Source organism: Macaca thibetana, chromosome 1 (genome assembly GCF_024542745.1).
Source record: "Macaca thibetana thibetana isolate TM-01 chromosome 1, ASM2454274v1, whole genome shotgun sequence".
Lineage (NCBI taxonomy): Eukaryota > Metazoa > Chordata > Mammalia > Primates > Cercopithecidae > Macaca > Macaca thibetana.
The window spans coordinates 182,032,124-182,104,212 of record NC_065578.1 but is presented as its reverse complement, the minus strand read 5'-3'; the positions used below and the strand labels follow the sequence as shown (position 1 = coordinate 182,104,212).

General features: G+C 44.2%; 1 long non-coding RNA gene across 2 annotated transcripts; it reads right to left on the bottom strand.

The window, feature by feature from the left end:
- Positions 1-43,259: 43,259 nt before the first annotated feature.
- On the bottom strand, positions 43,260-51,864 carry LOC126940672 (uncharacterized). Of its 2 annotated transcripts, none has more exons than XR_007720874.1 (3): positions 51,798-51,864; positions 46,732-46,808; positions 43,260-43,536 (listed from the first exon to the last, which is right to left on the bottom strand). It is a non-coding gene; the product is annotated as an uncharacterized LOC126940672 (long non-coding RNA). The 2 variants fall into 2 exon arrangements; XR_007720876.1 differs by lacking the exon at positions 43,260-43,536 and adding an exon at positions 45,870-45,993.
- Positions 51,865-72,089: the final 20,225 nt, after the last annotated feature.

The following is a 72,089-nucleotide window of genomic DNA, read 5'->3' as shown; positions in this document are numbered from 1 at the left end:
ATGATGTGTCCAAACAGCTAACGGGTGATTTGATGCATGACTTTGATTTGCAACCACTGTCCTCAAGCCTTTAGTGGATGGCTAGACACCAGGAGAAATATCTCCCCAAGCCAGTCCAAACACTTCCCTATTTTTAGCAAGATTTGCCCTTTGCAACCCTGGCCTACCATCATTCGTGCTTCAACAAATGTTTATTAATTCTCTTCTGTGTTTTCATAAGGGTCTATTCTTTCTCTTCTAGGTGGACAGACAGATGGCAGATGACAGTGTCTGCTTCTTGCCTCCAAGGCTGTAAAACGGAATCAGAGAAATCTCCAGTGGCTTAGGGTTCACTAGGTTGGCTTCCTTACATGGTTGCAGAACCACTAATGTGTTCTTAACGAACTGCCATTTACTTATGCAAATAGCAGGGCACAGATGCCAGGGGGATGAGGGCTTAGCAGAGAGGCATGCCTCTGCATATGGCTCATGTTTTAACACGGGAGCTGCTATCCTTGGAGCCTGCCCTGTTATTCATCTTTAACAGTCACTGTGTGGGCCGTGTGTCTGTGTGTGCATGTTTGAGGGTCTTGCCAAGCTATGCTGGCATGAAGCCATCTCCACCAGCCAGAGGTCCTGGTGGGAGTCATAGGCCAGCCCCTGCTCTGCTGGTTCTGCCCACCTCTGTCTTGTGTCTGGCCTCACTGAGCTTTGTGAGGACTGGTGAAGGTGGAATCAGGAGCTGTTGAACTGCACAGTGTGATGTGCTTGCTAGATCCAAACAGTGCTGTAAGTTTCATTTCTGGTCTCCATGAAAAACTTTTAGCAGAGGTTCTGTTGTATCTTGCCAAAATATTAAAACCACTGTCTTCACTTCTCTTCAGTTTTCTCAAGAAGCTTCCCCCATCACAACAAGAAACGTTGGTGCTCAGACTTTGATGGTATAAGGTCCCTGAGCGTGTGGTTCCAGCATTGGTGTCAGCATCTTCGTTATTGAAGGAGTATCTTGCAGGGCTGTTGGCCTTTGATACCACAATAGGCACTGTTGAGACAGAACTGAACAGGCCCCTCTCCTCATGTCCAGGAACTTTTAGAACCTGCACGGGAGGCCGGGCGCAGTGGGTCACGCCTGTAATCCCAGCACTTTGGGAGGCCAAGGCGGGTGGATCACGAGGTCAGGAGATTGAGATCATCCTGGCAAACATGGTGAAACCCCGTCTCTACTAAAAATACAAAAAAATTAGCCAGGCGTGGTGGTGGGTGCCTGTAGTGCCAGCAACTCAGGAGGCTGAGGTAGGAGAATGGCATGAACCCAGGGGGCGGAGCTTGCAGTGAGCAGAGATTGTGCCACTGCACTCCATCCTGGGCGACAGAGCAAGACTCCGTCTCAAAAACAGACAAACAAACAAACAAAAAACAAAAAAGAACCTGCACAGGAAAGCAAAAACCTATCTGAAAAGGTGTTCTGGGGAGAGCTAGCATCATGCTTCCAAAGGGCTTCTGGGTCTTCTTGTCCTGCCATCTCATTCATGCTGCTTTGCCTTCACTTCCTTTCTCCTGTAATAACCAGGGGAGCTGCTCAGGATGTCTCCATGGACACTGCTGAGAACAGGCTCTCCCCATCTGGCTAGGCTGCCCCGTAGCCTGCTGTGAAACACCTGCTGTGGAATCACAGATGCTGCCAGGTGAGGCCTTCTGCCACTTTCTGGAGATGCCAGACCTGTTAGTAACACGGCCTTCCCATCCTCATCCCCCATGCTTCTTTAAGTCTCAACCTATCCTTTTCTCTCTCTGTAGCCGAGGACTTCTCTGCTGTGAACCAGTGTAGGTTCTTCCTGGGAAACCAGCCTGGCAGGAAACACTGAATGGGCAGTGGATGGCAGGGGTGCAGCATGGTAGAAGGCAGTGGGGGTTTCCATCCTGGCTGTCACTTAAGAGTTGTGAGACATAAGTCACCTTGCCTCATGGGTCTCTGCTGCTTTTCCTTTCTTTTTGAGACAGGGTCTTGCTCTGTCACCTAGGCTGGAGTGCATTGGCACAACCAAGCCTTGACCTCCCAGTGTCAAGCGATCCTCCCACTTCAGCCACCTGAGTAGCTGGGACCATAGGCATGCTCCACCACACCCAGCTAATGTTTGAATGTTTTGTAGAGACAGAAGGATCTCACTGTGTTGTCCAGGCTGGTCTCCAACTCCTGGACTCAAGCAAACCTCCCACCTCAGGCTCCCAAAGTGCTGGGATTACAGGTGTGAGCCACTATGCCTGGCCTCAGTTTCTTCATCTGTAAATAAGAAGCTTGGTTTGGCTTTATCTGGCCCACACTGATTCTAAAAAACAATAAACAGCAACAAAACCAACAAAAAACCCCATTTGAACTAACATTGAAAAGTTTCATATAAAAGTATGAATTTTGACCAGGCTCATTCCTCTAATCTCATTACTTTAGGAGACTGAAGTGGAAGGATCATTTCAGGCCAGGAATTTATGATCAGCCTGGGCACCATAGCGAGGTATAGTCTCTACAAGAATAAGAATTAGAATAAGTATAGATTTCTTCCTTCTCTAGGAAGATTGGCATATCTGGCATCATCAGGGACTCTTGGAGGCCACTGGTTGGACCTGAGTAACTGCTGCCCCTGGGTGTGGGCTGTGCTCTCAGGCCCACTTCTATGACCATGCCAGGTCACTCAGTAGTTTTACCTATTTGGTTCTCTAGGCATGTATATTAGTTTCCCGGGGTTGCCATAACAAATTCCCACAAACTGAGTGGCTGAGAGCAACAGACGTTTATTCTCTCACAGTTCTGGAGGCCAGAAGTCTGAGATCAAGGTGTTAGCAGGGCCATACCTACTCCTGAGGGCTCAGGGGAAGACGAGCCCTTCCTTGCTTCTTTCTGGCTTTGTGTGGTCAGGGGTATCCTTGGTGCTCCTTGGCTTGTGGATACATCACTCCAACTTTACCTCCATCATCACAGGGCCGTGTTCTCCCTGGTTGCCCATGTCCCTTTATAAGGGTGCAAATCACTGGATTGGGGCCTACACCAATTTAGTATGACCTCCTCTTAACCTGATTACATCCGCAAAGACCCCATTTGCAAATAAGGTTATATTCTGAGGTTCCTGGTGGACACGTATTTTGGAGGATCATTAGTCAACCCAGTGTAGCATGTGGGCTAAAACCTCTGGACCAGCTGATTTCTTCCGTGTTTGGTTTTGTTTTGCTTTTAAAGACAAGTCTTGTTCTTGGGCTCAAGCAATCTTCCTGCCTCAGACTCCTGAGTAGCTGGGAATAGAGGCATGCACCACAGTGCCCAGCTCCGGCTGAGTTCTGATGTCCCTCTAACTCTTAAGTCCCCTGACTCGCTGTCCTGCTGACTTCTGCCTTTAGTTTTCTTTCTCTGAATGCCATTTTTACTTCTTCACCTCTCTGGATATGAAGAGAAGGCACTATGATCTTCTGGTTTTCTGGTCTTGGTTTGGCCACTTGAAGGGTGAAGGGCCACCTTGGTGACAGTCATTGCTCTTCTGGGTTTTTGTTTCCCTGTATCACTGCAGGACAGTGGAAGCTTTCCTAACCTTTGGTGGAAGCAAGCTGAGAACAGGACGTATTTTTTTTTTTGCCTGGTGAGATTCAGCCTTCAGTGGCACCGTCTGTGAGCAGCCCTTTCCCCGTCTCCTTCTGGAGGTCAGTTGTTTTTCCTGTGGACCCCCACAGCACCTTGGATGTACCTTTATTCTAGCACTTACCTGCTAGATGGCAATGATCTATTTACAGACCTGTTTCCTCTCTAGTCTTGAGCTTCATAAGGTCAAAGACTGTGTTTTTCTACCAGCCTTTCAGGTGGGAACATAGTAGGCTCTTAATAAATGTTTAATGAGTGGATGATGCTTCAGGGAGTCTACCAAATCTATAATCAGGGCGGCATTAATCCCCTACACCTCCACACCCCTTCATAACATCATAGGCTTGAAGTTATTCTTTGCTTTCTTGAATGCTCCAGCTTCCGACTCTTCCATGGGCTATCCAGCCTTAATTGGGTGGATAACGGGGAAGAGATGGAGAGCTGGAGCCTCCCCTGCCAACCCTTCTTACTGCTAGGTCTGATGTTTGTGTTTTGCAGTTTCTTTCTTCTAAATTTCAAACCTGCTGAAGAGCAGCATTTTCTAACTTAGGGAGGGCATATTCACCAGATCTCTGGATGTTGGATGATGTCCATGGTCTGCCTAATTCTGGCTGTACTTTACATGCTTCATCAAGGCTCTTCAGCCAAGTGATGACTCAGTTTCCCCATCTGGCTGTGTCCATGTTTTATTCATTCATTTTTTTCCCCAAGAAACATGTATTGAGCTCCGATCATGTGCCAGGTGATGTTTCTGTTCTAGAAAAAAAGTAGTCAACGAGGGAATGTGGGCCATTGTCATGAAGTATTTTTTGATGTAAATTGTAATACATGCTATAGAAGTTAAGCACACAGTGGTGAAAGAGTGTCTGTCAGAAGGATCTGACCCAGTTTGGAGGGTGATCTGGTTTGGCTCTGTGTTCCCACCCAAATCTCATCTTGTAGCTCCCATAATTCCTCCACATTGTGGGAGGGACCTGGTGGGAGACGACTGAATCATGGGGGTGGGTCTTTCCCGTGCTGTTTTTGTGACAGTGAATGGGTCTCACAAGACCTGATGATTTTAAAAATAGGAGTTTCTCTCACAACCTCTCTCTTTGCCTGCCACCCTCTGTGTAAGATGTGACTTGCTCCTCCTTGCCTTCCGCAATGATCGTGAGGCCTCCCCAACCACGTGGAACTATAAGTCCATTAAACCTCTTCTCCTTCCCAGTCTCGGGTATGTCTTTATCAGCAGCATGAAAACAGACTAATACAGAAGGCTAAGGAAGGCTGGCTTCTGTGGAACATGGTATTTGGGCCGCACTTTAAAGATAACTAAGAATCTTGTTGGTGAAGGTGGGTGGGGACAGAAAGTAGAGGGAAGAGGACACCTGGAGACCTTGAGGTGGGAGAGGGTATAGCATCAACGAGGAGCAGAGGGAAGGCCTGTGTGGCTGGAGCTTGGATATCAAAGGGGTGAGGGTAGCCCTGGAGAGTTTAGAAAGACATGCCAGGGCTAGACCATGCCCACCTCGTTGGTTGCATTAGAGATTTGGTGCAATGGGAGCCAGGGAAGCATTTTAAGCAGGGGTGTGACATGTCCAAATTTGGATTTTCAAGCGCTCACTCTGGCTGCTGTGTGGAGGATAGATTGGAAGGAGCAAGAGGGAAAATGAGGATACCAGTAGGAAGCTATTGGAATCACTCGGGCACAACTTGATGATCACTTGGATGGAGGTAGAGACAGTGAAATATGAATAGTACCTAGGAAGTAAGATGGACTTGGCAATGGATTATATTTGGGGGCTGAGAGAGAGGGAGGTGTCAAGGATGGCCCGAGGTTTCTGGTTTATGAAATTGGATGGGGCCATTCATCCTGGTGAAGAACAATGGATGGGAGGCAGGTTTTCAGGAGAGCATCGAGAGTGTAGTTTTGGCTATGACCACAGTGTTCCTGGGACTATAGAGAAGGCTGTCGTCCAGGAAAAAACCTAGGGCTGTTTAGAGAAGCATCTCTGGATTCAGAGATTAGATTCAGAGACAAGCCACTGGCAGAGATGCTTCTCTGTCTCTTTTCCCCTCACCGAGTGTGTCCATTGATACCTCCATGAGAAATGATCCCTTAAAAATACTTATTTGCGGGACTAATTTATCTATTAGTGTAATGGTACTTTGCAGTCATTAAAAAATATGATGCCCTTCTGTCCTGAAAGAGTTAAATGTCCTTCCCACAATGAGCCACTCGCTCAAGTGGGATAACTGATGTTTTCCCGAGTGGGTGGGAAACAGTGGACCTCAGAGCAGGTGCTTCAGTCACCCAGGTGCCCCAGGGACTCAGGGGATCACTTTTGCATCTCTCCTTTTGATGGCAAGGATTGGCTAAGACTGTGTGGCTGAAAAGGCTTTAGAAAGTTGACTGTGATGTAAAAATATAAGATGTTGATTGTTGTCACTGTGGCTGCAGGTTCCCCAAGGAGCTACCTGCTGCCCCTTTCAGATAAGGGACAACTACTGTCTCTCCAGTGCCCAGCACAGTGCCTGCTACATAGGAGGAACTCAACCACTGTTTCCTGAATGAATGAAAAATCCAACTGCAGAACTAGGGCTTACGTTTATTAAAGCCTGAAGCTTGTGTCTGATTTACTCATGGCTGTATCCCCAGCACCTAGAACAGATATTCGTTAAATGAATGTATGAACTTCTAAGCCAGAATGGGCAACTTTTTACAACTGAGAATGCCCTCTTTTTACAACTGAGGAAACTGAGGCTCATGCCAATGATCACATCACTTTGTGGATTTGGCTGTTGGCATTGTCCGCGTCTGTAGTCCTGTAGGCAGATTTTTATTACATGTGACTCTGTCCTTACACAAGAATTTTGCAGATTCAGTTCCTTGAGACATTGTGCCAAATCCTTCAGCAAAATTGAAATCTGCCACATCTGCTGTGTTCCTCTTAGTCACTAATTTTGGTAATTTGATTACAGAGAAAACCCTCTCTGTTGGAGATTTTCTGCTCTGACCAAGGAAGCTGACTCTGTTTGAGGTGCTATCAGCCCTCCTTCTGAACAGGTTTTTTTTTGTTTGTTTGTTTGTTTTTTTTAACTTTGTGTTTTGTTCTTGAGTTTGGAAAATACAGCATTGACATCAACTGCAATGGGCAAACTGCCTCCAGTTCTTTTTAGAGCGGGGCAGGGAATAAGCAAATAAATACCTTCACATATACACAAATACTTTAGGCAGATGCTTCCAGGAAGGATCAGTACCTGAGTGTGTTTTCCTCCAAATAAATCTGGTTGGTGAAGGTGGGTGGGGGCAGAGAATGGAGGGAGGAGGACAGGCGGTTACAAATGACTTCATTCATTGGCTCTGGGAGCCCAGTCCAGCTGTTTGAACTGTGAAAGCATGGGCAGGTCTTTGGTTTCTCTGGCCCTCAGTTTCCTCACATGGAAAAAGAGGGCATTAGACTAACCTCCGAGTTGCCCATCCTGGCTTAGAAGTTCATACATTCATATAACAAGTATCTGTTCTAGGGGCTAGGATTGTAGCCCTGAATAAATCAGACACTAACTCCAGGCTTTGAGAAACATAAGCCTTTGTTCTGCAGTTAGATTGTTCATTCATTCAGGAAACAGTGGTTGAGCCCCTCCTATGTGTCAGGCACGGTGCTGGGCACTGGAGAGACAGTGGTGGCCCATGTAGAAGTGGGCTCTGCTTCTAGGAAGCCTGTGGTCTGAGAGGGAAGAAGGACTAACAGTAAGGGATCCTTGTCCTAATGCAGTCGGAGAGGGTCAGGGAGCGTCTCTCTGCGAGGAGAAGGCTGAGCTGAGAGAAGGGTGAGGAAGAGCGGGAGGGAGCATGTTCCTAGCCAGAGAAGAGTCACAAGTTCAGAGCCTCCTTCAGCCAGTTCAGTTCCTCTCAGTTCTCACTCAGGCTCTCAGTGCCTTCTGGGCTGCTGGGATACCTTTTGCATTTGGCTTTCCATGCTAAACTCTTATCACTAATTTCTATTTTTTTTAAACAATTTTTTCTCATGTCAGTGGGGTTTGAGGCATCAAGGGTGTTTGACAGCATGGAGGCCTTTTGGAATTTTACAGTCTTCTTTTTCTAGTAAGCCTGTGTCTTTTTTTTTTTTTTCTGCATGTTTTCCTTGGAAGTGTGGTTGAGGGTTTGTCTGGAGCTCTGGAGCCCTTGCTTTGGTGGGGTAAGGGCACGTGGGAGCTGGGTCGGGGGCTGATCATGAACCGTTTCTTGCCAGCAGCAGGAAGGACCCACACACGTGCCTTACACTGACTAAAGAACCAGTGTCAAACTGTAACCAGTGTGCACCTCAGCAATCTTGAAAGGAGCCTCCTCTCATTTGAAAATAAAACACGGCCAGGCATGGCGGCTCATGCCTGTAATCCTAGCACTTTGGGAGGTCGAGGTGGGCAGATCACCTGAGGTCAGGAGTTTGAGACCAGCCTGACCAACATGGTGAAACCCTGTCTCTACTAAAAATACAAAAATTAGCCAGGCGTGGTGGTACACGCCTGTAATACCAGCTACCTGGGAGACTGAGGCAGGAGAATCGCTGGAACCCAGGAGGTAGAGGCTACAGTGAGCCAAGATTGTTCCACTGCACTCCAGTCTGGGTGACAGAGAGAGACTATCTCAAAAAATATATAAATAAATAAAACTAAAATACATGGTTTTCCATACGCATTGTATACCCTGAGACTGTGGCACCCAGGGGCACTCTCACCCTCTGAGCTTAGCCACATCGGCCACCTTGCAGCTCCTCAAACTCTCCACATGCTTCCCTCCTCAGGGCCTTGGCACCTGCTGGGGCTGCTCCTTGGAGCCCTCTTCCCTTCGCCTCATGCTCTGCCTGGTTTCCCCTCACTCACCCTTCCTACCAGGCTCCACCTCCCTTCTTCAGAGGAGTCTTCACTGACCCAGGCAAGGTTGGGTCCACTTTAGCATTCGGCCATCACTCCTTATAGCACTCACCTTTGCTAGTAGTTATATATTTGGGGGGTGATTTGATTAGTGGCTGCCCCCCTGACTAGACCGTAAGTCCCTTGAAAGCAGAACCATGTCTGAGTCCCTGTTGTTTCTTTTTATCTTTTTCTTTCTTTTCTTTTTTTTTTTTTGAGACAGAGTCTCACTCTGTGGCCCAGGCTGGAGTGCAGTGGCGCAATCTCGGCTCACTGCAACCTCTGCCTCCCAGGTTTAAGCAATTCTTGTGCCTCAGCCTCCCAAGGAGCTGGGATTACAGGCATGCACCACCATGCCCGGCTAATTTTTGTATTTTTCATAGAAATGGGGTTTCACGGTGTTGGCCAGACTGGTCTCGAACTCCTGACTTCAGGTTATCCACCTACCTTGGCCTCCCAAAGTGCTGGGATTACAGGCATGAGCAAACATGCCTGGCCCCTGTTATTTCTTGAGAGCACAGTGCCTGGCATGTAGTGAGGGCTCCACAAACATGTCGGATGAGAAGCTGTCACCCATCACCACTGCCTAGCCATTTGCCACTAGGGGCCTCAAATGAGGAAAAGTCATATTTTCTTTTGGTAGCTCTCTGGGCAGTGCTTTTGTGAGACCTGGACTGAGTCGAACCCATTGGGACAATATGCTTTAGTCATGGTGTTTGACAACAGCTCTGGACAAAAGGAAAATGAATGGACTCTTTGGAGGCCAGGAGCTCAGTGCCCCAGGAAAAAGATGAGATATTTTGGCAAACAGCTGGTTTATATCTAATGTGCCTGAGATGGTGCTCATCAAATATCCACATGCTCCTTGCATATGCTGGCTTCCCTGGGCATTACACTGGGGCCATGCCTGGCTCTCTCCAGTGGGCTGTGAACAGAAGTGATGGGGCCATTTCCATGCAGACACAGTTAAGATGGAGTATGCCTTTTTATTTTTATCTTTTGTTTTTCAGACTGAGTCTTGCTTTGTCACCCAGGCTGGAGTGTAGTACACGATCACCGGTCCCTGTAACCTCTGCCTCCTTGGCTCAAGCGATCCTCCCACCTCAGCCTCCTGAGTAGCTGGGACTACAGGTACATACCACCATGCCCGGCTAATTTTTTGTAGAGACAGGATTTTACCATGTTGTCCTTGCTGGTCTCAAACTCCTGGGCTCAAATGATTCTCATGCCTCTACCTTCCAGAGTACTGGGATTACAGACATGTGCCCTTGCGCCTGGCCTCAGTGTGCTTTTTAAATCTCTTTCCTTACCTTGATGGCCATGTTTTTCCATAGGGCATAGTTGCAAGATGGAGGAGGCTCTCCTGACATGTACCAGCCTCTTTGTGAATGAGAAATAAATCTTTGTTATATTAAGCCTTCAGATTTAAAATTAATATGATTAAGATTTCAAGATTTGTTACTGCAACATATCATAGATTGTGCTGACTAATACTCTTTCACCACATTAGACCTTCCTCACAATTCAGTTTTCTCCAAACCAAAATATTTACTTCCTTTAAATTCATACCTGCTAGCCAGATGGCTTCAGACATTCTGGGATTTGTATTAAGCATTCCAGGCATCCCACCAGTGATTTTCAGACACCACCTCTTCTGCCAACATTTGGTTGCACTGGTCTCTTGATACCGTTTCCTTCCCCTTCTCCAGGAACGATGTTTCATATTAAGTAAATGTCTTCCAGCCCCTGGTGACATTTCTGACAGCTTCTAGAAGAGGAGTTCTGCTTGGCAGGTTCCTGGAGTGTCTCACATACCCTTCTGACTTCTCCCAGGTGATCTCAGGGCAGAGAGCATGTCCCTCTCAGGCCCTGAGCTCTTCCAATTATTCAGCAGGCTCCGAATTGAGAGGGTCAGACCTAAAGCAGACAGCTCCCACCCACACAGACAAATAGTCACGTATAAGTAAAGGAGGCTCCTCTCTGCCCTACTGGTAGAGGAGGAAGTCCTGCCCTTTCTTTCTCTTTGTCCTTGGAGAGCTCCTGGGGAGGTGTCAGGGTGCCTGCCAAGGACTAAGGGGCTTCTGCTCAGGTACCAGAGCTGGTGTCAAATGTCGATTCTGTTAGAGCTGAAGGGGCCTCTGACTTGCCTCAGGGTCTGATTGACCTTGGGCCAGCCCCTGGAATTTCCTCACCTGTAAAACAAAGTGTGTGAGGCCGGGCACAGTGGCTCATTCCTGTAATCCCAGCATTTTGGGAGGCTGAGGTGGGCAGATCACCTGGGGTCAGGAGTTTGAGACCAGCCTGACCAACATGGAGAAACCCTGCCTCTACTAAAAATACAAAAATTAGCTGGGCGTGACGGCACATGCCTGTAATCCCAGCTACTCGGGAGGTTGAGGCAGCAGAATCACTTGAACCCAGGAGGTGGAGGTTGCGGTGAGCCAAGATCACGCCATTGCACTCCAGCCTGGGCAAGAAGAGCAAAATTCCATCTCAAAATAAAAAAAATAAAAACCAACCAACCAAACAAACAAAACAAAGTTTGTGAGTGGAGGGTCCAGGTGAGAGGATGGAGCACTCAATAGTTTCCAAACCACTGGCCTTCAGGGATCATAAAGGTGAGTGACGGGGTCAGAGGGTCCTGGCCTCCTTTGACTGAAAAGCCCTGCATTCATTTATTTCATTTGCGCAGTGGGATAATCCATTGAGGTTTTAGCTCATCCATTAATTCACACTGTGTTCTGACTGCCATGAGAGACTCCAAAGATCATGGTGAGCTTTTTTTCTCCCTCCATCTTAAGCAAGTAGCCAAACCTTCCCATCTGGAATTGTGGCCTTCTTGCTTTAGGGGTTTATGAACAACATTTGAGTTTTAGGATGAAAAACCGATGCACAGGGACCAAGCTAGGTTTTGTTTGGAGGCGGGGAGTTCTGGAGGAGAGGGGAAGGAGTCTGGGGCTAGGAGTGTTCCTTCCTGGAAGAGAGGAGCTGGCAGGGGCCATGAGGGGTAGAGGTCTGTGCCTTACCTGCCAAGGCGATGGTGTCTGGTGGGTGGTTGGCTGCTATGATTTTGAAGGCCAATGCTGTGGCTTTGAGAATAGTCATGGGTGGGAATGTCATTAAGTATGTGCTGGTGTAAGGAATCACCAAAAGGGGCATTTCTGTGTCTTCCTGAGTAGCAGGGTCTAAGAGATGGGTGAGGGTTGAGGAGGGTCCTCCCTGTATGAGGAGTAGCAACAGATGGCATTAAGAACAGAGGCCCCTCCCTGGTGACTGAGGAGTGAGCTGGGAAAGAGGCAGCTTTAGAGACTGGAAATGCTTGATATTGGACCTCTTGGCTACCATGATGGGTAGAGACTGGGGCCAGATTTAAGGCATTTTAGAAGAATAAGGAATGTGAGTGCCGTGGAGGAATCCTCTGTTCCGCTTGTTTGGCCTTTTAGTAAGAGTTCTTTTGGAGGAAAGGTGACTACATGTTTGCAACCCACTGTACTCAGTGGCCTCTAAGGTTCTTTCTGGAACAGATACTTGATGACATGGTAGCTTTAAGGGTGGCTTGAGGGTGGTAATGTTCCAAACTAGGGGAATTCCTCTTGCATCTCCCCTCCCCAGAACTGCTTTGCACCGGGGGTCACACTTGTGAAACGGTATAGTTTCAGCCATGGCTGGGGAGTAAAAAAGGAGCCTCCTACCAATGTGGACATGATTCACGGAGTACATGTGAGACTCTGGGAGGCATGGTTGGAGACCCTGGGTCGCGCCCTGCTCAAACCAGCGCTGAGCTACTGATAACTGGAAGCACTCCAGCAAATTGATGGAATTCACGTTTGACCTGTTGGGCACAAAACTCTCTAGCTTTGTCAGTGTTATTCAAGGGCACAGCCCCAGCCAAAGCGGAAGAGCTACCACCCCTACTGGGGGGCCCAGCATGGGGGTTCACCTGAGGGAAATACCCATGACAGCAGGAACCCAAGTTCATGAATCAGAGGTGGTTTTTATTGCCAGGTTACATCGGTCACTGTCCTCTGTGTTTTCCACGTCCTCAGTGGGGTCTGAGGGTCATCCCCAGGGTCTGTCCCATACACTGACTCACTCCTTCTGTTTTCTGGAAATGTAATCCAAATCAATTTCTCGTTTTCTTATGCTCAGGGAAAGATTTGCTTGGAATTCATGAGGCTTTGGCTCCAGGCTCTGGGAGGCACTATGGCCAGCCAGTGGGGGATGGTGGGGGTGAGATAGTGTTCTAAGTGAAAGGGGAATTTCTATGTAAGCATTTGTGGCAAGTTGCCTAAAGAGATCTTAGTAGAAAAGGTCCTGAATTTCCAAGGCTCCAGTAATAATTTGTCATCATTTATCTTATTCTAAATAAATGTTCTTTCACACCTGATTTTATCTTAGTAATTCTGCATTCTTCTCTTTCTTTGTGCTTAGAGAGCACAAAGACTGTAGAAGCGGGGACCAGACAGGGCTATGTCCAGCAGTCCCTCAAACACACCCTGTGCTTCATGCTGTTGGTGCTTTTGTCTGGATCATTCACCCACTGACGTGTCCTTCCCAATCCTTGTAGTGGGGCCAGAACCTGGCTCAAAGCCAGCTATGCTTGGCCTGGCATGACTTTTCCTTCCTTCCAACGGTTCTGGGTATTTTCTTTAAAATCCACTTAGCAAGTTCTCAGGTACAACTTTGTGATATTTCTTCTGTTGTTTGTCTTGAACTGAGCTTCAATACCAGCTTGTGTTTAAACGTCTTGTATACATATTTTGTCATCCCTCCCCAAATCAGAGTGTAAGCTCCTTGAAGATAGTGACTGGTTTTGCAAAAAGAACTTTGTATTTTCCACAGAGCGTGGCTCACAGGAAACACCTCAACACCTATCATGTTGGCTTATTTGAACATAATTCCTGTAATGTTTTTAAAGTTTAAAAAATGTATCTATTCAATTTAAAAAGGCACAGGTAGATATTTTCTCTGCTTTATAGAATAAAAAAATTTGGCTGAGACAGCTCATGTAGGAACGAGAATTAGACCATTGTTCCAAGGTGACACAATTAAAGACCATTTTACATAAATGGTTCCATCTTATTTAAGTTCTTTCAAGAAAGTAGAGATTTCTAGCAAGTCCCTTTCTAGCTGGTCCTATTTATCAGGAAGACTTCTCTTCTGGCTACCCTGGCTCCTCTGTTCTGATTTAAGGATTATTTGTCTTTTCTGCACACGACTGGAGAGATCTTTTCAAAACCCTAACCATGTCAGTGCTCTGCTTAAAACCCTTCAGTGACTGCTTCCCCACTGAGTTGAAAGAAACCCAGCATCTTCTGTGACTCACCACCCTGGTGAGTGGGCCCTGCCTGCCTCCTCAGCAGTCTCTGCCCTCCTCTTCTCTCACTCTGTTCTAGACACAGGGTTCCTCTTACACTTCCTAGGACACACCAAGTGCTCTCTGCCTCAGGACCTTTGTGCGTGCAGCCAGTGCCTCTGCCTGCTATTCCTCCAGCTCCTTATCCTGTGGGTCTCTGCTTAAATATCACTAACCTCCTCTGACAGGCCTTTTGGACGCCCCATCACGAGTAGGCCCCTGCTCTGCTGGACTCTGTCACAGCACTGTATCTATTTTCTAGAGAGAATGTTTCATAGTCTGAAATAATTTTAATCATCAGTTGCTCCAGCTGTTTATGATCTCTGGGACCCCACTAGATGTAGGTTCTCTGAGGGTAGGGACCCTGTCTGTTTTATTTAGCGTGGTATTACCCCAGCCCCACCTCTACTTGTCACGTGGCAGGGTTTTAATATGTATTTGCCAACTGGAGGACAGAAATATCGAATCTGTTGATCTTGAGGTAGAGGAAAGATCAGGACCTACCCCTCAGAGTTTGGTGGTAAGAGGTTCCCCTGAGTCTGAGAGGCCTGGGCGGGAGGTGCCCTGAAGATAGGTGCCCGTCTCTGGATCAAGTCCATCAGCTGGCTTGGCTGGCAGGACAGGGCCCTCTCTCCCTCTGCTCTGGGCCCTGTGCATATACTCATGAAGTCAGGAAGCATTTCCTTTGTCCTTCCCTCTGGCCCCTGCCTACCAGCTTTGAGAAGGCCAGCAGGGAGCTGGTGAGCACTGGGTACTGCCTGAATGGCTGGGGAAATGAGGTCGCGGAGACCCCCTCCTGTCCCTCATGGCCCCGTCTTTTCCTGAGGCCTCCAACGGTGAGCATTTGCCACCGAGCAAGGCTCAAGGAATAGATTTGGTGGTTTGTGTTCTCAAGGGAGGTGGAGATCACTCAGGGAGATGAGTCCAGATGAGGTTTTAAAATAAGCCATTGTTTGAGGCAACAGGGAACAGCCCATTTTGAGGCCCAGAGGCTCACCTGGGAGTTGGTGGATAAAAGAATGATCTCGTAGCTAGAGAAAGGGAAATCAGCTTCTGAGACTTTTTCCAGCTGCTCAGCTATAATACCATCTAAGAGTCGACCTTTAATGTGGGCGTGTGAGGCCAGCCTGCTGGGATAGACCAAAGGAATCAAGCCAAGAGATGCTGATGGCAAATTTAAACCAGTCAAGGGTGGAGTGGCCAGTGGCCAGGGGCACAGCCTGTAGAAAGGGCAGTCAGAGAATGGGAAATTAAAAGAACTCCAGAAGCCAGCAATCGAACGTTAGGAAGAATTGAACGTTAGGAAGAATTGAACGTTAGGAAGAAGCCCAGTGAGTGGAGAGGGCTTTTGTGGAGGCCTGCAAACAGTGGGTGCCACAGTGGGAAAGCCAGCCAGGCGGTGCCCAGGGAAGTGGATGGAGGGTACCACAACCCTCCCTGAGAACTGGCAGTGCTCAGAGATGGGGCAGTGTCTGGGAGGTGGAGGGAGATGGAAAATGTCAGTCCCTTACCCTCCCAGAGCAGGATGGGCAAAGATGTCTGGGGCTGCAGGGTGTCACACGTCTTCAAAGGACATTTAGTGGCACTTAGTAAAGTCCATTTCATGTAAATAGCCTAATCCCAGCCTGTAAGGAGCATAGCACCATCTCCATTTCCTAGACATGGAGACAAGCCCTGAGAGGTTGAGTGAGTTATCTGAGGCCCCTGGCTAGTTAGAGCAGAACCAGGACTTGAATCAGGTTTTCTGATGCTGAGATCAAGCCCTGGTCAGGTGTTTGGTCAGCACTGCAGGTCCCTGGAGACTGTGTCTACCCTCTACCTCCCAGTTCTTCTACCCATCTCTCAGGAGCCTCCTCCTCCTCAGTTCCAGTCAGATCCAGGTACCAAGAGCCTTCGAGGCCCAAGCCTGGCAGGTTCTGCTGCTTTGCTCCATCACCCCATGAGGTGACACTTTTCACCCTGGACCCAGGATCCTAGGAGGCCCAGAGGCTGTGGCCTTTGGGGTGGAGCAAGATAGCAGTCTCTGGAGCCCACAGTTCTCTTCAGGCTGCATCATCGGGGAAGGGGAGCCTGCACATTTGTAGGAAGGGCCTGATTCCAACGAAACCTCCGTCAGGCCCAGGAGGATGGATCATTGGCCTGACTTGGGTGGTGCTTCTCCTTGTCTCAGAGAGGCTGTGGTAGATTGCACTAAAGGCCTCTATTCTTCCCCCGCTCTGTATCCATGCTCTTTGCCATGTGACTTTGTGGATTTGATTTCCTTATTTTTTGAATCTGGGATTAGTGTGTGACCCGCTTTGGCCAACAGAATAAGGTGGAAGTGAGTCTGAGGCTTCCAGCCTGGACCTCGAGAGGCCTTGTGTGTTTCTGCTTGCCGTCTTGCTGTCTCCCTGAAAGGAACGTGCCTGGGCTGGTCTGCTGGCCTCAGAGATGGGGAGGATGAGAGACATGGGACAGAGCTCCCCAGCTGAGCATCCCAGAGAGAGCCCCCACAGGTCTACAGATGCCACAGTGAGCTTAGCCCACATCAGCTGCTCCATGCAGGCATGTGAGCTGGCATTGTTTAATTTTTTATGCCACTCGGGTTTTGTGGCTGTTAAGCAGCAGTCTACTGATAATAGCTAACAGATACAGAGGTACTTTAAGGGTTAGGAAAGCACTAGAAATCTGAAGAACTAATAAATATATTATGCAGAAACAGGAAAAAAAGAGTAAGAAAGCTGGCTGATCAAACCTCAGCTCAGGAAGGGATTAGCTCAGGAAGACGGGTGCACCGAGCTGATGGGGACCCTGAGCATGTGGGTGAAGGTCAAGGGCAGGTGTGCTCCATAGCCATGCTCGTAACCTCCATAGTCTGCTCCCTCTTGGCCTTTCTCCACACATCACTCCAGGGTCTGAGGCTGTGTCTGGGGCCTTAGAGCAAGAGGCGGACCTCAGAGTGACCCTTCCACCTTTCAGTATGGGTCTCCTGGCTCCAAATGGCAGCCAGTTGCTGCCAAACCCCAGAGGTGTCTTTTGAGCTCTGCAATGCCAAACTGGTCCCTGTTCCCAGAAAACTGTGACATGGCCTTGAGCCTATTTAGGCAGTTAGATTATACTCCAAGCACTGGCATTGCCCCGCCCTTGGAGCCTGAGAAACATCTTTTTGTATACCAGGCACAGGAGAGGACAACTGGCTTGTGCCTTCCTTTGCTCCAGCTTCATTTCTTGCATATCTGTTTTCCCAGAGGTGGACTAGGGTGCCAGCTCCTGACAGGCAGCTAGAGTTTACATATGCATTTGTGTGTATGCGCATGTGTTTGACAACATAAGTGTGTGTGTGTGTGTGTGTATGTGGGGAGTGAGACTGGGACGGGACAATTCCATACACACACACACACACACGCACACACACACATATATGTATATGTATTCCGTATATATATAGTGAAGCTCTCTTTATTCCTGGAAAGAACAAAACGGGTTTACTGGATTATAGTTGTGCTCTTCAATAATTCTTCTGCCCAGGGTCCCTGCTCGTCTCATTGTCTTTTCATTCCTTTCTTACCGGAAGTGCAGGAATTAGATCTGTGCTGGGAGAATCAAGATTGCATCCCAGTTAGGGGAAGAGGGAGCGAGTGTGGAGCCCCAGGCAGCCAGACTGGAAAAGAACAAGCTCTACCTGAGCCCTTCCGCTCAGCCCCCGCCTGTCAGCCTGGACTCTTCATCTTATTTCCAGGTGTCAAAAGAAGGCCTCTGGGATTCCTGGGTTGGTTAACTAGTCAGGAAAGAAAGGCCGAGCTACAAGCAGCTGAAGGGAGCTTCGCAGCTCCTCCTGGTTCCCCAGGGCACTTTGTGCTGTGGTTCTCCAGCCCAGCTGTACATATGAGAATCACCCAGGAGGTTAAAAAATACTCATGCCTCAGACAATAGAATCAGAAGTTTTGGGGGTGAGCAAGATGTTTTTATAACTCCCCACGTGATTCTCATAAGCAGCCAGCGTTGGAACCACTGCTTCCAGAGGTGACTCTGTAGGCACTACCCGTGAGCACTTTGACCAGATGGTATTGGGGGCACCTGCTGGTGAGGCAGCTCTGTGAGTTAAGACATTGCCTGTAGTAGGCTGAACAATGGCACCCAAAGATATCACGTTTGAACCCACTGAACTTACTACCTTATGAAAATACCACCTTATTTGGAAAAAGGGTCTTTGAAGATGTGATTACGTTAAGAATCTTAATAAGGGGACGTTATCCAGGTAGGTCTTAAATGCTGTCACATGAACCATTATAAGAGAAGGCAGAGGGAGCTTTTCACATCCATGGATGAGGCGATGTGAAAATGGAGCAGAGAGAGATGTGAAGAGGCTGACCTTGCGGATTGGAGTGCTTGTTAGGGATTCCAAGACAAGGGATGCTAGAAATCACTGGAAGTTGGAAGAGGTAAAGAACTCCTTTAGGTCTTTCCCTTAGAGCCTCCAGAGGGAGTGTGGCCCTCTTGACACCTTGCTTTTGGTCTAGTGAAACAAACTCTGGCTTCTGGTTCTGGAACTGTGAGATGAATGTGTGTTGGTTTTAAGCCACGTGGTTTATGGTAATTTGTTACAGCAGCCACAGGAGACTCATACACTTCCCTTCATGGGAGGCCGTGTGAAATGTTAGGTCAGGGTTACCCTTTAAGGGCAATTTAGCTGCGTTCCCTAGCCCAGCACATAACCTATTGAATTCAATCCATCAGCCAACTGGTCAACTACTATACCAGGGGACCAGCCTGATGCTGGATATGATGGCAGCTACTAAGCAGGATGGGCAGTGGTGTGGCATATGGTCAGGACTGGGGTAGAGTCAGCAGACTGGGGTTGGCAACCTTTTTGGTTTTCTCCTTGCTGGTCACATGATGGTCAAGAAGAACTCGAGCTGGTAGGGCTCATAGAAGCAGGGAGAAGTGGGTAGGGGAAAGGGGAGAACAGGTGAAAGTTTGGAGCTAGAAACATGTTCAAGATTTTTGGGAAACAAGAGCATGGACAAGCTTGTCTGGAGCCAAGATTTTATGAAGGGAGATTGTTCTTAAACTTCAGTGTGTTGAAAGCCAGAGGAGTGGTGCCAAGAAATCTGTATGTAATACAAGCTCCCTGGGTTCTTCTCATTTAGATGATTCACTGATCGCATTTTGAGAAACACTGAGTTTGGGGACCATTGAGATAGAAAGTTGAAAGAATGGATTGCAGTCACATTGACTTTACTTTCTCAAATTAGCAAAATGTAAAATAGTATTTGCTTTACTACTCAGCATTTCTTTCATTCTTTCTTTTTTTTTTTTTTTCAAGACAGTCTTGCTCTGTCACCCAGGCCGGAGTGCAATGGTGTAATCTCAGCTCACTGCAATCTCTGCCTCCTGGGTTCAAGCAATTCTCCTGCCTCAGCCTCCTGAGTAGTTGGGGTTACAGGCATGAGCCACCACGCCTGGCTAATTTTGTATTTTTAGTAGAGATGGGGTTTCACCATATTGGCGAGGCTGGTCTCGAACTCCTGACCTTGTGATCTGCCACCTCGGCCTCCCAAAGTGCTGGGATTACAGGCGTGAGACCAGCACGCCTGTCCTCAGCATTTCTTTTATACCTACACCATACCTTAAATTTTTATTTTTCTTAAAATATATATGTATATAAATTTAAAAATTCTAAAATTACTATAAAAATTATAAGAAAAATATCAGTTCCTATCTTCCTCTCTCATATTCCCAGAGGCAACCTCTTTCAACTCTTTTAGCTAATACTTATTCTGGGTTTTAGCCTCCATATTTTTAAATGACATGTGTGTACTACTATTTTCTGATGTTTCAATTTTCGGTGTTATCTCTCGACCTTCCCCTCAGGTTGATGATTAATTTTTCCATTCATCCCTGTCCCTCTCAACAGACCCAGTTCTTTCCCTCCACCTTCCCTGCAAAGCTTTTCATAATTTTTGGTTAAATAAAAATCAGTGTTTAGTTTTCTAGGTGAAATTATTCATAGCTAAGCCATTTAGTGTATTATGATTACATATCTTTTATGATATAACTTAGGTGTGTCTTAGAATAATAATTTGCTAATTTTTCTTTGGCTTTGTTTTCTACGTACCTGTGATGGAGACAGCTAGCTGTTCCCCAGCATTCTTCCTTCTCTGTAGTAAGAGAATTTTTAGCTGCATCTATTGGTGTCCAGCTAAAGCTACATTTCCTGTCCTCCTTCCTGATAGCTGGCTACAGTCATTGTGATGAGGTTTGGCTAACAGGAGGTGGGCAAATGTGATGTGGCCACATCTGGATCTTGCCATGACAGGCTAGGCATGTACCATTCCATTTCTCCTTCTTCATTCTCGCCGACTGAAATGCAGATGTGGTGGCAGAAGTGTGATCAGCCAACTTAGACCATAGGGTAGAAGTTGCATGTTGAAGGAAGGACAACATAATACAAGATGCCCATGTTACCATGAGAAAGAAAGATGTCTGCTATCTTGTTTGGCCTCCTATACTGTTGAGTCTGTGTGGGGTCTAGTATTAATAGCCATGAAAGTACCTGTGGGCAGGTTTTCCATGAAGTGAATGAAGCTCAAGCTTCAGGATCTCTCACTTGCCCAGACCCCTTTCAGGGCCCTGGAAGGAGCCCTGGCGACTTTGTAGTTCTGTATTCTTTTCACTAAGGAAGCCCTCTAGTTATATAAGCTTCAGGGCCCCAAAATTGGATCCCATCCATCCCAGTGTCTAAGCTAAAGACTGCTAGTTCTCCACCAGCATCCACTCTCCTCTCTTTTGGACCTAAGTTTGCATGTCCCAGCCTATCTTCTGGTTAAGTGTGACCCTGCAAGCGGCAACCATGTATGCTGCCTCCAGGCCTGGTTCATAAAAACCTCCTCCAGACTTCTCTGTGCCTTGCCCCATTCTGTGTGCTTGGGAGGGTGATAACCAGCAGCTTGGAAGACAGGTGCTGAAGATGGGGGAGCATTTGTCAACCAGGGTCCCTGATGAATGTGTTGGGGGAGTCCCTCGCCAGTATGAATGTCTGCTGAAGGCCGTTACACCAAAAAGAAATAAACATGTTGACTGTACGCCGCTGACTTTGGAGGGGTACATTTGTCTCTACAGATCAGCTTACCCTACCTAATACAGTGTCTGTCACTAATTGATCCCCACCTTGCAGAACTCTAAATCTCATTGCAGCACAGTTAAACCTGCTTGGTAATCTATCAGTCCCAGCGATTTATTTGGGAAAGCCCTCTAGGGATTACTCAACTCCTCTAATTTGTTTTCTTGCTGGGTCTGTTATATAGCTATTAACGCTTACTGTCATCTTAGGGAATTCCTTTTGCTACTCTCCTCTGTTGCATCCTGTTTTCTGGATTCTATGTCCTAATTTTTCCTTATTTATTCCTGTGTTTTGTTGTAACAAAAAAGATCTTCCAGTAGATTTCTAAGAAAGAGTACATGAGAGGTAAAATTGAAGATATTTTGTATGTCTGATTTATATTCTTGCCCAATTTATATTATTGTTTTCTGTCTAATATATACTCTTTTTTTTTTTTTTTTGAGGCAGAGTCTTGCTCTGTCACCTAGGCTGGAGTGCAGTGGTACAATCTTGGCTCACTGCAATCTCCACCTCCCAGGTTCAAGTAATTCTCCTACCTCAGCTTCCCAAGTAGCTGGGATTACAGGTGTGTGCCACCATACCTGGCTAACTTTTGTATTTTTAGTAGAGATGGGGTTTCACCATGTTGGTCAGCCTGGTCTCGAACTTCTGACCTCAAGTGATCTGCCTGCCTTGGCCTCCCAAAGTGCTAAGCTTACAGGCGTAAGCCACCACGCCTGGCCTAATGTATACTGTTAATTTATAGTTTGATCAACTGCAGCATTCTAAGTTGGAAAGTTTTTCCCTCAGAATTTTTGAGACATTGCTCCATTGTTTTCCCAAGTTGCTGCAGATACGTTCAATGCGATTCTGATTTCTTAGAATGTGATCTGATTTTCTCTCTGAAAAATGTTCAGTTATTTCCTTTATTCCAGTATTCTTATATTTAAGTGATATGCCTGGGGTCTTTTTTAAATACATTCAGATAAGCAGATGGTAGACTCTTTTAATTTATAAACTTAGGTCCTTCGGTTCTGGGAAATTTTTTTCTTTCTTTTTTTTTTTTGGATAATTTCCTCCCCAACATTTTCTCTGTTCTCTGTATGGAAGTCCATGTTATTTGGATGCTGTACCTTCTGAAATGATCTCTAATTTTTCCTGGTAGATTTTTATCAATGTTAGTTTCTAACTCTTGTACTGAAATTTATATTTCCTTGATCATATTTTAATTTCCAAAAGTTCTTTTTTCTCTTTTAGAGACCGGATCACCCAGGCTGGAGTGTAGTGGCATGATGGCGGATCATGAATCACTGCAATCTCTGCTTCCCAGGCTCAAGAGATCCTCCCAACTCAGCCTCCTGGCTATTTTTCTTTTTTTTTTTTTTTTGAGAATAAGTATCACTCTTGTCCCCCAGGTTGGAGTGCAATGGTGCGAGCTCGGCTCACTGCAATCTCTGCCTCCTGGGTTCAAGTGATTCTCCTGCCTCAGCCTCCCAAATAGCTGGGATTACAGGCACCTGCCACCATGCCTGGCTAATTTTTGTGTTTTTAGTAGAGATGGGGTTTCACCATGTTGTCCAGGCTGGTCTTGAACTCCTGACCTCAGGGGATCTGCCTGCCTCGGCCTCCCAAAGTGCTGGGATTACAGGCATGAGCCACCGCACCCGGCCTTAATTGTTTTTTTGTAGGGACAAGATATCACTGGTTGTCCAAGCTGGTCTCAGTCTCCTGGCTTAAACAATCCTCCCACCTCAGCATTGCAAAGTGCTGGGAATAAAGGCATGAGCCACTGTGCCTGGCCTCAAAAGTCCCTTTTTTTCTCTGAATCAATCGATTAGTCTTACCTTTTTCCCCCAGTGTTTTATCCTTGGTTCATGAATATGATATCATCTTTTATCTCTGTGAGGATAATTAAAGTTAAAAAATGTTTTCTTCTGTTTATTGCATTATTTCTTTTACCTCTGAGTTTCTTTCTTTTTCTGTTTTGGCCCTTCATTGTCATGTTTGAGAATTTCTTCCAAATATTTGACAATTCTTGACTGTTTATATTTAAGAGAGAGGTATTCAGTCTACTGGGAACTTCTGAGAGGTTTGTTGACTGGTGAGCCTCTCTAAAGCCAATACATTGCAGGCTCCCAAAGGTCAGTATTTCTATGTATTTTTTTATGGCCCAGTTCCCTACAGAGAAATCCTCCAATCTCTTGCCTTGGAGTATAGCAGTGGCTGCTCAGAAGCGGAAAGGGTCTGTAGTGGAGATGGATCTCCACCTTCGAAAAAAGACATGTTGGGCCAGCTTCTGGGATTGTTGTTAGTGAGGGGCCCTCAGGTGTCATCCTTCATGGATATCTGAGCTGCAGGAAGCCACCTTGCCCAAGATCATGTCCTTCTGGTGCTGGCCCACATCCAGTGATTGATTAAGGTGGAGATATAAATAAATGTCTTGCATTTTTGGCCCAATGTGAACCAGTTCCATTGGCCCAACGTGGGACAATTTCAGTTCTAGAGACCCCATAGGGTTGGCTAAAGCTGTCAGACTTGAATTGCAACTCTATTCAAGTGCTGATTCCAAGAGTACTCCCTAATAGACTTGCTGTGTAGGAAACTCTGTCTCATAGTCCACTTTCTAGGCAACCCAGTTTGCAACAGTTTCTTAAGGAGCATTCCATAAAAGCAGAGGGTAAGATGGGGTTTTGGAGCTAGATCATTCACCTGCCTTCCCAACAATAATGACCCCATCATTGCTGCTGGGTGGGGCACAGACAGTCCCCGATACAAGTCTAGTGGTTCAACCTTTCATCAGTTGTGGATTTGAATGGTGTACCAGTAGAAGAGAACACACTAGCTGGTGCTATCCATCAGGTATTAGAAAAAATGAGAAAAATATTGCTATAGACACAATAGGATTGGGTGATGTCTGTTTTCCACTGCTGCTGTAATAAATTACCACAAATGAGTGCCTTCTACAACTCAAGTTTATTATCGTATAGATTTGTAGGTCAGAAGTCTGACACAGGTCTCAGAAGCCAAGATGTCAGCCAGACTGTGATTCTTTCTGAAGGCTCCAGGGGAAGGTGTTCTTCACCTTTTCCAGCTCCTAGTGGCTGTCTGCATTCCTTGACTCATGGCCCTTTCCACCGTCTTCAAAGTCAGCAGTAATGGGTGGAGTCCTTCTCATGCTGCTGTTTCTCTAGTCCTCTGCAGTCAGGAAAAGTTATCTGCCTTTAAGGACTCATGTGATTAGATGGGGCCCACCCAGACAATCCAGGACAATCTCCCCTCCTTAAGGTCCTTAACCTTGATTGCATCTGCAAAGTCATTTTTGGCATGTAAGGTCACATATTCCACGGGCTCTGAGGATTAGAGCATGGCTATCTTTGAGGACCCTTATTTTCCATTGATAGATGGATATTGCTGAGTTTTATGAAGAGCTAGAGAAAGATAACAAGAGGCTGAGAGCGGTTATCAGCCAATTTAAAGCAAGGGTTAACTCCTCCTTGGCAGCATAAAAACAGGTTTTCTTGTCTTACAAAGGGAGGACAGGAAAAGAAGGCCAGGTCCAGGCCTTAGTGGTCAGAGTGGTTGATGTCCAAAGAAGGCTCAACTCCCAAACAAGGCAGGTCTTCTGTGCCAAGGTCAGGGCCCTGGCTGGAAGAGGATACAATCCTGACACATGTATATCTGGGACAAATCTCCAAAATCTTGACTTCTCTGATTTCCCTGAACTCTTTGAACCTGCAGAAGTTGATCACCCCTCCCTATTAAAAACTAGGATTATGGCTGGGCACGGTGACTCATGCCTCTAATTCCAGCACTTTGGGAGGCTGAGGTGGGCAGATCATGAGGTCAAGACATCGAACCCATCCTGGTTTCAATGGTGAAACTCCATCTCTACTAAAAATTAGCTGGGTGTGGTGGTGCACGCCTGTAGTCCCAGCTACTCGGGAGGCTGAGGCAGAAGAATCACTTGAACCCAGGAGGCAGAGGTTGCAGTGAGCCAAGATTGTGCCACTGTACTCCAGCCTGGTGACAGAGTGAGACTTTGTCTCAAAACAAAACAAAACAAAAACTAGGATTATCTCCACCTTCTTGCTTGAAGATAATGCAGAGCCCTCTCGCTACAGGATAAATTGTGTTTCTCCTCCCTCAGTATCTGTCCTGCCTCGTTTTGGCCACTAGATATGTAACTAGGGTTAAGTCACAGCACAGTGCAGCCAGGGATATGCTGAGCTTGATAAAGATGGAAGGGAACTATCTATCTCCCCAAATCTAGCCAGCATTTACTGGCAGGAACTGGAGGAGTTCTCTAGACTGGATTCTGAGAGTGCTTGATCATGAATGCCAGAGCTTAAGATCAAATAATGAAAAGTGTATTGATTTGGATATGTTCACAAGACACATGATTTAATCAGATGGTGTGAACCCAAAACTAGAGTGGCTCCTATAACCATACTCACCTAAGTTAGGTCAAAATGCCAGAGTGGCCAAAACAAATGGCAGAGAAAGAATTAAAAGACTCAGGGTCACAGGTATGCTGGATGTATATACCACATGAGCCCAGGAAACCTACTAGATGAGCTTACACAATTTAAGGAATGCACTGTTGAGAGAGTCACCAATATCACAAAGTTTGGTTGTGGCTCTCCTCTGTGGACCAGAGCTAATGGTAGGAGGAACCATTATAAAACTAGGCTCACTAGGCTGGGTGCAGTGGTTTATGCCTGTAATCCCAGCACTTTGGGAGGCTGAGGCATGTGGATCACCTGAGGTAAGGAGTTTGAGATAAAACTAGTCTCACTAGTAGCAGAAGGAATAGGACCCCAATACAATAGAAGCCAGGTGGCAGTACTTAGCCTTCAGAAGCCATTTATGGATGCAATAATTGTAATGCACAGCAGAATCCATTATCGTGGAGGCAATTATTGTAGTGAGCTGCAAGTTCAGAGTGATAGCCAAAGGGGGCCTGACTCACAGATAGTTGTGGAGATGATTAATGGAAGACAGTGTCCTTAGGGGCAAAATATATGGGCAGCAAACAAGGGTACTACTCAACTTGTACCAGCAGAAGAAATCAAGAACAGATTGTCAGAAACAGAATAGAGAGTCCAGAAATAAGTTCACACACCTAGAACCAACAGATTCTTGACAAAGAACCAAGAATACACATTGAGGAAAAGACAGTCTCTTCAAGAAATGGTGCTGGGAAAATTGGATATTCACATGCAGAAGAACGAGACTAAACTCCTACCTCTCACCATATACAAAAATCAAATACTTAAATGTAGAACCCCAAACCGTGACACTACTAGAAAAAAATACAGGTGAAACATTTTACAACCTGGGGCTGGGCAAGGATTTTTTAAAGAAGACCTCAAAAGCACAGTCAATGAAAACATTAACAGACAAATGGGACTACATCAAACTAAAAAGCTTCTGCACAGCAAAGGAAACAATTAACAGAGTGAAGAGACAACCTACAGAATGGGAGAAAATATTTGCTAACTTTACATCTGACAAGCAGTTAATATCAAATATATAGGGAGCTTAAACTACTCAACAGCAAAAAATCAAAGAACCCAATTGAAAAGTGAGCAGAGACCTTAATAAAGATTTCTCAGAAGAAGACATTCGAATGGCCAACAGGCACATGAAAAAATGCTCAACTTCAAAATGCAAATCAAAACAACAGTGAGATACCACCTCACTCCAGTTAGAATGGCTATTATCAAAAAGACAAAAGAAATAAGTGTTGGTGAGGATGTGGAGAAAAGGGCACTATTGGTGGGATTGTAAATTAGAATAGCCACAATGGAAAACTGTGCTGAGGTTCCTCAAAAAATAAAAAAGAAGCTACCGTATGACCCAGCAATCCCACTCCTGGGTATGTATTAAAAAAAAAAAAAGGGAATCAGTATATCAAAGATATATCTGCACTCCCATGTTTATTGGTTCACTATTCATAATAGCCAACAATCAACCCAAGTGCCCAACAGTGGATGAATGAAGAAAGAAAGAAATCATATATATACACAATGAAATACTATTCAGCCATAAAAAAGAACAAAATCCTGTCATCTGTGACAACATAGATGGCCCTGGAGGACAGTCTACAAGCCAATCACAGAAAGAGAAATACCATATGATTTCATTCATATGTGGAATCTAAAAAAATAAAAAGCCGACATCATAGAAGCAAGTAGAAAAGTGGTTACTAGAGACTGGGGAGAAGAGGAAAGAGGGGAGGATGGGGAGAGGTTGGTCAATGGATACAAAGTTACAGTTAGAGGAATAAGTTCTGGTGTTCTATTGCATAGTAGGGTGATGATGGTTAACAGTAAGATATGGTATATTAGAAACTAGCTAGAAGAGAGGCTTTTGAACGTCCTCATCACAAAGAAATGATAAATGTGTGAGGCGACTGTCAGGCTAACTACACTGATTTGGTCATTTTACAATGTATATATGTATCAAAACATCAAATTGTACCCCATAAATATGTGCAGTTACAATCTCTCAAAGTAATCATAAAAGAATATTATTATTAGAAGGAAGGATTTCTGTAAAGGAAAAGAAATAAGAAAAGAATAGATGGTCAGGACTGTAAGTGCAGTCACCCAGTAAAAAGTCATGGTTCCTTGTCTGGTTTCTGGACCTGAGATAGTTTCCCGGACTCACTGAAGGAGAGACAAAGTCCCCAGGAAGAAGGACATCTCTGCAGGTATACATGGTAATGATTCCACCATTCCTTCCTTCAAAGCCTCCTACAACCATTTATTCTGATATATTGAAATAGTTTGTGGCAGGTGGACATAGAGTTTGAGTTGACATAGACACTCAGAGACCTGAAGCATCATCATAGCCCTAGAGTAGGGGCATAGACAGATCAGATAATAAATGAAGTCCTGGCCAAAGTCCAGCTCTCAGAAGTTCCTCTGGGTCTTGTGGACTCACCTGTGGGTCATTTTCCCAATCCTAATATGTGTAATTTGAATGGCTATAGTTCCTTGTAAGATGGAAGTGGTATATCCAGAATTGAACATGTATAGGACCACGGGGCACAAGTAAGGGCTTCATGAGCAGGTAGCTCAGACTTCCCATTATTTACCAGTGTTCCTTTCTCAGCTCACACCTATGACCATATGGGGGAATCCCTTATGGCTGGCTGATGGAGGAGGAAAAGCACCATATAGGATTACAGATGAGTCAGCTTGGTATGTGGTTCAACTCAAGTACATATGGCAGCTGCACTACAGCCTTACTCAGGGGTGGCTTTGAAAGACAGAGGTGAGGCTGGGTGTGGTGGCTTATGCCTGTAATCCCAACACTTTGGGAGGCTGAGGTGGGCAGATCACCTGAGGTCAGGAGTTCGAGACCAACCTGGCCAACATGGTGAAACACCATCTCTACTAAAAAGAAAAAAAAAAACAAAAAACTACAAAATTAGATGGGTGTGGTGGTGCATGCCTGTAGTCCCCACTACTCAGGAGGCTGAGGCAGGAGAATCGCTTGAACCCAGGAGGTGGAGGTTGCAGTGAGCCAAGATCTTGCCATTTCACTCCAGTCTGGGCAACAGAGTGAGGCTCTGTCTCAAAGAAAAAAAAAAAAGGGGGTGAAGGAAAATTCCTCCAATGGATGGAGCTTCATTGGTACATCTGGTCATCTACTCTGTGTGGAAAGAGCTCTAGGATATATATAGATTCACAGACAGTGGCAAATAGTCTGACCAACTTGTTGGTGACCTAGAAAGGAAAAGATTGGAATGTTGGAAACAAGGATGCCTGGTATAGAGGCATAGGCATGGACATATAAGAATGGGAAATAAGTATAAATATCTTTATATCATATGTTACTGCACACCAGAGAGCATCTACCATGAGGAGACACTAAGTAACCAAGCAGACAAAATGACTCAGCCGGTTGATGTCAGCCAGCTTCTGTCATCAGCTACCATGGTAGTGGTATGATGAAAATAAGAATGAGGTGGCCATGGTGGCAGAGAATCAGGCTATTCTGGGCTTAAAAAAAAGTCTGGACTCCTACTTGCCAAGGCTGGTCTGCTGACTACTGCTAACAAATGTGCAATGTGCCAGAAAGAGAGATCAATGCTGAGCCCCCAGTATAGCACCATTTCTTGAGGTAGCAAATTGTTCTGACATGAAATGATGATACTCATTGTGAGCATGGGTTTGCTTTTCTTGCCAATGCCACCATCCAAGGATGTATATGTGATCCCGTGTAGTATCATATCAGACCAGAAATCTACATTACACAAGGGAGGCACAAGATTAGGCTCATGACTGTGGAGTACATTGTTTGTGTCACATACTCTACCATCTAGAACCTGATGGACTGGTAGAGCCTGGGATCACCAGCTGAAGGAACAGCTGAAGCTTCAGCCCAGAGGTGAATCTTTTGAAGATGATGTGTCATTTTTGATGTGCAATATATACCTGCAACTAAGCATCTTTGTATAGTATTATGTCCAAAATTAGAAGAATTTGCGGGCCCAAGGACCAAGGAGGGGATGGATGAGTGGTCCTGCTTACTGTCACTTCCAAGAACCACATAAAAACCATGTGCTTGCAGAATGTTCTTGCAACTCTGGGCTCTATAAGGTTAAAGTTCCCACTCCCCAAAGAGGAAACATTTCTACAAGGGACTCAGCAAGAATCTCTTTGAACTAAAGCGATAGCTGCCACCTGAGCACGTCAGGCTCCTCATGTCCAGGGAACAGCAGGCAAGAAGAAGGGTGACTATCTAGGCAGGGGTGATTGGCCCTGATAATTAGAGGAGGTTGAGATGCTATTACACAATGGAGGCAGGGGGAAATATGTTTAGCGCCCAGATGATACCTTAGGCACCTTTTTGGGTCTCTCTTCCTCAACCGTGATAGTAAATAGATAAGTCTACCAATGCCGGCCTGAAGGGCAAGGTGAATGGAGCCATGCCAACAGTATGAGCCCAGGAAAGCCTAGCAAAAGTGCTAGCTGAAGATGAGGGAATCTAGACTGGATAGTGGTGGAAGGAGATGATGAGTCTAGGTTGAGGCCTCTGGAGCAGCCGCAGCACTGACAGCTCTCATTTATCCCATTAATTTTCCTTTTAAACTGTAATTTGTCTTATTAACCTTCCACTTCTAAGTTGCTCCCAGGAAGAGAGACCCATGAGTGTGGTGGATAATTAGCAGCACTTTCCAACAAGACAATCCCCTGAAGTCCTCACACTATCCTGAGAACATGAGTTGGGATCTCAAAATGAGTTGGAACAGAGAAGCTCTATCATTTTCTCATCTTGGCTATGGCCACTTCTTGGAATTTCATGTGACAGAGTTATGTGCATGTGTTCCTTCCTGTCAATGCTATTTACCCTTCATTCCAATCCTGCCCTCTTCCCCCCACCACACACAGTGACCTCAGCCAGTTTCAAACAAGCAATCAGCAAGTGTCTCCTGAACAACTTTATTCAGCTCTGTACCTTGGCTTTCATGAACCCATTACAATGGTGATTTGTTCAATTTCCACCCTCCCCACTAGACTGCAAATTCCATGAGATTCCATACGATCGTGGTTGAGGAAGGGACACGAGGAGCCTGACGTGCTCAGGTGGCAGCTATTGCTTTAGTTCAAAAAGATTCTTGCTCAGTCCCCTGTGTCAAGCATCTCTAGTCCCGAGATCAGGGCCTGGCTCATTCCAGGTGTCCTATAAACTAAAAAATAAGTAAAGGAATGATCTTGGCTTTTTGGAAACCCATTGTCTGGTACAAAGATAGGGCTGGCGAAAGGAAATGAGGAAGACAGGAGAAGATTTAAATTTGGGAGCAAAGATCAGGTCACATAAAAGGTCAGTGTATAGTTAACTGCTAAACAAATGCGGTGGCACTGACTGTTGTGTTTTAGGAGGGTAGAGGTGTATGAAGTCAATGGAGGAAAGGCTTCCTGGAGAAGGTCGGATTTGGTCTAAGCCTCAAGTAGTACATAATTTTATCCAACTGAGAACATGTGGGATTGAAGGGGGCCCAAAGAGAGCTCATTCATTCAGGAAATAAGCACTTTGTGTTTCCCATGTGGCTGGCCCTGTGCTTGGCACTTGGAATGTAGCTGTGAACAGAAGAGCAATCCCTGTGTTCATGGAGTGTATATTCTGGTGGGGAAAGACAGGCAATAACAAAGTAAAGAGATGAACTTATGGCATATTAGCAGGTGTAGACTGCTTTGGAGAAGAATAAAGCAAAGCGGGGTGATAAAGAGGGTCAGCAGTATGGAGTGGGTGCAAGGATGGGCTCCCTGAGAGGTGAGGTGGGGGGCCATGCAGATCTTTGGGGGAAGAACATGTGGGCAGAGGGGACAGCAGGTACAAAGATCCTGAGGTAAGTGCACTTCTGGCCCATGCAGCTGGCTCAGAATGAATGAGGGCAGGAGCGGTGGGAGGTGATGTTTGAACTTTTTCTTTTACTCTGAGCGAGAGGGGAGCCATTGGAGGGTGTTTTGGTTTTCTATTGCCATGTAACAAATTGCAAACACAATGGATTAAAACAACACAAGCTTGTTATCCCACCGTTTCTGAGGGTCAGGAGCCTGGTGTGTTTTCACTGGGCCCTCTGCTCAGGGTCTCACCAGGCTGAAACCTAGATGTCAGTTGGGGTTGTTGGCTCACCTGGGGCTCAGGATCCTTTTCCAGGCTCACTGGTTGTTGGCAGAATTGTGTCCTTGCAGCTGTAGCACTGAGATTACTGTTTCCTTGCTGGCTATCAGCCTGGAGCCATCCTTAGCTCCCAGAGGCCACTTGCTGTTTCCTGCCATGTGGCCATCTCCACAACATGGCCGTTTTGGAGGGTATCTCTGTTGCTTAGAATCTCTGACTTCCTCTGTCTCTGACCTCTAGACTCTTTAAAAAATGGTCACCTGCTTAAGCCAGGCCCACCCACACTGGGGCAGGAATCTTTGACCCACAGAGGGCTTTGAGCAGAAGAGGGGCATGGTCTAACTTACATTTGAGCAGGATCTCTCTGGTGCTGCATTGGGAATAGACTGTTGGGAGGATAGAAGGAAACAGGGAAATTGGGAGATGAGTTAGCATGCTTGGATGAAGGAGGGCTGAGAGTGTGTGCTGAGGGCATTGAGGGATGCTGATGCATGGCCGAGGAGTCGCTGCAACGCTGGCTGGGGAGTCTGAACTTCATCTCGGTGCCACAAGGAGCCAGGGTAGCATCCTGAGTTGGGGCTAAGTGTAACTTTATTTATTTATTTATTTTCTTTAAAAAATTTTAATAGGTACATTGTAGGTATATATATTTATGGGGTAAATGAGATCGTTGATACAGGTATACAATGTATAGTAATTGCATCAGAGTAAATGGGGCACCTATGATCTCAAAACTTTGTCATTTCTTTGTGTGTAACTTTATTTTATTTTATTCTTTTAGAGACAAGGTATTGCTCTGTTGTCCTGGATGGAATGCAATGATGTGATCATAGCTCACTGCAACCTCAGACTCCTGGGTTTAAGTGATCCTCCTGCCTCAGCCTCCCTAATAGCTGGGACTACAGGTGTGTGCCTCCATGCCTGGCTAATTAAAAACATTTTTTTTTGGTAGAGACAAGGTCTCACTATTTTGCCCAGGCTGGTCTGGAACTCCTGGGCTCAAGTGATCCTCCTGCCTCAGTCTCCCAAAGTGCTGGAATTACAAGTGTGAGCCACCACGCCCGGCCAAGAGTAACTTTAACTTCACCAAAGCTCAAGTGCTCTGGCATTCCTTTGCCTTATCCTGCCAAAGGGTCCAGCTATAGTAAAAACACAGTGGTTACCAGCCAGGAAGGGACAGAGTGGAGGTAAAAGAGGAGGGGAGTGAAAAGGGGCCGGGTTGGCTGAGAATGCTGCACCCAGGTGTGGTGGGCGACCCAGCCCCTGAGATCCTTGAGAAACCTGCCACCTGTGACTCCGGCTGGTGCCTCCATTCCGCTTGTCTTAGGACCCCTTCTTTCCTCCTGTCAAGGAACATGGTCCCAGGATGCCACAGAATGGAAGATGGCAGTGGCTCAGGGCCGTGGAAGGCAGGAGCAGTCTGAAAAGCTCGCAGGGGACCTGCCGGTGAATACCCATTGTCTGTTTCTGAGACTTGTCACTGTCCTGTGAGGGAAAGAGAAAGAAAGAATGAGGATGTTTGTGTGAGTCAGGGTTGGGTGAGAGCTAACGCTGAACTTAATGCGAAAATATCTCGCCCGGTGCCAGCACAGAGCAGACTTTCAAGAAAGGTTACCAGTGGCCCTTGGTTCAGTGAAATTCACTGAGGCCTTGCTCCTGGTATCAGTGACTACAACTCCACTCTTGCCTCAAGGGGTTCACAGTTTTGTTGAACGCAGGTTTTCAAATCACTTGTGTGCAACAAACACAAGTGTGCATGTGTGCACACTCAAAAGCCAACTGTCTGAGTTGAGATCTTGGCCCCATCACTTAACTGCTTGACTTTGAATTGTATGCAAGTCACTGAATGTTTCTGTGCCTCCATTTCCTCTTTGTAAATGGGGGGATAACCACAGTACCCCTCCCCGCCCCCGCCAGGGAATTGGTAGAAGTGTTGCATTAATGACATGAATTGCTATTTGTAAAGTGTTTAGAACAGTGCTGAACATGCAGGTGCACTGTATAGGTGTTTGAGACCTACAAAAACATGGAGATTGAATTGTTAGATGATGTCTCCTCATCTTATGAAGTTCTTTCTTGATTCTTGCAGCCACCCTGGATTGGGTGAAACGGAGCTGAGCAGCTGAGGACTGAAGGTCGTGCCTTTTGTGTGAGTGAAGGAGAGAGGAAGTCCAGGCAAGCCTTCTGTGGGGGTTCATCAGTGGTTACCCAGGCTCGTCCCTGAGCCAGGCTGCTAGGCTGGCCAGCGTGTGACCTCCAAAGTCCACCTCAGACCACAGGATCCTGGTTTCTGGGGATGGGAACAGTGAATGAGTTTTTAAAAGGTCCTCAGTGAGCCGGGGATGGTGGCACATGCCTGTGGTCCCTGCCACTCAGGAGGCTGGGGAGGGAGGATCACTTGAGCCCAGGAGGTCAAGGCAGCAGTACACTATGGTCATGTCTATGAATAACCACTGCACGCCAACCTGCAGAACATAGTGAGACCCCATCTCAAATAATAAAAAAAAGTCTTCAGGAGATTTTGATATATAACTAGCTATGGAACTCACTGGTAGTGTTGATTTGCCTTTTCTGCCTGTTTTATTTTGTTTTAGTCTGTGGAGAGTGAGTGTGTTTGTATGTGGGATAATCCTCTGTAATCCACTTGCTCTGGCAGAGTTATTGTAACGACTGGTTTGGATGTGGTACTTTTGTATCAAAGCTCTTTCCATTGTCAGGTGGGTGAATAAAGATCATTATTTGTTCCTGTGTGTCACTGTCAAGTAGAGAGCTTTCCCGTTTTCTCCCTGCATCTCTCTGTATGCAGTAGGTATGCGAGAATGTAGTTATGGCAATGACATGCCCTTTCTTACCATTTCCCACATCCCTTTCTGAGTCAGCTAGAAATATTTGAGGGCCAGTGGGACTGACAATAGCTGTTCTAGGAGGTCAGAAAGGAAGCGGAAAGGCAAGGCTGGCTTGGTTTCTGGAGGAACAGAAGCCAGTCCTCAGAACCCTCCAGCCTCCCAGCACGGCACTGCTAGGGGAACTGTCCAGTTGAGTTACTTAGAATCGCATCTATACCGGGACCTGCTGTTAATCTCCAGCCCAGCCCCCATCAGAACCCAGACCAATAGCTGAGAATGGAGCTGTCTGTCTTTCTGAGCCTCCTGATTGTTTTGTTATTGCTAATGGGCTGATTTCCAGTTATGTAACCTCCTCTCTGTTAGATGAAATCTCATTATTTTACTGTGCTGTGCACATCAGGTCTGGTTCATGTTGAGCTACCTGAGAGGAGCTGGGAACGTGCTGTTTCTCATCATTTTCACCCAGCAAGAGAACTGGAGAGAGAGAGCTACACCCAAACCAAGTATGGTCAGGCCCTCTGGGCTGTTATATGATATTCCAGGAGACAGTGGAGTGAAGCGGACCTCAGCGTCCCAGAGGGGTGCTGCCAAGACAGTGTGCTTTCCTTGCTTGGAAGTCTTGGGTAAGTAAGTTCTCTTTCCAACCCAGAAGATTTTGAGGGGCATTTGTATATGGGGTAGAGAGAGTTCCTAAATTGACTTACAATTTTCTTGCACACAAATAAACAAAGAAGCAAGCAAACAAAAGCAAATAGAGACCTTCTTTCTAGGCCTGCTGTCTACTACGTTTTAGGGCCTGAGTGAGCTCTGATCCAGGCAAATCAGGTAACCAGGGCGTGGCTTCGAATCCATGTATGAAAGCCCCGACTCCCAGGCACAGTGTCCAGTGGGAAACAGAAGGTCTGGTGAGATCCCAAGGCCTGGAGTCCTCCGAGGTGGTTAGTGTGGTATGACTGGGGGCGTGGGGGCTCCGGGGTCAGGAGAACCGGTTTGATTCTGCTCTGCCACTCACCACCCATGTGATCTTGCGCAAATCACTCTGCCAGTCAGAAAAACAGAAACAGGTCTTTCCACAGAGAGTGTTTAATTACACAGGCATTGGAAGAGCTGAGGAGACAAACAGGGGCCAAATGGGGGCCTGAGAGCACAGGCCCAGAACACAAGGATTCTGCAGGAGGTGGGAAGCCAGGGCCCTCCAGTGGGAGGGGCTGCCCATTGTGAGTTGGGACTCTGGAGCCAGGGGAGGAGCTGGAATCATGGGGAAGACAGAGCTGAGAGATGTCATTTGGGGCAGAAAGAGATGAAGAGAAATACCCTGGCATCTCCCTTACTCTCTCCTCCAATCTTATGCTGATCCCCCTTTGGCTGAACCTACACGATGGCAAAGGAACTTGGGAAACGAGTCTACCGTGGAACAGAACAGAGCGGGGAAAGGGCAGGGAATGGATGAAAGAGCAAATGGGGCATGGCCTGCGTAGAGTGAATGTCTTTGAATAAATCGTCTCCAATGTGAATTATTGCCACTGACCCTTGGGCTGAGGCATGGGTGGACCAGGAGCTGGACTGGCCAGTGGACACTCTCAGCTATTTGGGAGGGGAAGGGGATGCAGTGTTTGCCCACATTGGTACTTCCTGTGACTGGAACAGCAGCCCTTGGTGATAATCTCCATGGGGCAGATTAACATGACCCTGCCTACTTCCATTTTACTGCTTTGTTTCTTTCTTTTAGCAGCTTCCTACCTCCTCTAAGAAGATTTTCCAGGCAAAACCCAGATCTGCTTTAGTGACTTCAGAAGAAACAGATCTGAGGGAGGATAAGAAGCCAGTAGACAATGGTATGTGTGTAAAAACACGCGGCAGACACACCTGCTCTCCAGCATTCTATCTCAGCTGATGGTCAGTGAGCCTTGGGCCGTCTTCACCTCCTTTTCCTTCCTCTCACTGTCTTTCCACTATGCCATCTCTATCAGTTCAGTTCCCAGTGGAACACAGATGGTTTGCCCGAAGAAAATCTAATGAGGGGTCTATTTATCTGTGGTCAGGGTTTGGGATGCCCATGTGCAGTAGTGATGCCCCAGGGATGAGCAAGAGTGGAAAGCTGTGGCTCCCTTGAGGCCTCAGGGCCAACGGAATGGACTATGCTGCTGGAGCCCTGGGGAGCTGGAGCTTGGAAGAGGGGAAAAGGGGTCACCTCAGAAACTGTAGTCATAGAGATGCAACCACTGCCACACTGCCCAGACTGTAGCAAGGCATGGCGGGAGCAGAGGGAATCAACACCCAGCACCCGTCCCTTTGACCCTTTGACCTGCTGGTGCCTTGCATTGGCTAAACCAGAAACTGGAGGGCAAAGAGCGCCCCAGTGTAGCAACCTATGGGGCCAAACTTCTGAGGTCAAAGCAGGACAGAAGGTGGAGAAGGGACTTGGGGGGACACATGGAGAACAATCAGCAAAGTTTACCCCCTTTGTCCCTTGGCACTGGAAAATCTGAGAAGCACCAGATCTTGTATGAGTTACCTAAGAGGGGTTTGTTGCTTGAATGTCTTTCCACTTTGGGGGATTTTTGAAGAAAGTGTTTATGAGCAGGGCAGCTTGCCCCTTTACCTAGTCTTCCAAGAATAAAAGACAAGGCCTCAGTTTTTAGTCAGTTGTAAACACTTATATTCTTTATTTTTAGGTTATGAGGATGAGGGTGGCTATCCAAAGGATTGAGAGAGTAGGCTTTTGCACTATGTAGCCATGGATTCAAATCCCAGCATTACCACTGATTAGCTTGGGGCTTTGTTAAAGTTAGTGACTTCTCTGAGCCTTGATTTGCCAAAATGTAATGTGTTAGAAATATCAAAACATGGTTGAAAGGATGGAATGGGGTAAGATGTATAAATTGTTTAATAATGTTAGCTACATGGTTTTATTTTGCAAACACATGGAGTGGAGTTATTGGGCAAGAAGCAAGATGCTCTTGCAAGGGAAAGTCTTGGCCATTTAACCAGTTATGGGGTGGGGGGAGGACTTTGGTGACACGGCAGGTGCCCAAGATCTTCAGAGTGGCAAATCAGTACATTTAAGGGCAGTTTTGACTGCCTGGCTGACCAGATGCTCCCCCAGCAGAACTATATCCGCAGGTACTATCTGGAAGTTAGAAGGTATCCTGTTGGGCTGCCTGGAGGCAGGGTTGTAGGGGGTTGGTGACCCTTTGTCTTGGGGTGTGAGGTCAGATGTGTCTGATTAGAGAGGACTAAGAAGGAGACAGGCTGCTGTCCTCTTGGATGGCTCATCTCAAATAACTGCCACCATCTAACATCTGACTAGTGCTCTGCCACCTACAAAACACTCTCATTTCCATCATCTCCTAATTTCACATGGACAGGGCTTAGCTTGCTTGTTCAAATCTCCCATGACTGACCACTTCTGCTGATTCACACAGGAAAAATCATCTAGTTGAGATGAAAAAAACAAACCTTGAATGTGTCTCTACAGACTTTGACATTTTGAGTAGGAAATAGGACTTGAGGACTCATGAATTTTCGTCTCTCTTTCCTGTTGAAGGTTGAGACTTTGCAAGAGAGAGGGGGCCGTGGGCTATGAGCGGCTGGCTCTGGGGAGGGTTTTAGAAGTGTAAGGTTGGTGGAGGCGACACACCAGGGTGACGGGTTGCTTGCAGGAATGGAGTGGCAACCCAGGAAGGGTGGGGTTTTGGCCTGAATGCTTTTGTCAAACCCATCTTCAGAATGGACTTTATTTATTTATTATTTTTTATTTAAATTTTATTAAATGAAGGTCAGGGGTACATGTGCAGGTTTGTCTTAGGGTAAACTTTTGTCATGGGGGTTTGTTGTACAGATTATTTCATCACCCAGTTATTAAACCTGGTATCCATTGGTTATTTTTCCTGGTCCTCTCCCTCTCCCTCCTCCCACCTTCCACCCTCCAATAGGCCCCAGTTGTGTTGTTCCCCTCTATGTGTCCATGTGTTCTCATCATTTAGCTCCCACTTACAAGTGAGGACGTGTGGCATTCGATTTTCTGTTTGTGCGTTAGTTTGCTAAGGATGATGGCCTCCAGCTCCATACGATGGACTTTAAAGGGGGCATTTGAGACTCTAGAGAAAAATGCCCTGAAGAAGCATAAAGCTCAATACCATCCCTAGCAGGTGGAGCCACGTGGAGGCAGTGGTTACTTTTCAGGTGCAAATGAGAAGAAAAGGGTTGGGGACATGGCTGTAGACTTCAGACCCAACTGCACAGAGTGTGGGCCTGAAACAATTTAAACTTGAATTTTTTTTTTTTTTTTTTTTAGACAGTCTCACTCTTGTCACCCAGGCTGTAGTGTAATGGCACAATCTCAGCTCACTGCAACCTCTGCCTCTCAGGTTCAAGTGATTCTCCTGCTTCAGCCTCCCAAGCAGCTGGGACTACAGGTGCCCACTACCATGCCTGGCTGGTTTTTGTATTTTTAGTAGAGATGGGGTTTCACCATGTTGACCAGGCTGTGAACCTGAATTTTCACACAAGAAAGTAAATACATGTGCAGATTCATTTCCCCACCTTGTAGGTTTATGTCAAGTTGAGGACAGACTGCTACTGTTGCTGGGAGGATAGAACCCTGTGGATATGCCTCACATCCTCTTCCAACGAGGTAGAGTTGCACGGTGGTGAAGTCTTGGCCTCAGGCGTTCAAGTCCTGGCTCTACCACTTACTCTCTATGTGACTTTGGACAAGTCCTCTAACTTTTCTTAGCTGTAGTTTCCTTCTCTGTGAAGCAGAAATGGTAATTGGGTCTATGTCAGGATGATTCTGAGGCTTCAGTGAAATTATGTGAGCAAAGAACACTGTTGGCACGCAGCAAGTATCATAGCATCCTCATTGGAGCCTTTCCTATTCTGGTGACCTAAGCTGGTGTTCACCTTCCAAGTGCTCTCTACAGGCCCCAACCCTGGCCTGACTTACCTTTCCAGAGGCACAAGGAAGTCCTAGACATCCCCAGATCCACACAGTACCACATGGGGAGAGGAGGAGTTGCCCAGGCAGGAGACTGGCGGGAGCTGACAAAGGAGCAGGAGGAAAACCAAGGGCGAGCGTTTCCTTGAAAGATGGAGAGGAAAGATTCTCATGAGTGAGGTCACAGACTGGAGAGAAGGGAGATGTGCTGTGAGGGGAGAGCAGAGGGTGCCTCTCAACCTGGGAGATGCAGTGTGATGGCAGGTGGGAGACCTGAAGTCCACCCTGCCCTGCTGTGGGGTCTTGAGATGACTGCTGACATCTCTGTCTTGGCCTTCCTTAAAATTATGGGGACCAGAGGGGGTGATTCGATGATTTATTCTTTCAAATTTCTTTTAGCTTTAAAGTGGTATGATTCTATGATTAAAGGATTTACTTTTTTATTTTTATTTCATTTTATTTTATTTTTTTGAGGTGGAGTCTCGTTCTGTAACCCAGGTTGGAGTGCAGTGGTGCGATCTTGGCTCACTGCAACCTCCGCCTCCTGGGTTCAAGTGATTCTCCTGCCTCAGCCTTCTGGGTAGCTAAGATTACAGGTGCCCGCCACCATGCCCGGCTAATTTTTGTATTTTTTAGTAGAGATGGGGTTTCAAATTAAAAATTAAATCTCAATTCAACAGGCTTTATTGAGGACCCCAAGATTTTTACTGTGTTCAAGGTGCCCTGGGGAGCCTACACCTGGTTGGGAGTCCTGGATTGGTTATCCATGATAGTTTGATCTCAAATGAATCATTCAGCTTTCTTGATCTTCAGGTTTTCCATGTCTTCTAATAGTTATTGAGCACTCACCATCCAAGCAAGCTACCAGGCACTTTCAATTAGATTATCTCATTGAATACTGACAATCCTGCAAAGAATTTATGGATGAGGAGTAGTATTAGCGAAGCTGTGGGTTTCTTCAATGTCCCATGTCTCTGAGTGGTGCAGTTGGGAGGTAAGCAGAAGTCTGTTCCCTCCCCTGACCCTTATATGATGCATCTCCACACCTGTTTGCCACAGTTTCCGTCAGTGGAAGAGGCACCACCAGGGTCACGAGTCTATCACAGAGCAAACCTAGTGAATTATAATGAGATACTTATTTATCTGTCTCTCCTGCTATGTGTAAGATTCTTGAAAAACAGGGACTGAATCCAAATTACCTTTTTGTATCTCTGGAGTCCAGTAGAACATCTGGTACATAACAGGGGCTCAGGAGATATTGAACCAGGCATTAGGACAGGCACTGGGGATTCATAGATTAAAGGATTTAGATCTAGCCCTCAAGGACTCACAGTCTAAAGGGGATATGGGCGTACAACTATATAATGACAATGCAATGAGACACTTACTTTAATAGAGGTATGTATAATGTGAACATTTTTCTTTTTTGGGGGGTTGAATTCATTTTAGTGAATACATTTTTTGAAATTTAAAAATTAAGGTCATTTTTATTTTTATTTTATAGCATATAGACAAATACAAAGAATTTTATATTGAATATCTATCACCAAACTTATTAGATCTTGCCAAACATTTGCCAAACTTACTTTAAATAAACACACACACACACACACACACACACACGCTGCAGATCAGCTGAAAGAACCTGGATGTTCCTTTGAATCTCATTGTCCTCCCTCTGTAGAAGTAGCCTTTAATTAGGTTTATTATCCCCATACGTTTTCTTAAAGAGACAGGGAGAGACAGGGTCTTGCTCTGTTGACCAGGCTGGAGGGCAGTGGTGTGATCATGGCTCACTGCAGCTGTACCTCCTGGGCTCAAGTGATCCTTCTGACTCAGCCTCCCATGTAACTGGGGCTATAGGCTCACACTTCCACACGCAGTCCCCATGCAAATTCTTATATACTATTGTGTGTGTGTGTGTGTGTATAAATATATAAATATAAATATAAATATAAATAGAGAGGAGCCTATATAGATTCTTTCCTTCCTCCTTCCCTCCTTCTCTCTTCCTTCCTTCCCTCCTTCTCTCTCTTCCTTCCTTTCCCCCTTCCTCTCTTTTTCTCTTCTCTCTCTCTTCTTCTTTGTGATTCTTAACAAAGTGGAAGTCTACTAGACATATGACTCAGAGACTCGTATTTTCCCAGTTAATCTATGCAGATTTATTGGATGAATGGCTTACTTGCCTTTCATCCTGTGTTTTGTGAAAGTGAGAGGTTAGGGTAGGGGCTATGCCTCCCACCAGAGAGATGTCTTTTTGCCCTTAAATTGGTAAGAGAAGGTCTCAAGAGAGACCACATGGGAAAGAGGCAGAAATGCTCAGTTGGGTCATGAAGGACCCCTGGGCATTGGAGCAGGAGCCCTCACAATCGTCTAGAACAGCAGTTCTCCACAGAGAGGGGGCTTTTCATGTTGGAGTTAGGCTGCAGGAAATATTTTGCTTTTAAAAAACATAATAGAAGTTTGAGAATGTTTTGCTCAAAGTTATCTCTGAGGGCACCATCATTTTTCAGGAGACCCCAGCTCATCCTCGAGCTCAGTGGTCTATCACGCACCCCCAAGAACATACTCCCACGTCCTACAACACCTTTGTATTAGTAAGGGTGCAAGTTCTGCTACTCTGACAAAGACGCAAAGCTGGAGCTGCCACATATTTTCAGAAGTCTTGGGACCTGATTGTTACACAGAGCTATCATTAACAATTAAATTTTTATAAATTTAAAAGTGAATATATTAAAAGTCAAGCTAATCAATACTCAAAACTCCCCGCTTCCTAATTCCTTAACTACATTGTACTCTTCTCGATGCTGCTGCGGTGATTTGCACGTATCATGTCTGCATGGGGCAATGCCCTGTAACGGGGTGAGGCTGCAGCTCTGGGGTCTGACCGTCTAGTCTCCTTTGATCCTGCCGCTCTGTCATCTCAACACCTTATTCCATCCTGGGTCCAAGGAGCTTGTCTAAGCTCTAACTCCTGCCTGCACCCTGGATCAAGGAAAACAGGGAAGAAGGAGAGGGAGGGTCCCTTTTTTCCTTTTAAATGTATGGTCTTGACCTTGCATACATTGCTTCTGCTCTGTTACCCTAATGGCCACATCCAGCTGCAAAGCAGCCTGGGAATGCAGTCTTCATCAGGGCTGCCATGTGCCCAACTAAAACATTTCTAACTCTAGAAGGAAAGAATGGATATTAGGGGAGAGCTGGCCCTCCCTAACATTTCAAGGGTTCTGCTCAGCTTCTAGGCCACCAACCAGCCCTCCGCTCCCTCATCCCACCTCTTCTGAAGGCCCATGGCAAGTCTCCAGGAAGGCTCTTGGAATTGTCCAAGCTGGTGTAGATGTGGCCCCTTCCAGCCAATGTGTTCAAAACACTCATGGGCTTCCTACATCCCCCGCCTCCAGGCAGCAAGAAGAGACTCAGAAACACATGAACTAGGACCATCTTTGTACAGAGTGAGCACCAACAGATAAACCCTGGCAAAGGTGCCTCCACTGTATTTAGGACTGAGCTGGACTCTGGGTGAGGAGGGAATAATGGTATTAGGAAAAACTAGATAGTCGTTGCTTCAAGGAGCTCCTAATCCAGATGAAACTCATATAGCTGGACGATCACTAATAATACAGGCAGTATCTGGTAAGGACCAGATAATTCTTTTCTAATTTTGAATTCTGGGCAGAGAACCAGTCTCCATGAGCAACCAACTCACTATTGGTCTAAGCTCTTGTTTTGAACTTGGACAGTTATAATCAAATAAAACTTACAACAGAGTTTGGTTGATATTAGTTAAAGCTCTACCTAATTGTTGTGCTGCCTAGTAATTAGGCAACAATGATAAGCGTCCACATAAATGACTAATTAGCATTATTTTTACATGATCAAAGTTTTCACTGTTACCCTGTACAGTTTATTGGTTGTCACTCTTGGTTCCAGCTTCCAGCCATAACTAACACTTTGCAGTATGCAGGAGGCCCTGGCCCTCTCCAGCCTGTAGCCTGTGCCTGGAATGGTCTCTCTTGAAGTTCTCCATCAAGCCCTGTTGATACTTGGAGGAGGCATGGCACAGTGGTCAAGTGCTTGGGCTCTGGGGTCAGAATGCCTTCACGACTTAACTCCAGTGTTTAAGCTGGGTGAGCTTAAGTGAGTTGCTTAATCTTCCACTGCTTCAGCTTGAGAATGTGCCTAAAACATAATTAATAGTATATGTTATTAGCTCCTTTATTCATTCATTTGTTCAGCAAACAATAGCATCCACTATTTTCCGGGTCCTGTTCTACATGCAGAGAATTAGTAGTGAAATAAACAAAGTTCTGCCCCCATAGTTTACATTTTAGAGGAAGGAGACAGATAATTAACAAGTCTGAAAGTTTATCAGGTGGTGTTAAGTCTGATGAAGAAAACAAGGCATGTTAAGGTGATAGAGGAAGTGCATCAGTCAGGAGAAGCTAGATGAAGCTGCAATAACAAACAACCTCCAAATCTCAGGGGCTTTGCTCATGCTCCATGTTAATTGTGGGGTGGGCAGGAGGGCTCTATTCCACATCTTTCTCACTCTGTGATCCAGTCCTCATCCTCTGGACTGTCACTGGTCATTATAGCAGGCAGAAGGAGGAATATGATGACTCATGTTGGAAGAGGGGAAACCAGAGATACTGATATGCTGAGTAATCTCTGCTTGCTCCAGATCTGTTCTTATAGTTCTGCTCTGCTCCACTCTGTGCTCTTGAGCCTGAACTCCATGGATTGCATCACCAGGGCTCCCTGCCCTCTGATTTCCAGTTGTATTTGGCCAAAAGGAGGCATCATCAGGAGAATCAAGGATGGGAAGAGAGCCAGGTGCTTGCTCTGTTGCTCTCTGCTTGGCCACAGTTCTGCAGTGGCTGTTTTCCTAAGGCCACAATGCCATCAAGCACTCTCACTTTCATGGCTCTGGCTCTCAGAGGGGTGCTGGTAACACCAGTTTCTCCTCCTACAGGACTGACCATGGTATTGGCTTCCTAGTGTGGCTAATTTTGAGGGGCCTTAAAATCTCTTCTTGGTTTCCTCCTTGAGTAGAATTTTCATGGAAAGATCTCTCCAAAGATCGTAGCTGAATGTTCCAGTCACTTCTTGCCAGGACCCTCAAATATAATAGGCCAAAGGATTTGTGCCACAGAGGCCCCCTCTGAGGACATGACATTTGAAGTGGGGGAGAAACTCAAGCAGGTACTGGGTGCGGTGGCTCATGCCTGTAATCCCACCACTATGGGAGGCCAAGTCAGGTGGATCACCTGAGGTCAGGAGTTCGAGACCAGCCTGGCCAACATGGTGAAACCCCATTGCTACTTGCTACCAAAAAATACAAAAATTAGCCGGGTGTGGTGGCATGTGCCTACAGTCCCAGCTACTGGAGAGGCTGAGGTGGGAGAATTGCTTGAACCCAGGAGGTAGAGGTTTCAGTGAGCCAAGATCACACCACGGCACTCCAGCCTGGGCAACAGAGTGGGACCCTGTCAAAAACAAAACAAAACAAAACAAAACAAAACAAAACAAAACAAGTTAGGCAGGTATTGCAGTGGGGAAGAAAGATGGTCCAGACTGAAAGAAGACCTTAGTGGTGGGAGAGTGGTTCTTGGCACATTCAAGGAACAGCAACAATGCCGCTGTGGCCAGAGCTAAATGAGCTGGTGGAGAAATGGTAGGAATCAGGGCCAGAGAGGCAGAGACCCAGATGACACCCATGTTTTTGTAGGTGATGGGAGAAACTTTAGATTTTATTCTGAGTGACACAGGAAACCACTGGGAGGTTTTGAGCCATGAGGGACATGATCTGGCTTATAGTTTTAAAGGATAGTTCTGATTTTAAAGGCAAGATGGAGCAAGGAGATTGATTAGGAGGCTAATGCAAGAGTCTCAGAGGGAGAAGCTGGTGGCTTAGACCAAGGTGAGAGCAATGGAGGTGGTGAGAAGTGATACATTAGGGTCTTATTTTTAAGGTGGAGATAACACAAGCTTTGCTGACTGGTTGGATGTTGGCATGAGAGGAAAAGAGAACTCAAGAAGAACTCCAGAGATTTGGCCTGAAATGGGAAGACTGAGGGAGATGCAGTTTTTCTGAGAGATGAGGGTGGATCTCAAGTGTTCAGTTATGGTCATATTTCGTTAAAGATTCCCATTAGAACTTGAAGGGGAGATGTTGAGCTTAGATTTAGTTAAAGATTCCCATTAGAACTTGAAGGGGAGTTGTTGAGCTATGGTTAGAGGAACAGGTCAGAGCTAGAAATACAAATTTGGTGGTTTCTGGTTGCAAGTCGTGTTTAAAGCCAAGACATGGGTGAGCTCCTTGAGGGAGTGAGAGCAACAGAGAAGTGGTGTGAGGAGGGAGGACTGGGGCATTCCTGCATGTGAAGATGTGGAGGGTGAGGCACCAGCAAGGGAAGGAAGGAAGGGTGGATGAAGGAGAAGAAGTAAGTGAAGAAAGTGTTTCAAGGAGGAGGGGATAGTCACCTTCCACGATGCTGCTGAGAGACCGAGTGGCTGCTCCTCCAAGAAGTCTGCTCTAGCCCCTCAAAGTGGACCCTTGGCTTTTTCCTGCGCTCCCGCACATCCACTGCTGATTCTCTGTATTGTAGTTATCTTCTGTCACGTCCATCTCCCCCTCTGTACCCAAAGTTCCATGAAGATGATGTCTTGTTAATGACACTGAGTTCATGCCAGGCATATAGTGGTGTTAAGTTAACATAATTCACAAAACACAGGACTCAACCAAGGGGATGTGCACCTACCCCTGCAACCCCATGTACTGCCCAAGCCTCCAGATTTGGTTCAAAGAACTGAGGTTCTCTATTCTTTTCACCTTCCAGGGGCCCAAAGACTCTTTTAAGCCCTCAATGCCCCCACCAACGATCCTCCCCCTTATCATGTTGAGCGCTCTGGGACTATTTCCCCTGGCCAGGCAACCTAGGTGCCAGGAAACAGGGCTGCAGAATTGTGGAGATACAGATTTTTACATTGTCTGTCTTGGTGGTGACCTATTGAGTTCTGAGGGGGTAGGAGAGAGGGTGGTGGAGGGAAAGAGAGAGAGAGAGAGAGAAAGAGATAGATAGATAGAGAGAGATAGGGAGAGAGAGAAGGGAAAGGGAGGGGAGGGCAGGGGAGGAGAGAAGAGAGAAGAGAGGAGAGGAGAGGGAGAAAGAAGAGAGAAAGGAGAGCAGATCGGGAGAGGAAGAGGGAAAGAGACCCAAGACAGGGGTAGTGGCTCAGTATAAAAGAGGTGACCTGGGGAAAATTAGCTTTCTTCCCTCTGGCACCTCAGAAACTTGGGGTAGAAAAGTGGTTTGGCTTAACACTTCCATTTTACAAAAGGAAAATTGAGACTCAGAAAAGTGAGCGACTTACGATTTCAGAGGTGGCTGTGTGGCAGGGCTGGCCTAGCATGCATCCCTTGTGTCTCCCAGTTCAGTGTCCTCTATAACCTGGTGGTTATAGAGGGTTATAGAGGTGGTTATTCCTTGGGGAAAGGAATAGTTGTGTCTCTCTCAGACGAATATCTTCTACTTATTCAGTAATACCTAGAACTGCTCTAAAAGACAGCCTTCTGGTCCACAAATGAGAAAGGCTAAAACTGCACATGATGCAGAGAGAACAAAGGTGGGCTGCTTCTCTGCTAAGGATTCATTGACAGCCATTCCTTAGGAGAGGGGTAGGGGATTGGGATTTAGGAAAGGGAAGGCTAGAGTTGTGAAATTCAAACTGAAGTTGAGTGAGAGGCACAAATTTGCTATTTGCCTTCTGAGCATGAATGGACCAATTTCATGATGAATCAACCTGACTGTGCACACTTGAGAAGGCAGAAGAAAGCCACAGTGGCTCAGTTTTCATCCCACCAATGAGAGAGTGAGGCATGAATCTTGATTTTGCTCCTATGAGGGGCCAAGTGATCTGCCAAGAAAGGCTCAGGTTAGTGGAGTCCAAGTGTGACCACATAGGATCTGAGTGGGGCTGTTCTCCTTCTGGGGACTGCCTGGGTAGCATCTGTCTTGCCCAGTTGGCCACTGGTGGTGGGGGTGGGAGGTGGGGCATATTCTAGGCCTTTCTGGGATCTTCGTTGCTGGGTAGTCATGAGGTTCAGCAGTGGGCTTGGTGCTCAGGTCCATGAGCTGAGCATTCCTGGGTTTGCTCAAGTCTGGGGGCTTTGCCAGGTTCTGTCTCACCTAGCTCTTTCTGACAGCGCTAATTTGCAAACCCAGTCCCTTCCACAAAGAGCCTGGCAGCCTCACCTCTTTTCTCAGTGAAGGTTTAATAGCAGAGCACTAAAACAGGTCTCATTGCTAAGCCTTCATTATTTCCACAACATATACTACAGGACTCCTACTAATACACTGTGACGCATTGTCCTCATTAAAACTAAACGACTCATGTCAAATTAAATAAGCAGAGAACACTGGGTTAGCCAAGGGTCTGGCTTGCAATTACATGTTTGTTTACTTGTTAATTGTCCAAGTTTAATAATTTTAGTGGCCCTTTCTTCTTGTCAATACAAATTACTGATGCCTCGGACTTGGTTTTCTAGGGAGCCCAGACTGGGAGGCAGGATGTGGATGATCAGTCCTACTGTGCCATATTGTACAAGACACTGAACCCTGTGCTGAGCCTCTCCTGGAGTACAGGGGCATGATCATCACCACCTACCCACTTCTCCAGCATGCTGAAGAGCTACTATAAAGTGGCAACATCCAAAGAGCCCTAAGTGTGCTCCTCTCTGGGAAGAGCTTTGGTCCAAAGATAAGTGTTCAGTTCACGGGTCTAGCAGGGCTTTGAAGGCTGGTGTATCCATCAGGGTTCTGCCAGAGAAATAGAACCAGTAGGATTTATTGCAAGGGATTGACTTACACAGTTGTGGGGTTGGCTAGGCAAGTGAAAGCCACAGGGCAAGCTGTCAGGAAGGGCAGGGTGAAAACTCATGTAGGAACTAAAGCTACCATCCACAGGCAGGATTTCTTTCTCCTCAGGGAAGCCTCAGTTCTGCTCAGTTCTTTAGCTTGCAACAGACTGGACTATGTACAGCAAGATTATTAAGTATAATATTCTTCTCTTAAAGTCAACTGACTGTAGATCTTAACCACATCTACAAAGTACCCTCACAAGAACAGATATCTTAGTGCTATTTGAATAACTGAGTACTATGGCCTGGTTAAGTTGACACACAAAACTGACCATCACAACTCCAATCTAGAGACAGTCATCCCATTTAGCACTATTGCCTGTACTTGGTGCTAGAAAGTCCGTGGGGTTCAGTTCAATTTTAAGAGGAATATTTTCTTCCAAACATTTCATTCATTTACATTTTCATTAGACATATTTGGAGCACTTGCTAGGGGCCAGGCACTGCACTAGGAACTGGAGGTACATGTATGAGTAAGCTGTAGTTAGTCTGTGCTGCAGGAGAGCTTGAAGTCTGGTAAGTGAAATGAGCACACACACAGATGACAATGTGGCGAGTGCCACAAGAGTGCTATGCACATGGCTTTCAAGGAGCCCAGCCCTGGGAAGTCAGAGGACGCTTCCCGGAGGAGGCAATGCCTGGTTGTGAATGGATAGGGAAAGTGGGGGAAGCAGTAGAAAGGAGATGTGGGGAGATTGGGCATTTCAAGCAGAGTGGACACACAATTCCACAAAGGCACAAAGGTGAGGAGTGCCACAGATTTGCAGGGGAGGTAAGCAGGTCTGTGAGCCTGGAGTGAGGACTGTGGGTGGTGGAGGCTAGTGAGGCTGGAAAGGTGGTGCTGCATCCTGAAGAGCCTCATAGAGGAGTTTGGACTCATCCGTAGATGATGGGGAGCAACATGATCACCTCTGCATTTAAAAGGGCCTCTTGACTGGGCACAGGGACTCACGCCCGTAATCCCAGCACTTTGGGAGGCTAGGGTGAGAGGATCACTGGAGCCTAGAATTTGAGACCAGCCTGAGCAACATAGGGAGACCCTGTCTTTACAAAAAATATAAAAAATAGCCGGGCATGGTGGCATGCACGTGTGGTCCCAGTTACTTGGGAGGCTGAAGCAGGTGGATCAGTTGAGCCCAGGAAGTCAATACTGCAGTGAGCTATGATGGCACCACTGTACTCTAGCTGGGGCACTCAGTGAGACCCTGTCTCACAGAAGAAAAAAAGAAAGAAAGAAAAAGAAAAAAAGATCCTCTCTAGAGTGCGAGGGGAGGATGAGATTATGGGACAGGACTTGGGAGAAGAAGGCCCATTAAAGTCTAAAGACACAGAGTCAGGCCAGAGGAACTATTTAAGGATTGGAGAGAAGGCACCCAGAGCTATTTTGGAGGTGAAGTCCACAGAACTGAGTGGTTGGTTGGTCCCATGGGTGTGTAAAGAGAGGCAAGAATAAAAGATCGCACTACTTACCCAGATAGAGAACATGCAGAAGGCAGAGACTTATAGGGCACAATGATGAGCTCAGCTGGGGATATATTGAGTTTGAAGTGTCTGAGGGACACATAGCTGCCAGCTGGCACCTTGACATATGGATGTAGGGCTCAAGTAAGAGGTGTGGGCTGGGTATTGGGATATAAGATGTTTGGGAGCCATTAGAAATAGTGATGATCTAAAGTGTGGAGTAGTTAAGATCATAAAGAAACAACCCCTTGAGACAGACATTGTGTCCAATTCACAGATGTGGAAACTGAGGCTCAGAGATTGAGTACATATATTGAGGTTTATACACCTGATATTTCCCTCTGGTTTTGTCCCTCCTCAGAGCACACCCCCAGTGGTGTCCATCACAATGCGTGTCTACAGATTCTTACCTGCCTGCCTCCCTACCAAACTCTGAGCCCATGAGCACGCAGTTGCTTCAGGGTGTTGGGGGGATGATGGCCCTGTGTGTAGGTGGTCGTCACAGGAGCCCATTGTTATGAGACAATATCTTCTGCTGTTAACTGATGCCTGGGTTTCTACAATTTGGAATTTATTCTTTTTCTGGAAGTAATTTTCTTTTTAAATTTTTGTTAAATTTTTAAAAAATTTTAGACTAATTAACAAAGACTATATATTCAAGGTGTACATAGTAATGATTTGATATACATATATTGTATAGTGATTATCACAACCAAATGAATGAACACACCCATCACCACCCACACTGTACATTAGAGCCTTAGGATTTACTCATCTTAGAACTTGCAGTTTAGTACCCTTTCATCAACACTGCCCTACTTTCCCCACCCCCAGCACCTGGCAAACACTATTCTATCCTCTGCTTCTGTAAGTTCAACTTTTTTAGATTCCACATATAAGTAAGATAATATGGTATTTGTCTTTCTGTGTCTGGCTAATTTAACTTAGCATAATGTCTGGCAGGTTGAGCACCTGAAATTTATTCTTTTGGTTTAAGGCTCCTATTTTGTGAAAAAGGCAAAATAACCATGGGAAGCGAATTTGCCACATATGGTCATTTTCACCGACTGGTGAATGCATTGACTAGGTTAGCACTTTTTCCACTGGTGCAGCCCTGTCTCACAGGGGAAGGGACTGAGATTCTGGGAGGTCGTGCAGCTCGTAGGTGGCAGAGCTGGGGCTGGAACCACACCCTTTACATTCCAGTTATCTTTCCCGCTTTGTGTGACACCCTGAGGACTGGCTTTGGTTGGGTGAGTAAGGGAGCACATGTGAGTTCTGGGTACCTGGGATGAGGAGGAGGTGTAGGAGATCCTCGGGCAGGAACTCTCCACAAGCAGGGAAGGAGTCCTAGGGGAAGGGGCCCGGGTTGTTCCCACTACAGCACACAGGGCACACCTCTCTCTCACCTGGTTATTGTCAGAGTGAACACCCTACCCTTGAACCTCGAGGTGGTGTTCAGAAAACAACCCAGGCTGTCCTCAACCAGTTAGCAGAATTTAGAACCAGCATGAAAAAGAGAGAAATATAAGGTGAGCAAGGGAGAATTTGACCAGGAGACAGACAAGGCAGCCTCTGGCTGGTTTTCCCTGAGGCTGAGTGGTTGTCCAGGTTTACCAGGAGCCAGGAGCTGCAGTGGACACTTTAGTGGCTAAGGAGCTCCACATGTATGAGCAGACTCTGACCTGACCACAGTGGTCAGTGTGCCCTGCTCTGCACCAACCATTCGGAAATACGTTAGCTACAACTTACCAGTGCACTTTGCAAAAGGCAAAAAGATGTATACGAGATCCTAGAATGTTAGTTGCTATAGCAACATCTGCCTTTATTATCACCTAAATCCATTCACCACGTAAATATAGTAACTATTTGACTTCCCCACCCCCAATCCATTTGCTAGGATTAAAAAAAATTGTGACAACTGGAAAAAACCCCAACAAACAGAAGCGTGTGTGTGTGTGTGTGTGTGTAGTGGGCTTTCAGAGGATGAAAGAGGATGAAGACATTTGTGGGGCATGTAGATGTTCATATATCCCAAGTTCTTGGATGTAAGACTTACATCTCAACCAAGGCAGGAAGATGAATTCCTAGAAGGAATGGGCCAGATTGCCACATGGAAAGTTGAGTGACGAGGAATGAAGTAGGTGAGGTGCAGAAGAGGGGAATGATATCACAATGGGAAGAATTCTAGTTTGTAATCAGACAGACCTGGGCGCAAGTCTTGGTATCATTACTTACTGCCTGAGTAACACTGGACCACCCAATCACCTGAGCCTCAATTTCCTCATCTGAAGGTGGGAAAACCATATCCCACAGCCTGTTTCAGCAACTTGGTCTTCTTCCGGGAGGCCTCAGTACCCATGAGCCTGAGCTAGAGATGTGCTCACCAGCAGGAGTTTGTTTCCTGTGCACCAGTCAGTTCCCTGGAGGGGCAGGTGAAAAGGTGCGTGGCAGGGGTTGGTGAGGGTGATCATCGTGCCAGTCTGAACAAAGGGGCCAGGCTAGCTGGAGAAAGCAGGGCATGAGACAGGTCAGGGCAGGACAGTGCAGGGCAAAATAGGCAGTGGGGAGCAGGAGGCTCCTAACAGTGGACACTCCATGGGTCGTTTTTTCTTTTGAAGACTCAGTTTCCACAGACGGAGGTATTAACTAGGATTAGATGGGGTGAGGAATGAAACTATGGGCAGAAACTCAGCATCCAGTAGCCACTTATGGAAAGCCTGCTGTGAGCCAGGCACTGTGCTGGAAACTGGGATGTGAAGGTGGACAGATACAGGCCTGCTGAGGCCAGGGGAACCACTCCTGCTGAAAGGACAGAAACTTCCTTCTCATAGTCATCCTGTGCTCCATTTCCTTTCTTCCTTGGAACCCATATAGCAAAAGCAAACATTTGCTTTGCACTCACTCCTTGACAGGCACTGTTCTAAGTGCTTTACACACATTAATTCACTTAATCCTTGCAATAATTTCCTAAGGAAGGAGCTAATATTATCCCATGTTACAGATGAATAAACTGAAGCACACAGAGTGACATGCGCAGGAGCAGTGTGAGCCATAAGGTACTGGCTCTAAGAGTGACACTCAATCTGGTAGCTTCTTTTTCTATAATTCTCATGAGAAAATATACATAAAGCATTTAGCCTGCACCTGGTCACACTAAGTGCTCAGTATATGTTGGCCATTAGTGCTGTGGATATTACTGTCTGATGGAACTATTGTCAGGCTCATGAAATTCAATCTTTTCTCCTCTTTTTAGAAATGGCACTCAGTGTGCTTCATTAAAATTGTGATCGAGGCTCGATATGTTTTTAAAACCTATTTTAGAGTATACTTTGGTTATCTACTGCTGCCTGGTAAACTGCCCCAAAATTTATTATGCTCCCGGACTCTGTGAATCAGCAATTCAACAGCGCACAGTGGGGATGGCTTGTTTCTGTTTCAGGATGTCCGGTGCCTCAGCCAAGAAGATATAACAACTGGGAGTGACTTGAAAGGTGGGATTCTAGAAACATTTGGTGGCTATTCACATGCCTGTCTGGATAGCCTGAAGACTGAGCTCAGCTGGGATTGAAGATTAGAATGCCTCCGTACACCTACCTCTCCCTGGGCCTGGGTCCCCAGGGTAGTCAGATTTCTTATGTACATGGTAGCTCAGAGCTCCAAGTGCAAGTGTTCCAGCAACCAAGGAAAAGCTGCATGGCCTGATGATCCAGACTTCAGAATACTCTCGTTTGGAGGAGTCACAATTCCTTTCTTATCCAAAGGGAAGAGATATAGACTCTAATGGGGAGAGTATCAAAGGATATATCTGATTATCGAACATTTAGGAGGTTTGTTCACTATATAGAGAAATGAAACTCAAAGATTAAGCCAAAGACATGGTTGATATAATGTGGGTAATTTGCTTTTGTCAACATTTCCTTTAAAACCATTTTTTTAAAAATTTGCTTGACAAAAAGAATATGCTATAAATGATATAGGTAATGTTTCTCAAGTTATATTTCTTAGCTATTCCTAGAGTCATCCTATAAAACAAAAAGAAAACAAACAAAGTTTCTGTGGTCAAATAAGTTCAGAAAATGCTGCATTCTATACATATAACCCCCTCTTGGAAAGTCATAATGCATATTGACACATCAAGGCCTCTGAGAATCCTGCAGCAAATCAATATTTATCTTCTGTCAGAGTTTAGATTTTTCTAAAGCTTATTTGAGCAAAGAAACTTAAAATTTTTCTTTGTGGGCTGTAATAACTGTTAAAAATCTTGCTGAACCAATATGCCTTGAGCTCTCTTTAAGAAAGGTTATCTAGACTTTTTCAGAACAGGTCCCAAAGTATTATTCAAGAACGTTTTCAATCTTTGTACATAATTTTCAGAGCTTGACTTGAACATTTGCATTAGACCAATACAATCAGAATCTATGAGGTGGGGCCTGAGCATTGGAATTTTTGAAAAGCACTTCAGGCAGTTTTTTAAAAAAATTATTATACTTTAAGTTCTGGGGTACGTGTGCACAACATGCAGATTTGTTACATGGGTGTACATGTGCCATGTTGGTTTGCTGCACCCATCAACTCGTCATTTACATTAAGTATTTCTCCTAATGCTATCCCTCCCCCAGGTCCCCACACCTCAACAGGCCCTGGTGTGTGATGTTCCCTGCCCTGTGTCCATATGTTCTCATTGTTTAGCTCCCACTTATGAGTGAGAACACGTGGTGTTCAGTTTTCTCTTCTTGTGTTAGTTTGCTGAGAAAGATGGTTGCCAGTTTCATCCATGTCCCTGCAAAGGACATGAACTCATCCTTTTCTAAGGCTACATAGTATTCCATGGTGTATATGTGCCACATTTTCTTTATCCAGTCTGTCATTGATGGACATTTGAGTTGGTTCCAAGTCTTTGCTATTGTGAATAGTGCCGCAATAAACATACGTGTGCATGTGTCTTTATAGCAGCATGATTTGTAATCCTTAGGGTATATACCCAGTAATGGGATGGCTGGGTCAAATGGTATTTCTAGTTCTAGATCCTTGAGGAATCACCACACTGTCTTCCACAATGATTGAACTAATTTACAGTCCCACCAACAGTGTAAAAGTGTTCCTGTTTCTCCACATCCTCTCCAGCACCTGTTGTTTCCTGATTTTTTAATGATTGCCATTCTAACTGGTGTGAGATGGTATCTCATTGTGGTTTTGATTTGCATTTCTCTGATGACCAGTGATGATGAGCATTTTTTTCATGTGTCTGTTGGCTGTATGAATGTCTTCTTTTGAGAAGTGTCTGTTCATATCCTTTGCCCACTTTTTGATTGGGTTGTTTGTTTTTTTCTTATAAATTTGTTTAAGTTCTTTGTAGATTCTGGATATTAGCCCTTTGTCAGATGAGTAGATTGCAAAAATTTTCTCCCATTCTGTAGGTTGCCTATTGACTCTGATGGTAGCATCTTTTGCTGTGCAGAAGCTCTTTAATTAGATACCATTTGTCAATTTTGGCTTCTGTTGCCATTGCTTTTGGTGTTTTAGACATGAAGTCTTTGCCCATGGCTATGTCCTGAATGGTATTGCCTGGGTTTTCTTCTAGGGTTTTTATGGTTTTAGGTCTTATATTTAAGTCTCTAATTCATCTTGAATTAATTTTTGTATGAAGTGTAAGGATGGGATCCAGTTTCAGTTTTCTACTTATGGCTAGCCAGTTTTCCCAGCACCATTTATTAAATAGGGAATCCTTTCCGCATTTCTTGTTTTTGTCAGGTTTGTCAAAGATCAGATGGCTGTAGATGTGTGGTATTATTTCTGAGGGCTCTGTTCTGTTCCGTTGGTCTATATCTCTGTACCAGTACCATGCTGTTTTGGTTCCTGTAGTCTTGTAGTATAGTTTGAAGTCAGGTAGCGTGATGCCTCCAGCTTTGTTCTTTTGGCTTAGGATTGTCTTGGCAATGCGGAGTCTTTTTTGGTTCCATACGAACTTTAAAGTGGTTTTTTCCAATTCTGTGAAGAAAGTCATTGGTAGCTTAATGGGGATGGCATTGAATCTATAAATTACCTTGGGCAGTATGACCATTTTCACAATATTGATTCTTCCTATCCATGAGCATGGTTTGTTCTTCCATTTGTTTGTGTCCTCTTTTATTTCACTGAGCAGTGGTTTGTAGTTCTCCTTGAAGAGGTCCTTTACATCCCTTGTAAGTTGGATTCCTATGTATTTTATTCTCTTTGAAGCTATTGTGAATGGGAGTTCATTCATGATTTGGCTCTCTGTTTGTCTGTTACTGGTGTATAAGAATGCTTGTGAGTTTTGTACATTGATTTTGTATCCTGAGACTTTGCTGAAGTTGCTTATCAACTCAGGGAGATTTTGGGCTGAGACAATGGGGTTTTCTAAATATACAATCATGTCATCTGCAAACAGGGACAATTTGACTTCTTCTTTTCCTAACTGAATACCCTTGATTTCTTTCTTTTGCCTGATTGCTCTAGCCAGAACTTCCAACACTATGTTGAATAGGAGTGGTGAGAGAGGGCATCCCTGTCTTGTGCCAGTTTTCAAACTGGCTTGTGCTTCCAGTTTTTGCCCATTCTGTATGATATTGGCTGTGGATTTGTCATAAATAGCTCTTATTATTTTGAGATACGTTCCATCAATACCGAATTTATTGAGAGTTTTTAGCATGAAGGGCTGTTGAATTTTGTCAAAGGCCTTTTCTGCATCTATTGAGATAACCATGTGGTTTTTGTCTTTGGTTCTGTATATGCTGGATTATGTTTATTGATTTGCATATGTTGAACCAGCCTTGCATCCCAGGGATGAAGCCCACTTGATCATGGTGGATAAGCTTTTTGATGTGCTGCTGGATTCGGTTTGCCAGTATTGAGCATTTTTGCATCAATGTTCATCAGTGTTATTGGTCTAAAATTCTCTTTTTTTGTTGTATCTCTGTCAGACTTTGGTATCAGGATGATGTTGGCCTCATAAAATGAGTTAGGGAGGATTCCCTCTTTTTCTATTGATTAGAATTGTTTCAGAAGGAATGGTACCAACTCCTCCTTGTACCTCTGGTAGAATTCAGCTATGAATCCGTCTGGTCCTGGACTTTTTTTGGTTGATAGGCTATTAATTATTGCCTCAATTTCAGAGCCTGCTATTGGTCTATTCAGGGATTCAACTTCTTCCTGGTTTAGTCTTGGGAGAGTGTAAGTGTCCAGGAAATTATCTATTTCTTCTAGGTTTTCTAGTTTATTTGCGTAGAGGTGTTTATAGTATTCTCTGATGGTAGTTTGTATTTCTGTGGGTCGGTGGTGATATCCCCTTTATCATTTTTTATTGCATCTATTTGATTCTCTCTTTTCTTCTTTATTAGTCTTGCTAGTGGTCTATCAATTTTGTTGATCTTTTCAAAAAACCAGCTCCTGGATTCATTGATTTTTTTGGAGGGATTTTTGTGTCTCTTTCTCCTTCAGTTCTGCCTGATCTTAGTTATTTCTTGCCTTCTGCTAGCTTTTGAATGTGTTTGCTCTTGCTTCTCTAGTTCTTTTAATTGTGAGGTTAGGGTGTCAATTTTAGATCTTTCCAACTTTCTCTTGTGGACATTTAATGCTATAAATTTCCCTCTACACACTGCTTTAAATGTATCCCAGAGATTCTGGTATGTTGTATCTTTTTTCTCATTGGTTTCAAACAACATCTTTATTTCTGCCTTCATTTAGTTATGTACCCAGTAGTCATTCAGGAGCAGGTTGTTCAGTTTCCATGTACTTGAGCAGTTTTGATTGAATTTCTTAGTCCTGAATTCTAGTTTGATTGCACTGTGGTCTGAGAGACAGTTTGTTATAATTTCTATTCTTTTACATTTGCTGAGGAGTGCTTTACTTCCAACTATGTGGCCAATTTTGGAATAAGTGTGATGTGGTGCTGAGAAGAATGTATATTCTGTTGATCTGGGGTGGAGAGTTCTGTAGATGTCTATTAGGTTTGCTTGGTGCAGAGTTGAGTTCAATTCCTAGATATCCTTGTTAACTTTCTGTCTCATTGATCTGTCTAATGTTGACAGTGGGGTGTTAAAGTCTCCCATTATTATTATATGGGAGTCTAAGTCTCTTTGTAAGTCTCTAAGGACTTGCTTTATGAATCTGGGTGCTCCTGTATTGGGTGCATATATATTTAGGATAGTTAGCTCTTCCTGATGAATTGATCCCTTTACCATTATGTAATGGCCTTCTTTGTCTCTTTTGATCTTTGATGGTTTAAAATCTGTTTTATCAGAGACTAGGATTGCAACCCCTGCTTTTTTTTGTTTTCCATTTGCTTGGTAGATCTTCCTCCATCCCTTTATTTTGAGCCTATGTGTGTCTCTGCATGTGAGATGGGTCTCCTGAATACAGCAAACTGATGGATCTTGACTCATTATCCAATTTGCCAGTCTGTATCTTTTAATTGGACCATTTAGTCTTTTTACATTTAAGGTTAATATTGTTATGTGTGAACTTGATCCTGTCATTATGATATTAGCTGGTTATTTTACTCGCTAATTGATGCAGTTTCTTCCTAGCATCGATGAACTTTACATTTTGACATGTTTTTGCCATGGCTGGTACCTGTTGTTCCTTTCCATGTTTAGTGCTTCCTTCAGGATCTCTCGTAGGGCAGGCCTGGTGGTGACAAAATCTCTAAGCATTTGCTTGTTTGTAAAGGATTTTATTTTTCCTTCACTTGTGAAACTTAGTTTTGGCTGGATATGAAATTCTGGGTTGAAAATTCTTTTCTTTAAGAATGTTGAATATTGGCCCCCACTCTCTTCTGGCTTGGAGAGTTTCTGCTGAGAGATCTGCTATTAGTCTGATGGGCTGCCTTTTGCGTGCAACCTGTCCTTTCTCTCTGGCTGCCCTTAACATTTTTTCCTTCATTTCAACTTTGGTGAATCTGACAGTTATGTGTCTTGGAGTTGCTGTTTTCGAGGAGTATGTTTGTGGTGTTCTCTGTATTTCCTGAATTTGAATGTTGGCCTGCCTTACTAGGTTGGGGAACTTCTCCTAGATGATATCCTGCAGAGTGTTTTCCAACTTGGTTCCATTTTCCCCGTCACTTTCAGGCACACCAATCAGACATAGATTTGGTCTTTTCACATAATCCCATATTTCTTGAAGGCTTTGTTCATTTCTTTTTACTCTTTTTTCTCCACACTTCTCTTCTCGCTTCATTTCATTCATTTGATCTTCAATCGCTGATACTCTTTCTTCCAGTTGATCGAGTTGGTTACTGAAGCTTGTGCATTTGTCACATAGTTTTTGTGTTATGGTTTTCATCTTTATCAGTTCTTTTAAGGTCTTCTCTGCATTGATTATTCTAGTTATCCATTCATCCATTCTTTTTTCAAGGTTTTTAGTTTCTTTGCGCTGGTTACGTAGTTCCTCCTTTAGCTCTGAGAAGTTTGATTGACTGAAGCCTTCTTCTCTCAGCTCGTCAAAGTCCTTCTACGTCCAGCTTTGTTCCATTGCTGGCGATGAGCTGCATTCCTTTGGAGGGGGAGATGCACTCTGATTTGTGAATTTCCAGCTTTTCTGCACTGCTTTTTCCCCAGCTTTGTGGTTTTATCTGCCTTTCATCTTTGATGCTGGTGACATACTGATGGGGTTTTGGTGTGGGTGCCCTTTCTGTTTGTTAGTTTTCCTTCTAACAGTCAGGACCCTCAGCTGTAGGTCTGTTGGAGATTGCTTGAGGTCCACTCCAGACCCTGTTTGCCTGGGTATCAGCAGCAGAGGCTGCAGAAGATAGAATATTGCTGAACAGCGAGTGTTGCTGTCTGATTCTTGCTCTGGAAGCTTCATCTCAGGGGTGTACCCTGCCGTGTGAGGTGTGAGGTGTCGGTCTGCACCTAGTGAGGGATGTCTCCCAGTTAGGCTACTCAGGGGTTAGGGACCCACTTGAGCAGGCAGTCTGTCTGTTCTCAGATCTCAACCTCCGTGCTGAGAGATCCACTGCTCTCTTCAAAGCTGTCAGACAGGGGTATTTACCTCTACTGAGATTTCTGCTGCTTTTTGTTTAGCTATGCCCTGTCCCCAGAGGTGGAGTCTACAGAGGCAGGCCGGCCTCCTTGAGCTGTGGTGGGCTCCATCCAATTCGAGCTTCCAGGCAGCTTTGTTTACCTACTTAAGACTCAGTAATGGTGGGCGCCCCTTCCCCAGCCTCACTGCTACCTGGCAGTTGGATCTCAGACTGCTGTGCTAGCAATGAGGGAGGCTCCGTGGACGTGGTACCCTCTGGGCCAGGCATGGGATATAATCTCCTGGTGTGCCGTTTGCTAAGACCCTTCGTAAAGCGCAGTATTAGGGTGGGAGTTATGTGATTTTCCAGGTGTTGTGTGTCTCAATTTCCTTTGGCTAGGAAAAGGAATTCATTCCCCCTTGAGCTTCCCAGGTGAGGCTATGCCTCACCCTGCTTCAGCTCTTGCTGGTCGGGCTGCACCCGCGGACCACCGTCAACTGTCTGACACGCCCCAGTGAGATGAACCTGGTACCTCAGTTGAAAATGCAGAAATCACCCATCTTCTGTGTCACTCACGCTGGGAGCTGGAGGCTGGAGCTGTTCCTATTTGTCCATCTTGGGCACGCCCCCCTCTTCTTTATTAGCCTGGCTAGAGGTCTATCTATTTTGTTGATCTTTTAAAAAAACCAGATCCTGCCCATGCCTATGTCCTGAATGGTACTACCTAGGTTTTCCTCTAGGATTTTTATGGTATTAGGTCTAACATTTAAGTCTCTAATCCATCTTGAATTAATTTTCGTATAAGGAGTAAGGAAAGGATCCAGTTTCAGCTTTCTACTTATGGCTAGCCAATTTTCCCAGCACCATTTATTAAATAGGGAATCCTTTCCCCATTTCTTGTTTCTCTCAGGTTTGTCAAAGATCAGATGGCTGTATATGTGTGGTATTATTTCTGAGGACTCTGTTCTGTTCCATTAGTCTATATCTCTGTTTTGGTACCAGTACCATGCTGTTTTGGTTACTGTAGCCTTGTAGTATAGTTTGAAGTCAGGTAGCGTGATGCCTCCAGCTTTGTTCTTTTGACTTAGGATTGTCTTGGAGATGCGGGCTCTTTTTTGGTTCCATATGAACTTTAAAGCAGTTTTTTCCAATTCTGTGAAGAAACTCATTGGTAGCTTGATGGGGATGGCATTGATGTCTAAAACACCAAAAGCAACAAAAGCCAAAATTGACAAATGGGATCTAATTAAACTGAAGAGCTTCTGCACAGCAAAAGAAACTACCATCAGAGTGAACAGGCAACCTACAGAATGGGAGAAAATTTTTGCAATCTACTCATCTGACAAAGGGCTAATATCCAGAACCTACAAAGAACTCAAACAAATTTACAAGAAAAAAACGAACAACACCATCAAAAAGTGGGCAAAGGATATGAACAGACATCTCTCAAAAGAAGACATTCATACAGCCAACAGACACATGAAAAAATGCTCATCATCACTGGCCATCAGAGAAATGCAAATCAAAACCACAATGAGATACCATCTCACACCAGTTAGAATGGTGATCATTAAAAAGTCAGGAAACAACAGGTGCTGGAGAGGATGTGGAGAAATAGGAACACTTTTACACTGTTGGTGGGATTGTAAACTAGTTCAACCATTATGGAAAACAGTATGGCGATTCCTCAAGGATCTAGAACTAGATGTACCATATGACCCAGCCATCCCATTACTGGGTATATACCCAAAGGATTATAAATTATGCTGCTATAAAGACACATGCACACGTATGTTTATTGCAGCACTATTCACAATAGCAAAGACTTGGAATCAACCCAAATGTCCATCAATGACAGACTGGATTAAGAAAATGTGGCACATATACACCATGGAATACTATGCAGCCATAAAAAAGGATGAGTTTGTGTCCTTTGTAGGGACATGGATGCAGCTGGAAACCATCATTCTTAGCAAACTATCACAAGAACAGAAAACCAAACACCGCATGTTCTCACTCATAGGTGGGAACTGAACAATGAGATCACTTGGACTCAGGAAGGGGAACATCACACACCGGGGCCTATCATGGGGAGGGGGGAGGTGGGAAGGGGGAGGGATTGCATTGGGAGTTATACCTTATGTAAATGACGAGTTGATGGGTGCAGCACACCAACATGGCACAAGTATACATATGTAACAAACCTGCACGTTATGCACATGTACCCTACAACTTAAAAGTATAATAATAATAAATAAATTAAAAAAAAAAAAAACCAGATCCTGGATTCATTGATATTTTGAAGGGTTTTTTGTGCCTCTATCTCCTTCAGTTCTGCTCTGCTCTTAGTTATTTGTTGTCTTCTGCTAGCTTTTAAATGTGCTTGCTCTTGCTTCTCTAATTCTTTTAATTTTGATGTTAGGGTATCAATTTTAGATCTTTCCTGCTTTCTCTTGTGGGCCTTTAGTGCTATAAATTTCCCTCTACACACTGCTTTAAATGTGTCCCAGAGATTCTGTACACTGTGTCATTGTTCTCATTGGTGTCAAAGAGCATCTTTATTTCTGTCTTTATTTCCTTATTTACCCAGTAGTCATTCAGGAGCAGCAGTTTCCATGTAGTTGTGCAGTTTTGAGTGAGTTTCTTAATTCTGAGTTCTAATTTGATTGCACTGCGGTCTGAGACACAGTTTGTTGTGATTTCTGTTCTTTTACATTTGCTGAGGAGTGTTTTACTTCCAATTATGTGGTCAGTTTTAGAATAAGTGCGATGTGGTGCTGAGAAGAATGTGTATTCTGTTGATTTGGGGTGGAGAGTTCTGTAGATGTCTATTAGGTCTTCTTGGTCCAGAGCTGAGATCAAGTCCTGGATATCCTTGGTAATTTTCTGTCTCATTGATTTATCTAATATTGACAGTGGGGTATTAAAGTCTCATACTATTATTGTGTGGGAGCCTAAGTATCTTTGTAGGTCTCTAAAAACTTGCTTTATGAATCTGGGTGCTCCTGTTTTGGGTGCATATATATTTAGGATAGTTAGCTCTTCTTGTTGAATTGATCCCTTTACCATTATGTAATGGCCTTCTTTGTCTCTTTTGAACAACACCGCATGTTCTCACTCATAGGTGGGAACTGAACAATGAGATCACTCGGACTCAGGAAGGGGAACATCACACACCGGGGCCTATCATGGGGAGGGGGGAGGGGGGAGGGGGGAGGGATTGCATTGGGAGTTATACCTGATGTAAATGACGAGTTGATGGGTGCAGCACAGCAACATGGCACAAGTATACATATGTAACAAACCTGCACGTTATGCACATGTACCCTACAACTTAAAGTATAATAATAATAAATAAATTAAAAAAAAAAAATAAAGTCTCCTTTATCAGAGACTAGGATTGTAACCCCTGCTTTTTTCTTTGCTTTCCATTAGCTTGGTAGATCTTCCTCCATCCCTTTATTTTGAGCCTATGTGTATCTCTGCATGTGAGATGGGTCTCCTGAATACAGCACAACCGATGGGTCTTGACTGTTAATCCAATTTGCCAGTCTGTATCTTTTAATTGGGGCATTTAGCCCCCTTACATTTAAGGTTAATGTTGTTACGTGTGTATTTGATGCTGTCATTGTGATGCTAGCTGGTTATTTTGCCCATTAGTTGTTGCAGTTTCTTCATAGCATTGATGGTCTTTACAATTTGGCATGTTTTTGCAGTGGCTGGTACTGGTTGTTCGTTTCCATGTTTAGTGCTTCCTTCAGGAGGTCTTGTAAGGCAGGCCTGGTGGTGACAAAATCTCTCAGCATTTGCTTGTCTATAAAGGTTTTTATTTCTCCTTCACTTATGAAGCTTGGTTTGGCTGGATATGAAATTCTGGGTTGAAAATTCTTTAAGAATGTTGAATATTGACCCCCACTCTCTTCTGGCTTGTAGGGTTTCTGCTGAGGCATCCACTGTTAGTCTGATGGGCTTCCCGTTGTGGGTAAGCCAACCTTTCTCTCTGGCTGCCCTCAACATTTTTTCCTTCATTTCAACCTTGGTGAATCTGACGATTATGTGTCTTGGGGTTGCTCTTCTCAAGGAATATCTTTGTGATATTCTCTGTATTTCCTGAATTTGAATGTTGGCCTGCCTTGCTAGGTTGGGGAAGTTCTCCTGGATAATATCCTGAAGAGTGTTTTCCAACTTGATTCCATTCTCCCCGTCACTTTCAGGTACACCAATCAGACATAGATTTGGTCTTTTCACATAATCCCGTATTTCTTGGAGACTTTGTTCATTTCTTTTTACTCTTTTTTCTCCACACTTCTTGCTTCATTTCATTAAGTTGCTCTTCAATCACTGATATCCTTTCTTCCATGTGATCGATTTGGCTGTTGAAGTTGTGTATGCTTCACGATGTTCTCGTGCTGTGTTTTTCAGCTCCATCAGGTCATTTATGTTCTTCTATACACTGGTTATTCTAGTTAGCAATTCATGTAACATTTTTTCAGGTTCTTAGTTTCCTTGAGTTGGTTTAGAACATGGTCCTCACTTCAGGTAGTTTTAACGTGCAATCAGGTTGAGAGCCATGGACTTAGACTATTATTTCAGAGAATGGCTGTTTGTTCTTGGGAGGCTGTGCACTTAGCTCAACAGTTTCTTGCTGGAAAGTTAGGAGAACAAAGAGGCAGTTTTGTCAACTATTATGAAGTAGGTATTACAAAACAGACTGATTACTGAAGTGGGAATCACAAAAGTGCCCAGACAATCATTGTCCAGGTGTTGTGGCTCGTGCGTGTAATCCCAGCACTTTGGGAGGCCAAGGAGAGAGGATTGCTTGAGCCTAGGGGTTCAAGACCAGCTTGGGCAATATAGCAAAATTTAAAACATTAGCCAAGTGTGGTGGCATGCACCTGTAGTCTCAGCTACTTGGGAGGCTGAGGCAGGAGGCAGGAGGATTGTTAAAGCCTGGGAGATAGAGGCTGCAGTGAGCCGTGATTGCACCATTGCATTTCAGCCTGGGCCACAGAGGAAGACCCTGTCTCAAAAAAACAAAAAACAAAAAGAAAAACAGAGAGACAGACCAGATGTGTGATGTCCATATTTACCCTGTTCTGCTCTGTGGGTCTTGGCTTGCCAACCGCTGACCTTTGCCCATTTCCTCCAGATTGCATTGTCAAAGCTGTTGTTGACTATTCTGCTGAAGTCTCTCCTCCTCCTTCCCTTTCTCCCCTCCCTTGAAAAACAGGACCTTATTCTAGAGTGGTTACTTCATATTGAGAGTCATGTGCTACTCAGAGAGGGAGACCCTCTGTCATAGACTGGAAGAGGGCTTTTCAAAACTAGTGTGGAAATTCAAAGGAGGTGGTTAGAAAAGAGGACAGACATGGGGACTGGGGAGCAGAGATAGGAAATGGGATGTATCAATGAAAGAAACCTTATTCCTATCCATGGGAGTTCCATGAAGAACTTAAACCTTAGCTTGCTCATCCCATAGGCTGGAGAAACTTCATACAGCATATAGCTTTAGGCTCTCTATTCCTATTTATAACTTCCTTTAATTAATCTAAGCTTTTCAGAAAAACAAAACAAAACAACAACAACAACAACAACAAAACCTGCTACATTCACAGCCTGTGGCTGGATATATGAAGAATAAAGTAAAAGGTCAGTAAAAGGAAGTGTGGCTGGCCCCAAATCCAGCCTCCATGGTGTCCTTGGAGATGGCTATATCTAGGAGTTCTACATGGAGCCCACCTATGAAGTGAATGATGGTCCACAGTGGAGCTGGAAATGGCAAGATAAGCACCTTGAGTATCTTTAGGGTAGAACAGTCTCATTTCTCATATAGTAGAGGAAGGGTACCTTGAAAATAAAGGGTGGGGATTGGATGGGGAAGAAGGACAGCATGACACCTGAGCTGTCAGGTACATCATTATTTATTTAACAATTTCTCTGTAGACATTTGTTTTGTTTGAGGATCTTTCTATTTTCTATAGCACTGCAATGTTATGCACATTATTGCATATAAATCCTAGCCTGCATCTTGAATTATTACCTTAGGATAAATTCCTAGGAGTGGAATCACTGGATTAAAGGATATGGGTGTTTTTAAGTCTCTTAATATATATGACTAATCTCCCTGTAGAAAACTTGTATCAATTTATACTCCCATTACCAGTGTACAAGCATGCTCATTTCCCCACATGTCTGGCAACACTGGGCATTATAACTTAAAATACGTCTTGGTGCTCTTATTATTTTTCCCTTGATTGCTCTTTTTCTGGCTTATTCCTAGAATTTTCTAATTGAGTGAATTAAATCCTGTGAATGTCTCTGTTTTCTCTTCGAGAAGTAAAATGGCAAATATCTCTTTGCTCTTCAAAACATAACCATCAATTTCTTTTTACACCCTCTGCCCAGCCAGAAGAAAGGAAATTTAAGGTTACTAATAAAGAACAAGAAACCCCTTTTCCTTAATGGATGCTGCAAATAGCAGATGGTTCTAGGTGACTTTTTCATAGTAATGGCCTCCCACTTGTCTGTGCAAGCATATCAAAAACTTACTTCAGGGGAGCTTGTCTCCCAGCCTGAACATGCATTGTAAAATGAATTTTAAACAAGCGTTCTTGATAGAGATTTAAGTGAAACCATGAGTTAGTTTCTTCTTTTGTTTGTCTTTCCAATTATGTAGAGTAATACTTATTGAATGCCTGCTAAGAGTCTTGCATTACACTAGATGTTGTCAAGTACAGATGATCTTCATTTTTCACAGATCCTGTATTTATGAATTTGCGTACCTGCTAAAATTTATTTGTGACCCCCCCAAATCAATACTCATGCCGCTTTCCTGGCCATCCATGGACATGCACAGAATGGTGAAAAATGTGGGTCCCCCAATGTGACCAACTCAGTTCCCAGCTGAGGTTGCACAAGGCAATTCTGTGCCTTTCTGTTTCATCTCTCATACCCTAAATAAGTGCACCTTTAGTGCCTTTTCTTTTTTGCCTTTTTTTTTGCTTTTTGTTGGTGACTTCACTGTTTGAAATAGCTCCCAAGCATACTGCTGAAGTGTGCTCCTAAGCACATGGAGACTGTAACATGCATTGTGGAGAAAATGTGTTCGTTAGGTGAGGTTTGTTACAGGCATGAGTTAGAGTGCTGTTGGCCATGAGTTCAATGAATCAACATTGTATATCCAATAAGAAGTCTTTAAAACAGAAACATACATAAAAGAAGGTAATGGATTGATTGATCACTGAAAATGTTATGACCAGAGGCTTTCAGGAATCTAACCCTATGTTTCCCCTAGGAGCAATAGTTCAGTATTCATTAATTCAGTGTTCCCAGCAACTTTATAGAACCTAACTACTGGGAATAACGGGAGTTGGCTGTATATCAAAGGGTGACAGCCTACCTTGAGAGAGGAGAGGAATACACAGAAAACACGTAAAGAACAACTTAAATAGTAAAATTGGTACAAATAACAAAGACTAGAAAAATCAGGACACGCTAGAGGAAGGCTCTGTGGAAGGAGTGGTCATAAACCTGGGCTCTGCAGAATGAAGAGGGTTTATGTAGGCCCAGGAAACTGAGAGTAGGAGTGGGTGAATAATCTTATTTGGGGAGGATATGTCATACTTCAATTTGTTTGAATCTGATGGTTATTTAATCTGGGGCATATGAGAAATAAGGATGGAAAAAATATAGGGATAAGTTATGAAGAATCCTGAATGCAAGTCTGAGAGGGTCTCGGTTTGTTCTTCAGACTAGTATTTTTTTTTTTAAAAACAACTTTATTGAGGTGTAATTTGCATAAAATAAAATGCATCCATTATAAATGTACAGTTTGATATATTTTGACAAATGTATACATCTGAGTAAACACCAGCACAGTCAAGATATAAAACATTTTTATGACCCTAAAATGTCCACTCGTATTTCTTTGCACTCAATACCCCTGCCACCCATGATCCTGGACCAAAAAATATAACATAGAATAGCCTCTTAGAGAATTTCATACAAATGGAATCAGGTAATAAGGGTTCTTATGAGACTTGTTGTTTTTTGCTCAGCATAGTGCTTTTGAGATTTATTTATTTTTATATGTAGAATGTAGCTTTAATAAATTACTGGATAATATCCCATTGCACAGATATACCAAAATTTGCTATTCATTCATTTGTTGTTGAACATTTAAGTTGTTTCCAGTTTTTAACTCCTGTAAACAAAATTGCTATAGCCATTTGTATGTAACTCTTTCTGTGGAAATATGTTTTCCTTTTTCTTGAATAAATACCTAAGAGTGGAATTGTGGGTCATATGGTAAGAGTATGTTTAACTTTTTAAGAAACTGCCAAACTATTTCCAAAGAGGTTTCAACATTTTATATAACTTCAGTCATGTATAAAAATTCCAGTTGCTGCACATTCTCAACAGCCAATACAGTTTTTAAAGTTTTTGCCATTCTAGTGGGTATGAAGTAGTATCTTATTGTGGTTTTAATTTACATATTCTTTATGACTAATGATAAACAGCTTTCCCTGTACTTGAAATTTGTATATCTTATTTTGTGAAGTCTCTGTTCAAATATGTTGCCATTTTTAGGGTTGGTTGTTTGTCTTATATTGGGCTGGAGACACGCTTTAAATATTCTGGATATCAGTCTTTTGTCACACATACGTACTATTAATAGTTTCTTGTACGTCTTGCCTTTTCATTTTCATAATGGTGTCTTTTTTAAAATTTTTCCTTTATTGTTTATTTTTAAAATGGCAAAATAATGTACATATTGTTGTGCAACTTGATTTTTAAAAAAATCTAACCATATACTGTGCATGTTTTTCCAGGGCAGAATATGTATAATCTACTTCATTCTTTTTAATAGATCCGTATGTTCAATTTCATTTGATGGGCACCAAGGTTGTTTTTATTCTTGTTATTACAAACAATGCAGCATATAATCCTTAGGCATGTAAAGATGTAAATCTGGGGTTAGGGATAGGATCACTTCTAAACATAAGAGGTCTAGACAGAGATTCACTGGCCTGGTTGTAGACTCTCTCATGCTGTTGAGTGACCTATGCTGACATTTCTTACTATATCTATTGTTAGAATATTTTTGATGTCTGCTAAAATATGTCTTCCTCATAATACTTCCTTTTTGAACAGTTTTAAAGCTATTTTCCTGCATTTTTATTTTTGTTTTATTTTTTTGAGATGAAGTCTTGTTCTTGTCCCCCAGGCTGGAGTGCAATGGCGCGATCTCGGCTTGCTGCAACCTCAGCCTCCCGGCTTGAAGCAATTCTCCTGCCTCAGCCTCCCAAGTAGCTGGGATTACAGGCGCCTGCCTCCACACCCGGCTACTTTTTTTTTTTTTTTTTTTTTTTTTTTTTTGAGAAGGAGTCTCACTTTGTCTCCCAGGCTGGAGTGCGGTGGCGCGATCTCGGCTCACTGCAAGCTCCGCCTCCCGGGTTCACGCCATTCTCCTGCCTCAGCCTCCCGAGTAGCTGGGACCACAGGCGCCCGCCACCACACCCGGCTAATTTTTTGTATTTCTAGTAGAGACGGGGTTTCACCGTGTTAGCCAGGATGGTCTTGATCTCCTGACCTCGTGATCCGCCCGCCTCGGCCTCCCAAAGTGCTGGGATTACAGGCGTGAGCCACCGCGCCCAGCCGCTGGCTACTTTTTGTATTTTTAGTAGAGACGGGGTTTCACCATGTTGACCAGGCTTGTCTCAAGCTCCTGACCTCAGGTGATCTGCCCACCTTGGCCTCCCAAAGTGCTAGGATTACAGGCGTGAGTGACTGTGCCCAGCCCTTGCATTTTTATTTCTATGTAAACTTTAATAAATATAACATGTTAATAAATGCTTCATTAAGATATTGATCAGATATACCCTAAATTTATTAATTTATACCTTCACACTTTTGAGTTTTCTTTTACCCTTTTCAGAATAGTCTTATAATTTTCTTCAGAGAGATACAGTTGTCTTCTGAAGAGCAGAAGTTTTAATTTTTTATGAAGGTCATTTTACCATTTTTTCCTTTTATAGTTCATGGTTTTTGTATTCTTTCTAAGAAATCTTTACTTATTCCAAGGTCACAAAGATTTTCTCCTGTATTTTCTTCTAGAAGTTTTATAGTTTTAGCTTTTACATTTAAGTCTATCGCATGTATCAAATTAGTTTTTTTTGTATGATGTGAAAAAAGGGTTGAAGTTCATTCTTTTCTATATGGATAGCTAGCTGTTTCAGCAGCATTTATTGAAACAACAATCTTTTCCCTATTAGATTCCCTTGGCACTCTCGTCAAAAGTGACAATTGACCATATATGCATTAATCTGTTTCTGGACCCTCACTTCAATTCCATTGGTCTACATGTATATCCTCTCTTGATACTGTACTCTCTTGATTACCGTAGCTTTGTAGTAAGTCTCAAAATCAAGTAGTATAAGTTTTCCAACCTTATTCTTTTTTAAAATTGTTTTGTCTAAGTTCTTTGAAATTCCATATACATTTTTAAATCAACTTGTCAAGTTCTGTAAAAACATCTGTTGATATTTCTATATACATCCCATTGAATCTACAGATCAATTTGGGGGAGAAATAACGTTTTAACAATGTTGAGTTTTCCAATCCATAAACATGGTATATCCATCTAATTATTTAGGCCTACTTTAATTTACATAGTAATGTTTTGTATTTTTCAGTGTAGAGGTTTTTCACATATTTTATTTAAATTCTCCCTAAATAGTTTGTTTTATAAAATGCTACTGCAACTTTTTTCATTTACTTTCTCTACCTTTATCCATTTACATGTCATTGATTTCTGCTTTTTTATGATTTCATTTTTCTTGTTCATTTGGTTTTAATTTGCCCTTTTTTCTAGTTTTTGTAAGGTGGAAATTTAGATAATTTATTGCGGACTTTTATTCTCCTCTAATATCAGTGTTTAAAGCTATTAATTTCCCAATAAGAACTGCTTTATTTGCACACTATATATTCTGATATGTGTGTTTTCCTTGTCATTCATTTCAATATGTTTCAAAGTTTATCTTATGATTTTTATTTGGCCCCTTAATTATTTAGAAGAATTTTATTTAATTTCAACATATTTTGAGATTCAGATAACTTTATGTTGTTGACTTCTAATTTCACTCTGTTATGGTCAGAGTACACTGTAAGTTCTCTGAGTAGAAGATACTGAGTGGGGTGATACGTTCTATAAATATCAATTAGCTCAAGATGATTGGTAGTGTTGTTCAAGTCTTCTGTATTTTTGTTGAACTTTTAGTCTACTTCTATCAATTACTAAGAGAGGAGTATTGAAACCTGTAACTCTAATTATGGATTTATCTATTTCTCCTTTCATTTCTGTATGTTTTTCTTTCTGTACTTTAAAATTTTTATGTACACACACATCGAAAGCTATTATATCTTTTTGAGGAGGTGATCCTTTTATTATGAAATATGCCTCTTTATCCTGAGTTTTATTCCTTGTTCTAATATTAACATAGATACTCCAGGTTTCTTTTGATTAGTGTTTTCATCATACATACCTTTTTACATCTTTTTAGTTTTAACTTATCTTTCACTTTATATTTAGTGTTGATTTCTTATAGGCAGCACATGCTTTTGGATTCCAATTTTTTATTTGACTGACAATCTCTGCCTTTTAATGGGACTGTTTAGACCACTTGCATTTAATGTAATTATTGATATATTTGGGTCTAAATCTATTATTTTTCTGTATGTTTTCTCTTCAAATTAGTTTTTATCTGTTCTTTGTTCATATTTTCCTTTTTTTCCTCCTTTTCTTGGTTATTTTGTAGTATTCTATTTGCTCCCCACCATTAGCTTAATTGTGTTTGTGTGTGTATGTGTGTGATATGTGTTCTAGGATTTACAATATTTGTATTTAAAGACAGTCTACCTTTGAATACTTTTATACTGCTTCATATGTAATAGCAAAACTTTAATATAATTCTATGTTTCTTTCTCCTATCCTTTGCTTTGTTTCCATTTTTGTTTATTTATTTTTAGAGACAGAGTCTTACTCTGTTGCCTAGGCTGGAGTGAGGTGGCACAATCACAGCTCACTGTAATCTTGGTTCCTGGGCTTAAGCAACAAACAATCCTCCCACCTCAGCCTCTTGAGTAACTAGGACTACAGATATACACCACCATGCCCGGCTAATTTTTAGTTTTTTTTTTTTGAGATGGCATCTCAATGTGTTTTTGTTGTCATAAATTATACTTCTACATATGTTATTAACCACACAATACATTGTTGTTAGTTTTTTAAAATAGTCAGCCAGCTTTAAAAAAGTTAAAATATGAGAAAACATGACTTTTACTTATATCATCACATTTACTTTTTTCAAC